This window comes from Bufo bufo, chromosome 5 (genome assembly GCF_905171765.1).
Source record: "Bufo bufo chromosome 5, aBufBuf1.1, whole genome shotgun sequence".
In the NCBI taxonomy this organism is placed as follows: Eukaryota; Metazoa; Chordata; class Amphibia; order Anura; family Bufonidae; genus Bufo; species Bufo bufo.
The window spans coordinates 12,334,604-12,403,968 of record NC_053393.1 but is presented as its reverse complement, the minus strand read 5'-3'; the positions used below and the strand labels follow the sequence as shown (position 1 = coordinate 12,403,968).

Here is a 69,365-nt window from a genome sequence, read left to right as displayed (position 1 = left end):
ATCAGTGACTGACAGCTATCAGTACAGGAGGAGGGGTTATCAGTGACTGACAGCTATCAGTACAGGAGGAGGGGTTATCAGTGACTGACAGCTATCAGTACAGGAGGGAGGGGTTATCAGTGACTGACAGCTATCAGTACAGGAGGAGGAGGGGTTATCAGTGACTGACAGCTATCAGTACAGGAGGGAGGGGTTATCAGTGACTGACAGCTATCAGTACAGGAGGAGGTGTTATCAGTGACTGACAGCTATCAGTACAGGAGGGAGGGGTTATCAGTGACTGACAGCTATCAGTACAGGAGGGGGAGGGGTTATCAGTGACTGACAGCTATCAGTACAGGAGGAGGGGTTATCAGTGACAGCTATCAGTACAGGAGGAGGGGTTATCAGTGACTGACAGCTATCAGTACAGGAGGGAGGGGTTATCAGTGACTGACAGCTATCAGTACAGGAGGAGGTGTTATCAGTGACAGCTATCAGTACAGGAGGAGGGGTTATCAGTGACTGACAGCTATCAGTACAGGAGGGAGGGGTTATCAGTGACTGACAGCTATCAGTACAGGAGGAGGGGTTATCAGTGACTGACAGCTATCAGTACAGGAGGGAGGGGTTATCAGTGACTGACAGCTATCAGTACAGGAGGAGGGGTTATCAGAAACTGACAGCTATCAGTATAGGAGGGAGGGGTTATCAGTGACTGACAGCTATCAGTACAGGAGGAGGGGTTATCAGTGACTGACAGCTATCAGTACAGGAGGAGGAGGGGTTATCAGTGACTGACAGCTATCTGTACAGGAGGGAGGGGTTATCAGTGACTGACAGCTATCAGTACAGAAGGAGGGGTTATCAGTGACTGACAGCTATCAGTACAGGAGGAGGGGTTATCAGTGACTGACAGCTATCAGTACAGGAGGAGGGGTTATCAGTGACTGACAGCTATCAGTACAGGAGGGAGGTGTAAACAGCTGTACGGGCACACGGCAGGGCGCAGAGGGAAAGGTGCGCCGTATGGTTTTTGGAAGGCAGATTTTGCTGGACTGGTTTTTTTGACACCATGTCCCATTTGAAGCCCCCCTGATGCACCTCTAGAGTAGAAACTCCATAAAAGTTACCCCATTTTAGAAACTACGGGATAGGGTGGCAGTATTGTTGGTACTAGTTTAGGGTATATATGATTTTTGGTTGCTCTATATTACACTTTTTGTGAGGCAAGATAACAAGAAATAGCTGTTTTGGCATAGTTTTTATTTTTTGTTATTTACAACATTCATCTGACAGGTTAGATCATATGATATTGTTATAGACCAGGTTGTCACGGATGCGGAGATACATACATACATAAATATAAGAAAAAAAAAAAGTATACATATTAGGTATCGCGGCGTCCGTATAGACCGGCTCTATAAACATATCACATGACCTAACCCCTCAGATGAACACCATAAAAAATAAAAACTGTGCTAAATAAACCATTTTTTGTCACCTTACATCACAAAAAGTACAACAGCAAGCGATCAAAAAGTCACACGCACCCCAAAATAGTGCCAATAAACCGCCATCTTATCTCTCAAAAATCATACCCTACCCAAGGTAATCACCCAAAAACTGAAAAAATTATGGCTCTCAGACTATGGAAACACTAAAACACGTTTTTTTTTTTTTTGCTTCAAAAAATAAATCATTGTAAAACTTACATAAATAAAAAAAATAAAGTATACATATTAGGTAAGTGTTACACAATGATTTATTTTTTGAAGCAAAAAAAAACAAACATGTTTTAGTGTTTCCATAGTCTGAGAGCCATCATTTTTTCAGTTTTTGGGCGATTACCTTGGGTAGGGTATGATTTTTGAGAGATGAGATGACTGTTTTATTGGCACTATTTTGTGGTGCATGTGACTTTCTGATCGCTTGCTATTACACTTTTTCTGATGTAAGGTGACAAAAAATGGTTTTATTTAGCACAGTTTTTATTTAAAAAATTTTACGGTGTTCATCTGAGGGTTAGGTCATGTGATATTTTTATAGAGCCTGTCGATACGGACGCGGCGATACCTAATATGTATACCTTTTTTTATTTATGTAAGTTTTACACAATAATATTTTTGAAACAAAAAAAAAAAATCATGTTTTAGTGTCTCCATATTCTGAGCCATAGCTTTTCAGTTTATGGGCGATTATCTTAGGTAGGGTCTCATTTTTTGCGGGATGAGATGACGGTTTGATTGGCACTATTTTGGGGTGCATATGACTTTTTGATCGCTTGCTATTACACTCTTTGTGATGTAAGGAGACAAAAAAACGCAATTAGACTTACCGGTAATTCCGTTTCCTTGAATCCACCATGACGGCCCACATTGAGATTGACCCTTGACCTCTGTAGGGGCAGGAACACATAGAGAGTTTAAATTCCCCCCACCCCTCCGTGCTTTACAAATTATCCGAAAGGTGGAAAAGAGAGTAAAAAGATATTGATTCATACCCTTAAACTCGTATTTTATTTTTTATATATACATATATGATATGTGTTTTTTTGGGTTTTTTTTGGGATGGGAATAGTACGGGGCCGTCATGGTGGATTCAAGGAAACTGAATTACCTGTAAGTCTAATTGCGGTTTTTCCATTTCATCCACCATGACGGCCCACATTGAGATGTATCAAATGACTACATGGGTGGGGATATGGCCTGTAAAATCTTCCGACCAAAAAGAGCCTCATTCGAGTCCGGAAGATTAAGGCGATAGTGTCTTACAAAGGTGTTTGTGCTAGCCCAGGTTGCGGCCCTACAAATCTGGTCTAGTGAGACGCCTCTTTTTTCAGCCCAAGAGGAGGCAGTGGCCCTAGTGGAGAGGGCTTTAATATTGCCGGGACTGGGCTTGCCCTGTATGCTGTAGCAACACTCGATGGTGGACCTGATCCATCTAGCTATGGAGGATTTAGCTAGCTTCTTCCCTTTATTTTTTCCAGAGAACTGAACTAGGAGATTATTATCTATCCTAAGAGCCCTGGTAGCCTCCAGGTATTGAATTACTGTATCCTTAACGTCTAAGAGATAAATGTTATCACCAGACCCTGCAACTTCGGACCTAGTGATAGAAGGTAGAAAAATTTCCTGTTCCTGGTAGAAGGAGGAGACTACTTTAGGGAGGAACCCAGGGTCGAGCGTTAGGCGGATGTGATCATTACTGATTTGGAGATATGGTTCCCTGCAGGAGAGGGCCTGAAGTTCTCCAATACGTCTGGCTGAAGTAATTGATATCAGGAAAGCAGTCTTCAGAGAAAGGTGTTTTAAGGAGATCTCTGATAACAGTACAAACTGAGGTTTTGTTAGGCCATCTAGGACGATGTTCAAGTCCCAAGTTGGAGCTCTAGATTTAAAGGTGGGTCTTAACCTTGAAGCTGCTCTAATAAATCTCCTGACCCATCTGTGATTGGCTAAACTTCAGTCGTAGAAGGTACTGAGGGCTGATATTTGTACTTTCAGAGTACTAGGTCTCAGACCTAGTTCCAGGCCGCTCTGGAGGAAGTCCAGAATCTTGTTGATGGGAGGAGAGGAGGTGTCCGGGTGATCAATCCCTAACCAAGAACAGTATCTTTTCCAGATCTTTAAATAGATGGAAGATGTCACTTTTTTTCTACTGGCCTTGGAGCGTGAGAATCACCTTATCTGACAGGCCTCTGCTCTTTAAGGTTTCGCTCTCAGGATCCAGGCTGCCAGTCTGAAGATTCCTGGGTCTGGATGCAGAAGCGGGCCCTGGACTAAGATGTCTCTCTGAAAAGGAATTTCCCAGGGATCCTCCAGCGATAGCTGTTTTAGAGTAGAGAACCAGCTCCTCTTTGGCCATAGGGGGGCTATTAGGATGAGAGTAGTTGGTTCTCCTAGAAGCTTCTGGATGACTCGCGGTAATAGTGGTATCGGGGGAAATGCATAAGCCAGTCTCCAACTCCACTGAATTGATAGGGCGTCTATTGCCCACGAGCCGTCCTCCAGGTTTAGGGAGCAAAAGCATTCTACCTGCGTATTTTTTCTTGAAGCGAATAAGTCTACTTCCGGGTGACCCCATCTTTTTGAGATCCTCTGGAAGATCTTTCGGTTCAGGGACCATTCCCCTGGATCTATTTTTTCCCTGCTCAGGTAGTCTGCTACTGTGTTTTCACAGCCCTTTAAATGGATGGCGGAGAGCGACAGGGTGTTCTCTTCTGCCCAGGAGAAGATTCTCATTGCTACAGCACCCAACAGGCGTGACCTTGTCCCTCCTTGGTGTCGTAAGTATGCCACAGTTGTGGTATTGTCGGATAGAATCTTTAAATGATGACCCCTTAGTAGGTCCTCTCCTTTTGTTAATGCTTCGAGGACAGCGTACAGCTCTCTGTAATTGGAGGATTTTTTTCTTATGTCTTCTGGCCAAGTACCCTGTAGAAGATGGTCTCCTATTTTTGCTCCCCAGCCTTCGAGACTTGCGTCTGTTATTACCTGAACGGCCGGGTAGTTCCGCCACTTTAGACCTCCAAGCAGTCTTCTTTTTTCTTTCCACCAGCTTAGATCCGATTTTACGGACTGAGGAATCCATACATTTTTGTCTAGGTTTATCTGTCTTCCATCCCATACACTTAGGATCCAACTTTGGATTACCCTTGTGTGGCTTTGGCACCAGGCAACCGAGGGGATGCAGGCAGTTAGACTTCCGAGAAGACTCATGGACCGTCTGATGGAGCATCTGTGAGAACTCTGAAACATTCGGATCTTCTCTATTAGTGCCACTGTTTTGTCCTGGGGAAGAAAGGTCTTTAACAGGGTTGAGTCCAGTTCTACACCTAGGAACCTTATTCTTCTGGGTGGAATCAGAGTGGATTTTTTTATATTTATGATCCAACCCAGACTTTTTAGCATCTCTGAGAATCTCTGAGTTGCAGACAGATTTTCGGCTTCTGTATTGAATAAGGAAGTCGTCTAGGTATGGGATAATTGTTATACCTTCCCGACGAAGATAGGCCACCATTTCTACTACCACCTTTGTGAAGACCCTGGGGGCCGAGGAGATGCCGAAAGGGAGGGCGACATATTGAAAATGGTGGATCAAGCAGTCCAGCCCTTTTAGGGAAAATCTTAAATACTATTGGGAGAGATGATGAATAGGGATATGGTAGTATGCGTCTGAGGTCGATTGACGACATAAACGCTCCTTTCTGGATTAGGGGAATAGTGGATGTGATGGTTTCCATCCTGAACTTCCTGTATAAGATGGATCTGTTTAGAGGTTTTAGGTTTATGATGGTTCGCAGGGATTGGTCTGGTTTCTTTACTAGGAAGAGGTTGGAGTAGAAACCTCTCTTTTGTTCTAGTTGCGGGACCCTCTGAATTACCCCTAGATCTAAAGAGGTCTCGGACGCCCTGCCATATTTTTGGAAACTCTGTTTTGTTCTGGGTTGAGATGCAGAATCTTCTTGGGGGGATTGATGTGAATTCTATCTTGTAGCCTTGAGAGACTACGTTTAGAACCCAGGGATTTGAGGTGATCTGTTCCCAAGATGGTAAAAACCCCTTCAGTCTCCCCCCCTACTCTGGCGTCATTGCTGCTTATTTTGTCGGTTTTGGGGATTGAGAATGAAGCCTCTCCCTCTTCCCCCTTTGGGATAGCTCCATCTGCCAGTTTTTCCTTTCCCCATGTAGGATCTCTGCTGGGGCTGAAACTGAAGAAAGGGCTTCTTTCTAGACTCCTTGTCCTCCGGAAATCCCTTCTTATCCGCCGCTCCCTCTAGAATTTTATCTACAGTGGGACCAAAGACAAACTCCCCAGAAAATGGGATAGAACAGAGTTTGGCTTTGGATGCCTTGTCCCCTGACCATGCTTTCATCTATAATGCTCGCCTGGCTGCGTTAGAGAGAGCAGCGTCTTTGGCTGAGAAACGGATGGATTCCGCAGAGGCATCCGCTAAGAATGCTGTGGCGGAACGAAGGAGTGGAATAGACTCCCTGATTTCTTCTCTTGGGGTCTTATTTTTTAGGTGTTCGTCCAATTCCCCCAGCCATATATACATAGCCCTGGCTACTGAAGTTGCTGCAATGTTTGCTTTTACCCCAAACATTGCTGATTCCCAGGATCTTTTTAGGAGCCCGTCTGCTTTTCTGTCCATTGGATCACCAATTCGGGAGGAATCCTCAAAAGGAAGAGCGGTTTTCTTTACAACCTTAGCCACCTGTATGTCGACTTTGGGGGTCTGATTATATATTTTGCATTCTGCTGGGTCAAAGCAGAGTTGGTTCCTGAACTCCTTGGGGACACCTAATCTCTTCTCAGGATCTGACCACTCCTCCATTATCATTTCCCGTATATTCTCGTTTATGGGGAAGACAATGGAAGTCTTGGATCTAAGGCCGCCAAACATTTCATCCTGGACGGTCCGGGGTCTAGGGGTATCCTCGATTCCCATTGTGGACCTGACTGCTCTGAGTAAATCCTCCATCTCGTCTGTGGAGAAAAAATATTTTTTGTCTTCCTCCAAGATTTCCCCCTCTGACAAGGGGTCCTCAGCAGGAATCTGTCTGGATATGACAGAAGTTTCCTCTACATCCTCGCCCTCAGATGAGGAGACGACCGACAGTTTGCGCTTCTTGGGGGGGTTGGGGACACTAGCGGGAACAGACATAGTGGCCAAAGAAGATCTGATTTCGTCCGTAATAAAAGTTTTCATTTCAGACAGAATATCTGGTTGCTCTTCCTTCCATATTTCGGCAGTACAAGGCTTGCACAGCCTCTTTTTGTAATTTTCAGGTAACCTTCTTGAGCATGCACAGCACTTTGAGAGCTTTGCTTTAGTTTTAGATTCTTTGCTGCCCTGGAGGAAGCAACCAGATATACCGTATTTAGAATTGGAACTGAAAGTAAAATTCAAAATACAATTTCCCCCCAGAGGGGACTCACGGTACTGATGGCCGAAGGGTCAGAGCCTTCCTGGCGAGGAGTAGGTGCTTCAGACATCGCGGTGCAGCAGTCAAAGGCTGACAACCGCGCTTTTTTAAATTCCTGTCCCGGCGTCTGACGTCATCAAGCAGCGCCCCGACTGACAGCGTGAGCCTGCGCCGCACCAGCTTGTAGAAAAAGGTACGTGCGCCGCCCGACCCGCCCTTAATGCGCTCCATGCGCCGCACCACTCCTCCTGCCGGTCACCTGAGAGGAAGGACACCAAGCGCCGCGCGCGAGGCACCTTGTGAAGCCGGCACCCCCGACTATTACCCAGAAGAGGGAAGGAAGTCTGAGGTAGGGAAGGACCGCAGGCCTCAGCATAAGCTAAGACGAGGGTCCCTGTTGCTCCAAGCTGGCCAGCCTTAGCTCCTGCCATGGGAGGCCAGCAGGAGATTCCTGTAAGAGAATAAAGCTGCTACCCTCCTGGAAGGAGGGCTCTCTCTACATGTTGGCCCCTGTAGGGGCAGGAAAGCACTGAGGAGGTGGAGGGGTGGGGGGAATTTAAACTCTCTATGTGTTCCTGCCCCTACAGAGGTCAAGGGTCAATCTCAATGTGGGCCGTCATGGTGGATGAAATGGAAAAATTGTTTATTTAGCACAGTTTTTATTTTTTATGGTGTTCATCTGAGGGGTTAGGTCATGTGATATGTTTATAGAGCTGGCCGATACCTAATATGTATACTTTTTTTAACTTTTTTTGCGGAAAATGACGTTTTTGTTTATTTTTACTTGAAACTTAATTTTTTGGGGGGAAAACTTTATTTTTTCTACTTTTTTTTCCACTATTTTTTGTCCCACTTTAGGGACTATTGGAATGCATTGGCTGTATGAGTAATACAGTGAGTATTACTCATACAGCGCCCGGCCTGTGAGATCCAGGGGGCTGGATCTCACAGGCTCGTCACCGGAAGGCAGCGCGATGCCTTCCATGCCATCGGGTCCCCCCTACAGCCGCATGGGTACCCGATGGGGACTTTTTCATTTTTTATGTTTAGTGTTTTTTTTATTCCTGCCTTATTTCTAAAGATGCTTTCACACAGTTTAACCCTTTAATGACCAAATTATTATTTTCTTTTTTAACCACTTCCCATCCGGGCCATTTGCCCCCTTCCTGACCCGGCCTAATTTAGCAAAACTGACATATCTCACTTTATGTGGTAATAACTTTGGAACGTCTTTACTTATCCAAGCCATTCAGAGACTGTTTTCTCGTGACACATTGTACTTCATGACAGTCATAAATTTAACAATTTTCTAAATTTCAACTTCTCTGCTTTTAAAACAGAAAGTGATACCTCATAAAATATTTATCACTTAACATTCCCCTTATGTCTACTTTATGTTGGCATCATTTTGGAAATGTCATTTTATTTTTTTAGGACGTTAGAAGTTTAGAAGCAATTCTTCAAATTTTTAAGACAATTGCCAAAACCCACTTTTTAAGGACCAGTTCAGGTCTGAAGTCACTTTGTGGGGCCTACATAGTGGATACCCCCATAAATGACCCCATTGTAGAAAAAACACCCCTCAAATTCCTTAAAACCGATTTTACAAACTTTGTTAACCCTTTAGGCGTTCCACAAGAATTAAAGGAAAATGGAGATCAAATTTTTAAATTTCACTTTTGTGGCAGATTTTCCATTTTAATCCAATTTTTTCTTTAACACATCGATGGTTAACAGCCAAACAAAACTCAATATTTATTACCCAGATTCTGCGGTTTACAGAAACACCCCACATGTGGTCATAAACTGCTGTATGGGCACACGGCAGGGCGCAGAAGAAAAGGAACTCCACATGGTTTTTTGATGCCATGTCCCATTTGAAGCCCCCTGATGCACCCTTACAGTAGAAACTCCCAAGAAGTGACCCCATTTTGGAAACTAGGGGGATAAGGTGTCAGTTTTATTAGTACTATTTTTGGGTACATACTACTTTTTGATAATTCATTATAACACTTTATGGGGCAAGGTGACCAAAAAATTGGTTGTTTAAGCACAGTTTTTATTTATTTTTACAGCGTTCACCTGAGGGGTTCAGTCAAGTGACATTTTTATAGAGCAGATTGTTACGGACGTGGCGATACCTAATATGTATACTTTATTATTTATTAAAGTTTTACACAATAATAGCATTTTTGAAACAAAAAAATTATGTTTTAATGTGTCCATGTTCTGAGAGATTTTCTTATCTAGGGGCTAATTTTTTGCGGGATGAGGTGACGGTTTTATTGGTACCATTTTGTGGGACATACGCCTTTTTGATCACTTGGTGTTGCACTTTTTGTGATGTAAGGTGACAAAAATGGCTTTTTTTGACAGTTTCATTTTTATGTTTAATGGACTGGGTCGATTATGCGATATATTTATAGAGCCGACCATCACGGACGCAGCAATACCAAATATGTCTATTTTATTTTTTCTATTTTTACCTTTTTTTTTATTCCTTACTTGGGGAATAAAGTAGTGTTAAAAAAAAGGTTTCACATGTAAAGAAAACATGTGAAACCTTTTTTTAACACAATTTTTTTTATTTTACACTTTTCGTCCCCTATAAGACCTCTGGGGGACATTTGCTTCACTTTTTCATTTCACTATTGATTTCTCCTGTAACTGGGGCTGACATAGTAGCCCCAGTTACAGGAGAAATACACCCCCCCCCCCCCCCCCCCCAGAGAGGCTGTACAGCAGAATACAGCCTCAGTGCAGGGCTCATCGAGGTCTCTGAAAGACCTCACAGCTCCTGCACTCTCCGGTCCCGGCAGTCACATGACCACCAGAACAGGAAGAGCATAGCGCTTCCTGCGCTGTGTACGCAGCGATCCAGAAGGCAGGGACACCTGGGCACTGTCCCTGCCTTCTCTCTGGGTTGCCCTGCTGTCACTGACAGCTGCCGTTTCTGAACGGAGGTTCTGGAACGTCCATTCAGAAATAGAGATCCACCTCCCGGACGGTTATAGTCTATGGGCGGACGGGAGGTGGTTAAACCCAGCCCTCCCAAAGCCATAACTTTATTATTCACATAGCTGTATAAGGTCACTTCATTTTTAATGCATCTTAATACTGACCAAAAATATATATACAGTATTTTTCACCCTAAGAGACACATTTCTCCCCCCCCCCCCCTATATTATAATGCATCTTATAGCACGAATACAGTGGGGAAAAGGGGGGCGGTTGAATGGCCGGCACTTTGCATGTTGTGGATACATCGCAGCCCGCAATGTAGCGGACATTGATCCTGGCATGTACAGTACCTACTGAGGAAGGGCCTGGCACTTCTATGGCAGGACATCAACCACGATCCTCCTAGGACCTGTCCCAGCCTCCTGGAGCCGCGTACATGCACAACAGACTGCACCCATCTCTATGGGAAAGCTCTATTGCTAGAATGTAGTGTCTGATCTGAGGTTTTGCACAAACACGGTCCTCTCTGTGTGATGCAGGGCTCTGCTATATTGTGTGCACTCAGCAGGTATCATGATCCCCCCCAGTACAAAAGTGATTGGCCTGCTTGAAAATAAAGGCAGGCAAAAAACATATGGTATGTACCAGGCAGCCAGCAAGATTGGGGTTAATGTGACTCATTAACCCCAATCTTGCCACTACCATGTTTTAAACATGAATGGGGGGGGGGGGGGTCGCTTATTTTTTGTGTCAGGCTGGGCACATTCTTTTGGAGTGGGCCCCATGTGCCTCACATTAAGTGACCGTACCTTCTCAAATAATGGGCACCATGGGGTTAATGTGGATTACAGAATACAGGCCACATATTAATGTGTGAGGCACATGGAACTATGGAAGTCACAAGACTGTGCGGATAACATTAATACCAAGTGACTGTTCATGTGCCTCATGCTTTAACCCCATGTTGACCATTAACAGCTTTGTTTAAAAAAAAAATTCCCTATTTTCACCCTCTAAAACCTAGGTGCGTCTTATAGGGCGAAAAATACGATATTATATAGCCATATTCTGACCCCTCTAAATTTTTAGGGGGCGATTTGTACTTCTCTATATTTTGGGGTGTGTACAACTTTTTATTAGATTTTTTTAGCCATATGCTACCTGGCAGGGTAGATCCCAGCAATTAATATAAAACCCATCTTGTGGAAATCAGCTGTACTTCTTCCTTACATAAATGAGGGCTTCAAAGCACTACGGCCAGCAATGGAAAGCGGAGGTGCACCAAGATACAATGCGCGCGCGCGCGCCCCCCCCCTTCAGTGCTCAGAAGCCCTCATTTGAATAATTAATAAAAATTGCTATAACAGATTTTGAAAAGCTAGATCTCAGCAGCATCAACCCTAGCAGGCACTACGCCTGGTTTGAAGGGTGTTGTCTCACCTCAGCAAGTAGCATTTATTCTGTGTATAACCGACATGCGTAACTTACTAATAGATGCTCATCGTCAATAACGGCTCAGCAGTGACTGCGCAGGCGCACAACAAGTGGATAAGCCAGCCTTTCTGGTGGCTGGAAATTACAGGCACAAGCGCGCATAGGCCCACCATGTGCATTAGCGCCAGTCCCTGGCCACTTGTCATGAACAGCTCCAGATGTTCTATACATCTATGGGAAGATGGAGAACTAGGAAACCGATTGTGGCAACCATTTATCATGATCCGTACAGCGCCTGCTCAGCAGAAGCTGCTAGTGATTCTGACCACTAGCAGCCTTGGGAGCGCACACAGCAAGAGGTGCCGCCCCCACTTCAGCTTAGGGAGTGTGCTGGGAGCGATGCAACACTGAGATCAGGAGGCGAGACAACCCCTTTAAGGGTGCCGACAGGTGACAACCCCATAATATATAAAGAAGATGTGAGAAGGAGGCAGACACTGGACATGGCGGTTACACGCTGCTCTTTATTCACACTCTGGTTTGGACTAGATCTTGTTGAAAGCTGCAATGTCCACGCTCTGCACCTGCGAATTAGAAAGGGGGGGGGGGAGGGAAACATCACAAGATGGACGCTGACAAACACAGATATTGGACATCTTCTACTCCAGTCACAGCCAGAGCTGCATGCTATTGTCACTCAAGCTTCACAACTCACTGCAGCAAAATAAAAAGTGTGTTATATACTATGGTGCCCAGTGTACAATGCAGAAACCGCCCAGTAAAAGGTCACCTCTCTCATAATGCACCATTATGGGGTACACCAGCAGAAGTATGAATGCAGCTCTGGATGGGATTAACATTGGATCCCAGCATTTACAAGAGGTTGTGCAGTGGAGTAAAGTGATGACCTAGACTCAGGATAGGATTGGCGGGGATCCGATATTGATGCCCTATCCCGAGGCATTACTCCACGACGACTGGTACAACACACTGCGACGTCAGGTCACGCCGCATTGTTTGTAATGATAGTCAATGGTGTCGCACTGCAACGCGACAGTCACACAAAAATCCAACTTGGATGGATTTTTTGTACGACGACTGTCACAGCACAGCGCGACACCACGACTCACGAGATTACTGCGACAAATGTCGTCCTGTTGCCCAAGCCTTAATGCTTATACGTGAGCCTAAGAGATGAATCCCCCTGGGGATGGCTGGGTCTTGCAGCAGCCAAGTCCTCTATATAGTTCAGGGTGAGACCCCGCTGCCAGGCTGCACTTACATAGTCCTCGAATTTGGTGATCTCCTCCTCCAGCATGTCTGTGCCAACCTTGTCGTCCTCCACCACGCACTGGATCTGCAGCTTCTTGATGCCGTAGCCCACAGGCACCAGCTTGGAGGAGCCCCACAGCAGCCCGTCCATCTGCACAGAGCGCACGCATTCTTCCAGCTTTGCCATGTCCGTCTCGTCATCCCACTACGGAGGACACGACTGGGTTAGTGCGATCTGAGAGAACCCCGCAAGCGCCAACCAGGGCTTTAACATTAAACACCGCCTACCGGTTTCACATCCAACAAAATGGAGGACTTGGCGATCAGTCCAGGCTTCTTGGATTTCTTCTCTGCATACTGACGCAATCTCTCCTCTCTGACCCTGGCGGCCTCTGCATCTTCCTCTTCATCGCTACCGAACAGGTCAATATCGTCGTCGTCATCATCCTCCTCTGCTTTGAGCTGTGGGGCTGCGGCAGGTGGGCAGGCACGTGCAGGGGTAGGGGCCGGTAACTGAAAGATAGGAGAAAGGTGAGGAGACTGGAGCCTGCGATATGACAGACTTCCTTTTAATATGGGACCAGCCACCATGATGGCTGCAGATTCAGCTCCGGACACCCCAGCAAACAGCCGAGCCAGAATGCAGAGCCCTCTAGTGGTGGCTGCAGGCAGAGCGTCCTGCACTGGGCGCTATATACAGTCTGTAGGTTATACACAGGCCCCCCATATATCCCAATTACCTTGCACACAGGTGGAGGCAGTGGGGCTGATGCTTGTGAGGTAGCGGACTTCTCCAGTGTACTGATCCGGCTTTCCAGTTTGGAGATGGCCGACTGAAGGTCTTTCACCACTAAAAAGGATTCCACAAGTCAGCCTTCATTTTATTCCATTTCAGGGATCAGCAACCTCAGAAACTACAACTCCCAGCATGCTCCATACACTTCTATGAGGTGCTTGAGGGTGCATGCTGGGAGTGGCACTTTCACAACAGCTGGCGTGCAGAAAGTTGCCAGTCCCTGTATTGGATATCTGCAGGTGCCAGCATCTTCCATGGCAGGCTGCACACCGGGCACAAACATCACATGCGACCTGCTAGGAGTAAGTGACGGCACCTTTCTGCAGGTTCTGGTTCTCATGTTCTAGACTGGCGACCCGGGACAGGAGCTCGCCGTTCTCTCCACTGGGGGCAGCCGCCGCGCTCTGCAAAATCAACCGAGAGAAGGATTGAAAACTGCAAGAAGAAGAACAACTCCCAAACCCCCAACCCGTGAATAGTGACTGTGACCAGCCGTAGGCGAGGGGTTTAATGTACCCGGCTGCGGCCCCTTCGCCCACCTCTGCTGTTATAACATGATTAAGGGGGGGGGGAACTTTGGGTACAGGGAGCAGATGGAGAATAATTTAGTGCAGCCAAAGCGCCACCCCGAGGACGCGTCACCCAGAAACAGCAGAAGCTGGAGGCAGACATGCATCGTACGGACGGGGCTGTAAGACTCCAGACCACCAGCAGAGGGCAGCAGACCCTCACTGAAGTGTTCTGCTATCAATCAATTCCAGTCACATCCAAAGCTGCATTCACAGTTCAGTGTCTGCACGGGACAACGCCCATAGTGCATGCTTGGAGCAGGATTTTCTGTAGCCAAAGCCACAATGGCAGAATTGTGAATGCAGCTCTGAATGTGACCAGAGGTGATTAGGATTTACAGCGTTCTGGCGAACTCCCTCAGACCCTACAAATGCTATATCTTTGCGATTTGCCAAAGACTTACAGGATGGGGCCCTGAGTGGTGCGGGGGAGGGGGAGCCTGGCCTTCCTTAGGACTATGCAGGACTGTCCTCAGCTAGAAAGGGGAGAAATGTGGATTTGTTTAATGAGTGGAAACACGAGGGGGAGGAGGGCCATGCGGGGGAGTAATGGCAGACAGACATGCAGAGCAAGACCGAGGAAGCCACGACCGCAGCTCCAGCAAAGCAGGGTCCCTGCGGACCTCAGCGCGACCACCGCACAGGGGACAGCATGGAGGTGCCGGCTGGACATCCTTCTCCGCACTCCACCCCGGAAATCATCCAACTGTACGTACATATGCTGCATAATGTGTGCGTCTCACACACCTACAAGAGCAGTGAATACTCCAGTCACATCCAGAGCTGCATTCAATCCTTCTGGTTCCCAGGGAAACAGCACCAACACCCCCACCCCATTCCAGCAGAGGATCTGTATGGAGACGGCTCTGCTGCGCGGCGCATATCATGCTCTCACTGTAACGCACAGCACAACTGTGCCGTATCATACAGGACCCAACCTCCGAGTGCAGCTTTGGATGTGGCTGGAGTATAAAAACATAATGCAACTCAAAATCAGTGCAGCATTAATGATCAGTATGATACATAGGGTTAACCTTAAAGGGGGTTGTCCAGCTTAGAGATCCTCGTTTTGTCTACTTATGATTTGAGTTAGAGCCGGGGGTCCTCTGATCGGGGGGGTGTTATTAAGAGCGCCCCTTTCTCTGGAGGACCTGTTCTGTATTCTATGACTAGACACCATGTAATGCTCTATTCCCCCCTGTGGTGGCGCTGCAGATCACAGCGGGGGGACACGTCATCAGCCCCTGACAAGCAGCGGAGAGCCCCTTTATAAGAGTGGCAGACCTAGGGGCCGGAGTTACGTCGTCACGCTGCTTGGATAATTAACCTCTTAGCGGAATTGGATGCAGTTAACACCCATCCATAGGAGAGGCGATGGGGGAAGGGGTCCGACTCCTGAGAAGAATGGAGGGCAGGTTGAGCACGCACCCTTCACGCCATTCATTCTCTATGGGACTGACAGAAACATGGAGCATGCGCAAGCTGCCCCTCCATTCATCTCGGTGAGGTCAGAGCCCCGACGCTGTAATAGTAGGATAGGGGACAACTTCTTCTAACCGGATCACACCTTCAAGGAGAAGTTCTGAGTAAAACTCCCAGCGGAGCACTGCCCGGACTACTCCAGGTCTCTGCAGAGTTTTGCTCGGACTTCTCCACTTTGCAGATGAATCAGACATAGAAGTATTAGTGATGGGGGAGGATGGAGGATCTCCAGGAGGCACGCACACGGGAGGCAATATTAGGAGACAGGTTAGAGAAGGGCAGCACCGCCTGCTGGTACTCACTCCGGCCAGCGATTTCTGGATATTCTCCCTGGCTCTGGCAATGTCCCTGAGGATTGTGCTTGCTCCGTCTTCCTGTAGGCCGTGCACAAAGAACCACACACACATTGTACATGTTACCAGGAGGGAAAGTAGTCACTGAAAAGCCTGGGGTCATAAACAGGTGGTAATGGCGCCGGGGGGGGGGGGGGGGGGGGGGGGTACACGGGGACCACCAGCACAGAGCGCAAGACAAGCTGCCAAGAGAAGCAGACGCCAGCCCAGAGGAAGCAGGAGAGTCAGTACATACAACCGCCACGTACCACATCTGTGGGGACCTCGTGGTAAGGGGGGCGCGCTGAAAGGGGTATTCCCATCTCAGAAATCAGACTTGTCAGAGGGCCTTCACTGCGCAGGTGCTGAATGACGCTGGGGTATTTCCATAAACCTGCATCCTGCGCAGTTACCCTTAGGACGAGGCCAGATCCTGCGCAGAGATACGTTTGGTGCAGCGTTCAAGTTAAGCAGCCGCACGATTTTGCCAGAAAATAGCTTCTCCTGCAAAACCACCAATAGATGGAGCACACGGAAGGCATCTGGCACCGGCCTTTACTACAGCGACCCATCATTAGGGGGGTTATCGGCTGCATACACCAAGGTCAGATAGGAGCGGGACCCAAAGTGAACAGAGCACCGCGCAGTATTCCCATACAGGTTAATGGAGAGGTGGCTGCGCTTGCACAGTGCGCACTCTATTCACCACTATGGAACTTCTGAAAATAGCCAGAAGTGCTCGCTTGGCTGTTGGAACTACCATGGCAAGGAATGGAGAGAGCGCTGTTAGACAGGAGCAGATCCCAGAGGTGGGGCCACAGCTCGTCTCAGTGATGGGCCCCAGATGGGTCAACCCCTTAAATGGCACTGCAGCCGCCCTAATTCATGTACAACGGTGGCGACTCACCTGCTCCTTAAGAGGGTTCTCTGGGCTACAGATGTTGAGGACCCATCTGAAGGCTAGGTCAACAGACCGGCGGGGTCGGACTCCCAGCATCCTCACCGATCAGCTGCAGGGCCCCGACCACTATACAGTGTGCAGAGATGAAAGCGCTGATCGGTGGGGGTGCAGGACCCCGCAGATCTGCTGCGCTGAGGATGGGTCACCTGTAGCCAGCAGGTAACTGAAGAGAAGCTGCGGACGGACCAGAAAGGCGCAGGGTCCGAATTACAGCAACTGCGCAGAGAAGAGCAGGAGGCAAAGCTGCAACACAAGACACTGGAGGTGAGGGGGCTACAACATCTGCACTTAGGGGATGTGGGGGGAACCACAGGAGCGCATCATGGGGACAAACCCCCTCCCCCCCCTCTCTGTACTCACCTGTGCTTGGTCCTGGCAGTTGGGTGCAGACTTCAGGTTTACATGTTCATAGTACTGCTTCTCGGCGTCATCGTACTTGCATTTATCAAACCAGATCTTCTCGGTGCTCAGGAATGGAGCCGCCATGTCTCTGCAAAACACAGGGCACGTCAGTCAGCAGCGCTCGGCCCACTGCCCCACGATGTCAAACTACACAACGCATCGTCCTTCATGTACACAGGTCAAGACCTCCGTCTACTCTTCTAATCCGCGCCTCACACTGGGGCCCTTCTGTAGTGTCCCTGCACAACTGGGGGCCAGGGAGGGGGCATTAAGTTTAGTGGGGGTCTCAGACCTCCCGCGCTCATAACTTGAAAGCCTATTCTAGGAGTCACTTGGGATGGGATCAGACCTCAAGGACGCAGGGAAATACCGTAAGGCCTCTTTCACACGAGCGTGACGGATCGGCTCCGGATGCGTTCAGTGAAACTCGCACCATTTTGCGAGCAAGTTCAGTCAGTTTTGTCTGCGATTGCGTTGTTTTTTCTGCGCGGGTGCAATGTGTTTTTCATGCGCGTGATAAAGAACTGAAGGTTTACAATCAACATCTCTTAACAAAAACGCATCGCATCTGCACTTGCTTGCGGATGCAATGAGTTATTTAAGCAGCCCCATTCACTTCTATGGGGCCAGGGCTGCGTGAAGAACGCAGAATATAGAACATGCTGCGATTTTCACGCAACGCAGACCTGATACGTGAAAAAAATATATATAAAAAAAAAAGTGAATGGGTCCATATTCAGTGCGGGTGCTATGCTTTCACGTCACGCATTGCGCCCGCACGGAAAACTCGTTCGTGTGAAAGGGGCCCCAAGAGTTTTTTTTATGGGAAGTTTTTTTCTTTACCTTGTAGACGTTCTTAAACTGCACTTCTGTCTTTGTCTCACTTCAGGACTTGGGCCCACCACGGCCGGTCTCGTCAGCCCCCCCCCCGCACTTAAGGGGCTCTCTAGCACCCGAGCTGATGCATAAAGTGGGGCTCGCCCAGTCCTGTGCAAAAGCTTACATGCCGGACATGAACTTCTGCAGCTTCCCAACCTACTGATCCACCCAGGACTTTAGTTACGTCTAGAGGCTTGTGAAATTGAGCACAGGACAGAATATCAGGATCCTCTTGCAGTCATTGAATGGAAACACTGATGCACTATAACAAGCCATCGGGGGAGATTTGTGCTGCAGCATATGACTCACACTAGACTGATACTGTAACAAAACCTTTAGGACTTTTTTTTTTTTTATCTTAATCAAGAAAGCCTCCACTCACTGACAGCAATCAGATGTGAAGACTGAAGCCTGCGAAATGCAAATAATGTACATTAGGAAGCTGCAGAATTTCTCTTAAAAGGATAAGGCGTGATTCACACAAGACTGCACTACCCCATGCTGGTACCCACCTTCAACAGCGCTCCCTACAGGAGGTCACCGGTAGGTCTTGGTGCCGCCGAACACATTTCTCCCAACACCTCCATACACATGCTCGCTCAGCCGAGCATGCATGTGTCCTGGACCCTGTCTGGCAGCAAGTACAAGGATCAGGCATACTGAAATCCAACTGCCTCATCCTAGTCTGGAGGCCTCCATACACATTAGCCGGATGCCAGTCCTGCCAAGATCGATGGGTGACACTTCTCTAATCTTTATGGCCAGCTTAGGGGCCTTAAGGGGTTAATCAAGTTTACGCAGCATTGAATAAAGCAGATATCACACAGGCGGAGAGCGGTATACAAGTATATACATAATGGGCTCCTACTTCGTGCCACCGTGCCTGCTTTTTACGGATGACGACCTGATGGGTTTCACAGCGTTGGACGTCTCATGGCTACGAGCCGCGTAGAAGTTCTCTTCGGCTTTGTCGTGCGCAGTCTTATCGAGCCAGACTCTCTCGCTGTCGGCGTGCAGGTAGTACGCGGGGTAATACAGTGCATTGGCGGTCTCTTCGGGGATGCTGGCCAGCTCCTTCCTCCTGACCGAAGGCTGCCTTCCTGCAGATTTCTTGCTCCATTTATCCTTCTTGCCCCTTTTCTGGCTCCAGTTGCTCAGGCTTGGTGCGGTCTGGGGGGCAGCCTGTGCCGCGTGCTCGTAGTAACGCACCTCCGCCTGGTCATACAGGGTCTTGTCGAGCCACACTTCAGACAGAAGGCCATGCAGGCCGGCCCAGTGAGGCTTCCCGTTCACAGTCTGGTCGGATATTATGGAGTTTAGAGTCAGTGGACTGGGCGCGGCGGCTGGAGTCGGGGTGGCACTTGCATAGCCTTCATCAGGAGTCTTCTGCGAGGACCGTGGCACTGTGCGGTCAGGAGAGACCAGGTTGAGGTTTAGCATTCGAGGAGCCAGAGGGGAGGAATACTGCTTGACAAAGTGGCTCTCGGCGTCCTCGAAGCTAAACTTGTTGACCCAGATGCCTTTGCTTACGTGGTGACACGCCGTCGTCTGGACGTGGCAGCAGCCTTCTGCGGCATGGTTCTCGTGTTTAACGGCTGCCGCCGATGCCCGGGCCGGCTCTGCTGCGAGCACCGTGTGGTAATAGCATTCAGCCCCGTCATAGACAAACCTGTCCAACCACACGGCCTCGGCCATCATGCCGAGGAGAGCAGAGTCCGCCTTCACAGGAGGGGCTTTGTTTCGGGGGGACCTTCTCCTCTTTTTCTGCTTCTTGTCGTTGGCTTTCTTCTGGTCGATGTCCGCAGTCTCCGACTGGTTTCCATTTGTTGTTTCAATCTTTTTAGGGGTTGTTGACGTCGGGGCCTCGCACACGAGCTTGGCTCCGTCCTCGTGTCTGTCCACCAAGCCGGACTCTGCGGGGCTCTGATGCTTCCTCGTCCTCATCTTCACCGTACGGCAGCATTAAAAGACAACAAGAGCTGAAAGGGCGGACAGAGGCACAAGACACGGGGCATTTACCAGAGAAGACACCGGGGGGCGCAACAGGGAGAAGAGGGATAAGTGGACCGGACCTTGGGATCCCTACAGCAAAACTACAACTCCAATCATTCAGTGACCATCACAGGCTTTCAAAGCATGATGTGAGCGGTAGTTCTGCAACAGGTGGAAAGCCACAGGTTAGGGACCACTGTCCTGCAGCTCACGCGGAAATCTGCGTCCACGGCCTGGTGGTCGTCGAAGGCTGCCTTCACACAGTGCAGAGATACTGCGGTTCTCAGTCCAGTTTTCTTATAAACCAAGACCGCCAAGTCTGAAAACACCCAGGTTATTTAATTAAAAAATAAAAAAAACTGCGGAAATTTAAAAGGGGGTGGGGGGGGGGGGGGGTCTTATTTTACTAAACAATAATCCTTATAGGAGGAAAAAAAAATTCTATATACTTTGCTATGAATCCTCCCTGCTTAAGCCTCAAGCTTGCTGTCAGTGAATGGCAATACTCCCGCTCAGACATAGTTTGGCGCCCTGTAATGAGCCGGCCAGGCGCGGTGGATGAGGTTCTGGCGACATTGATTCTACTATTAAGAGCTACAGGTTTTCCACCTGCAAAATTCAGATGGAGAATCCACAATCCTCCCCACAATAATGGCGTGTCATTCCCTGACAGCAAGCAGAGATCTTGAACAGGAGCACAGCACTTTATTACTCATGGACTGATAGGGACCATTTGGCTTCTGCAGCCTTCTTGTATATAAGGCACTCAGGGGGCCCGCCAGTGCAGGGGGCCCGCCAGTGAACGGCATGGAGCCGCTGGAGGCACTAGAGCTAAAGGGTCAGCAACTTCTAGCTGTTGTGACACTACAACTCCCAGCATACTCCATTTACCTCTGTGCATAGTTCTACAAGGCTGGAGGTTGGGGGCGGTCAGGGGCGTCTTCTCTGGTAACACCATGTTTGTATGAAGCCAGATCATGCAAAGACTGAACGGCGATAATGGACCAGAAGGCAATGAACCAGGTTCCCGCTCCAGAAACACAGCGGATCCGAGGCAGGGGGAACCAAACTCAGCCCCTCCGGTGCGGCGATGGTCAATGTCCCGCATTACTACAGAAGATGAGGAATGAGGTCGGCTCATTGGACTGACACAACCATCAAGAGAAACCAGACGTCCTCCGCACCGGCCAGGGGTCGTCTGACCCGGGACATGGGTGGCATATCCTAGCAATACACCACCCATGTCAGATAGGTGCGGGTCCTACCTCTGACCAGCACCCGTCTCCAGAACAGTCCGCACACTGGGACTTCCATAGCCCCACAGAAGAAGCGAATGGAGCAGTGACCGCACTTTATTCACTTCTACGGGAATATTTTCGGAACTCCCATAGTTGTGAATAGGGGGAGCGTGCTATGCTCACCTTAAAGGGGGTTTTCCTGAGATTATTACACTGATGACCTACCCTCAGGAAGGGTCACCAGTATCTGATCAGTGGGGGTCAGACACATGAGGATAGGTCATAAGTATAAAAAGCTTAGAAAACAACTTTTAACTTTCAGGGCCTGTTCTGGAGATGGGTGCAGGTCCCAGAGGCGGGAACCGCACCCGTTTGACATTGGTGGCATATCCTAGTGATGGGCCAAGCACTGTAAGGAAGTGGCGGCTCAGCTGGTGGAGAGGGGAGAAAGCTGTGTCCCACCCAGATAGTCACCTACGGAAAAACACCAGTAACACCCCCGCTGTGCGGGACCGCACCGCGCGATGCCACGTAGTAAGACGATAACCCCTCAATATCGGAGCTGCATCTATAGCAAGATATAGGGAATGGGAAATCGGGCCCCATTATTACACAGGTTCTATAAAGCGGGGCCAGGCCTGGGCATCAGTTCTGTCCGTCCTAGGGGGGCAGATTGGCTGGGACATCCTGAAGACCTGGGAGCAGTAACGCTTAATGGTTGTGTCACCGCACGTCCGGCAGAGGCATGCAATGGAGACTACAGAGCTGTGAGGAACAGCAGACAGGAGTTTGTCAGACAGATGCAGTAGTCACCTCCCCTCAGAAAAACTGATGCAGAGATGTCAGTAAAGCCCCCCCAAGACTTCTGACCGGCCCACTGTAACCCTCTAATGCCCGACACATCATGGCTTCTGTAATGTGGTACACAGCGATGTACAACAGGCGTGTCCTGCTTACATTCCCCAGAATAGCCTGCAAACCAGGCTTTACGCACCCGGCTCTGCTGCATCAGCATTCCTGTACGTCAGCATCTGTCCCACTAAACCCTCCAGAAGCAGCTGAATGAGAACGGCACGATGATGGAGCGATGGCTGAAGAGTTCATGCAGACGAGCAGATGGAGCATACTCACTATGTACCGCAGGAGAACTGAGCAGCCGAGGCAGCAGGAGAAGAGGAGAGCAGGAACGTTAGAGAGCGCCACCCGGTAAGAGAGCAGGAACATTAGAGAGCGCCACCTCATGCAAGACACTGGAAAAGGTTACAGGAACCGCAGCAATTCTCACCGGAAACGTTACGCATTTTGCACATTTATCAGATTGCCCCCCCAATCACACAGGAACTGCTGCCCGCTACCAGATAGGGCTGAGCCAGCCAGCCCCCCCCAGGCTGCTCCGTCCTATATTAACCCTGCAGCTACTGCATATTTCTCCGGAGGAAGGGTCAAAGAGCTAGAGCGCCTGCTCCAACATGACGTCCATATGATGAAGATGCCCCTCCCCCATCCATACTTTATACACGTATGGACATCAGTACTGCGCGTCTACCCTCTCCCTCCGGCGATCACAGCGGGCCCCTGAGGAGGGCTCTGGATGCATCCACCATAACAGGATGAGGCCCCATACACACGACCGGACTTGCAGATCAGATGCGGACGCATTCATGTCAACGAAGCCGCGAAAAGTGCAGACAGTGCGCAGTCCACAGCTGTAGGTCCGTGCCGCAGTCCCGCAAAAAGACATCGACCATGTCCAGACACGTGCATGAGACCTAAGGGATATGTACCTGATTATGAAGGTCCGACTGCTGGGACCCCCCCACCCACAACCAGGTGCTGGAGTCCCTGCACCGGCAGCGCTGCCCCCACTCCATGAGACTGGTGGATTTAGGGGAGCGTCGCACTTGTCTCCTGCGGTTCTAAGGACCTGGAGCAGAAGAAGAATCACCTTCCTACGTAGCTGTGGTCTGAACAGGTCTCTAGAGGTTGACGCAGTTTTTAACTTCATTCTCAAGACCCGATAGGATTATAAACGCTGGGCGGCCGATCTACGATCGCGTCACCAAAGTCAGAGCTGCGCTCACAATTCTGCCGCTTGCTGCGGGAAACCTCAAGGTTGTGGCGGTCAGAGCTGAGCTCCTGTAATCCCAGGGCAGGCGAGGTGCAGACACTAGGAGAGTTCAGCTCTGCAGAAGAGAGTGCAGCTCTGGAGCATAAAGTCAGGATGCAGCTCATAATCAGTCATGTATGTGAACAGCAACTATTGATGTAGATTCATCCGGTGACCGGAGTTAGAGGACGTCATTTACAGATGGCAGACACCGAACAGCACTGCGTTAACCCCCATATCATACACGTGTGCCTGCCCAATATCCCCCCCCCCCCCCCCCCGCCATATGTACGTGCACCTGAAACCCAACCCCCCCATGAGAGTTACACACAACATACCTGCCTCACCGACCGCCCCCCCCATGTCATACACACAGATACCAGCCCCCACATGTCACATATACAGCCCTGCCTGACAAGCCCCCACACTTCATGAATCCCCCCCAAGCTGAGCCCTGTCACATCCCCCCAGTGTCACATATACACCCAGCTCCCCCCACCCCCAGTGTCGCATATACACCCCCCCCCCCCACACACCTCCAGTGTCGCATATACACCCAGCCCCCCATGTCACATACACAGCCCTGCCCCCACACTTCATGGCTCCCCTGCCATCAGCTGGCCCCTCACATAGTCCATTCACAATCACCCCTCCCCCCCACATACCGTTACAACTCCCCGACCGCTAGGCCGAGCGCCCGGTACAGACCCCTAGACCTTCCGGTTAAACACTCAGCCCCCAATAACCCGCCCGACAAGCCGGGGACTGGCGGGACCCCTTGTGCCGGGCCCGGTACTCACACTGCAGAAGCCGCCGTGTCAGGAGAGAGAGCGGGAGGGAAGGAGCGTACCACGTGACCGCCTCTAGTAACCCGGACCACACCAACGCATATAAAAAGGGGAGGCACCGAGTGGAAAGTAGGCTTCTAAACTAACGGTCACTAACGGCCACACACGTTAACGGCATCAGTCCCCCTGATAATATTTCACTCGGCCTTCCGCACGTCACTGAGCGGCTAATTTACCTTGGTTCGCTACCCTGCTCCATTATGCGATGGTTGAGTCTACGACGTAGCCTAAAATCAGCGCCTGCGCGGTAAGGACGTGGAGGTTACAGAGCCGCGCGCATGCGTATTTATGTGACGTAGGGCGACAGCTGGAAGACAAGCGCATGCGCTGTGGGCTTGGCAGGGTGTTGGCACGGCGCATGCGTGTGTGTCTCCCTGACTGGGCAGAGTTTGGGTTGTGGAGGGGAGGAGGTAAAGCTGTGACAAGAGGCCAAACAAAAGGAAGCCAGCAGGGCCTTAGCTGGCAGCTCAGCGGCCACAGCCTGGCACCTCAGGGCACAGACCACACCTTCCTTGTGGACTACTCATGGGTGCCTGAATGACGTGTGTGCCTGTGCCCGCAGCAAGCGCCTGCTGTCATGTCCTGCCAGGGACGGCGGATCCTGGAGACCAGACTGGGTGATGCAGATCGGGCGCAGACCATGGTGAAGATGGCGTTACGTAAGGCCTACTCCATCAAAGACAAGCTGGAGGCCATAGAGAGGGTCAAGAACGGGGAACGTCAGGCCAGTGTCTCCAGGGATTTCGGGGTGCCAGGAGGAACTCTCCGGGGGTGGCTGAAGGACGAGCAGAAGTTAAGATGGTTTCTGGACCAGCTTGGAGGAGACGTAGGGACGCAGAGGAAAAAAATGCGCCTTGCCAATGAAGAAGAGATTGACCGCGCCGTGTATTCGTGGTTCATCGCTCTACGACAGCAAGGAGTTCCTCTCTCAGGGCCGATTATCCAAGCTCAAGCCGAGACGTTCGCCAAGCAGATCTATGGAGAGGACTGCACCTTCAAGGCCAGCCATGGCTGGTTCTGGCGATGGCAGAGAAGACACGGCATCTCCAGCCAACGCATCTATGGAGAACCAGAGATCAGGCCAGCAGATATTGACCCGGTTCTGGTCTACCCAGAGGAACAACCCAAGACATCGGCAAACGACGGTGGCTATGGAGATGAGCAGATCTACAACGCCAACATCACTGGATTATACTGGAAGCTCCTTCCAGACCAAACCCACAACATTGAAACAGCTAAGCAGCCTGGAGGTCACCGGAAAGTGAAGGACAGAGTCACCATTCTCCTGGTCGCCAACCTTACTGGCAACCACAAACTAAAACCATTGGTTGTCGGAAATCGGCGGGATCCACCAAGTCTTTGGCACCACAAACAAGACAAGTTACCAGCGACCTACACGTACTGTAAGAACGCGCAGATGACTCCAGATCTTCTCAGACAGTGGTTTTTGGAGGAGTTTGTACCCACAGTGAAGCGATACTTGAGACGATGCTGTCTCCAACAGAAAGCAGTCCTCCTTGTCAACCAGTGTGCAGGAACTCTGCCCGAGAAGGAGCTTCAGTCCCCCGACGGCAGCCTACGGGTCTTATTCCTTTCGAAAAACGCCAGAAGTAAGATCCCATCCATGGACCAAGGAGTCATCTCTTCCTTCAAACAACTCTACAAGCGTGAGCTCCTGAGGATGGTAGTGTCCGCTGAGGGTCCTCCTTCAGATTTTGTCAAGGCTTTTCTGTTGAAAGACATGATCTACCTGTCCGGCCAGGCGTGGGGAATGATACAGGCTGGAAGTATTGAGAAATGTTGGCTCTATGGCCTCAGAGCAGCTTTCGAGAGCAGCTCCACAGCGGACACAGTTAGCGATGACTGTAGTAAGGTCTTCTCGGACTTGACCAACTTGGCCGCATTGGTTTACAAACATTTAGCCCCAGAGGACTTTGTTGAGTGGGTGCACCTTGATGACTGCATCCCGGCCATGCAGGAGTCCTCAGAGAGGGAGAACCCAGACCCCACCTGTGACAACGAAGACCCCAGTGATAATGATGACCTAGAACATGACCCAACAGCGGCCGAGGCCATTCAGGGGCTGGAGACTGCTCTACAGTGGTTTGAAGCCCAGGAGCCTCAGAACGTGGCCCCTGTAGAAATTGCGCAGTTACGTTCATTAATCGCCAGGGTGCAACGCCTCCGGCCAATGAAGTCACAGACCAAAGGCACTAACTGTGGCAGCTCCTGAGTGATGACATTAGGCGGGGAGGGGCACGGGTGGCATCACAGACTTAGTCAGTAGCCAGTTATAGATACACATGATGTATACTCCCTTCATGTGCTGTCACGTCATAGTAGGTCCTCAGGAAATACTGCAATATGTGTCGGCAGTTCCGCCTGTTTAGCTGTAGTCTGAGCTGAAGAAACCGTCACCGGGTGGACATCTCCACCATGACATTTTATACAGGAAATACTTAATTTTTATTTGTTTTTTCTGAGATATGTCAGATTCCTAAATCTTGGAGGCAATAAACCAGATATGTGGGGTTATATCTCACACTGTGGGGTGATATCTCAGACTGAGAGGTAAGATCTCACATCTATGGGGTGATGGTGCAGATCTGTGAGGTGATATCTCAGACTGAGAGGTAAGATCTCACATCTGTGGGGTGATGGTGCAGATCTGTGAGGTGATATCTCAGACTGATGAAAGATCTCACATCTATGGGGTGATGGTGCAGATCTGTGAGGTGATATCTCAGACTGAGAGGTAAGATCTCATATCTGTGGGGTGATGGTGCAGATCTGTGGGGTGATATCTCAGACTGAGAGGTAAGATCTCACATCTGTGGGGTGATGGTGCAGATCTGTGAGGTGATATCTCAGACTGAGAGGTAAGATCTCATATCTGTGGGGTGATGGTGCAGATCTGTGAGGCGATATCTCAGACTGAGAGGTAAGATCTCACATCTGTGGGGTGATGGTGCAGATCTGTGAGGTGATATCTCAGACTGAGAGGTAAGATCTCACATCTGTGGGGTGATGTCTCAGACTGAGGTAAGATCTCACATCTGTGGGGTGATGGTGCAGATCTGTGAGGTGATATCTCAGACTGATGAAAGATCTCACATCTATGGGGTGATGGTGCAGATCTGTGGGGTGATATCTCAGACTGAGAGGTAATATTTCACACTCAGGGTAAAATCTATGACTTTAGCAGTGATGGCTAACCTCCAGCTGTGGTGAAACTACGACTCCCAGCATGATCCATTCATTTATATGGAGTTCTGAGAACAGCCAAGCAAGGGGGCATCTTGGGAGTTGTAGTTTCACCACAGCCGGAGGTCAGCCATCACAGCTTTAGGCACCGTCTTAGATCTGTGGGGTAGTATCTCATGTATAATATCCCACATCTATATGGTAAGTTCTCAGACTTTCAGGCAACATCTCACATCAGTGGTGTAATCTCGCAGACTTTGGGGTAGTGTCTCATTCTGTGGGGTGAGATGGTCGTAGTTGCCCTCAGGGCTCTTCATCCACACCTTCCATGTCTCTGTGTGGTGACAGAGGGACACTGTTGTAGTTTCCCACATTCTGGAGATCCCGATGTAGGACGTTGTTTGCCTTTTGTAAATGATTCCTGCCTTAGACTATTATAGAGGTGAACCTACCTGCAGCCCTCACCGTTCTGTAACTCACCTTCCCTTCCTTCTCCTCATTCATCCCATCGATCTCCTGCCAAACTCCTAAACGTCTCCTCACAAAACATCTTGTAGATCCAGGTGTGATACCGGTGAGGCAGAGTAAGGCCTCTTGCACACAAACGTTTATTTTTTCCGTTTACGTTCCGTTTTTTGCGTTCCGTATACGAAACCATTCACTTGAATGGATCCGCAAAAAGAACCTGGAAGGTAGTCCGTATGCCTTCTGTTTACGTTGAAAGATAGAACATGTCCTATTATTACAGACAAGGATAGGACTGTTCTATCAGGGGCCAGCAAAAAAAAACGGAATGCACACGGACGGCAAAAATACTGAAAAAGCCATACGGTCGTGTGCAAGAGGCCTGAATATGGGGGTCCGGATAAAGCCGCACAGCATGCAGGGGGCGCTGTCTCCCAGTGTATTCCATGGACCCCCACAATGTTATCTCCTGATCATGGACCCCCACAATGTTATCTCCTGATCATGGACCCCCATAATGTTATCTCGTGATAAATCCCAGACCATGGACCCCCACAATGTTATCTCCTGATACATCCCAGACTATGGACCCCCACAATGTTATCTCCTGATACATCCCAGACCATGGACGCCCACAATGTTAACTCCTGATACATCCCAGACCATGGACCCCCACAGTGTTATCTCCTGATCATGGACCCCCACAATGTTATCTCCTGATACATCCCAGATCATGGACCCCCACAATGTTATCTCCTGATACATCCCAGATCATGGACCCCCACAGTGTTATCTCCTGATCATGGACCCCCACAATGTTATCTCCTGATCATGGACCACCACAATGTTATCTCCTGATACATCCCAGACCATGGACCCCCACAATGTTATCTCCTGATACATCCCAGACCATGGACCCCCACAATGTTATCTCCTAATACATCCCGGACCATGGACCCCCACAATGTTATCTCCTGATACATCCCAGACCATGGACCCCCACAGTGTTATCTCCTGATACATCCCAGATCATGGACCCCCACAGTGTTATCTCCTAATACATCCCAGACTATGGACCCCCACAGTGTTATCCTCTGATACATCCCAGACCATGGACGCCCACAATGTTATCTCCTAATACATCCCAGACCATGGACGCCCACAGTGTTATCTCCTAATACATCCCAGACCATGGACCCCCACAGTGTTATCCTCTGATACATCCCAGACCATGGACGCCCACAATGTTATCTCCTGATCATGGACCCCCACAATGTTATCTCCTGATCATGGACCCCCACAATGTTATCTCCTGATCATGGACCCCCACAATGTTATATTTCTGAACTTCAGCCACAATAAAGAACCAAAACATGTCCCAGAAATGCACTGTACATTGATGTCAGAAGCGATAAAGTTCTGTAATAAATTATTTTTACGTTCCTTTTATTGAAAAAGTCTTGTCTTTTTTGGAAGATTCAGGCTCCATTCACACGTCCATGGTGTATTACGGATCCGCAACACCCCCCCCCGGCACCCCTATAGAAATGCCTATTCTTGTCCGCAAGCTGCGGACAAGAATAGGACATGCTCTATCTTTTGCGGAGCCGAAGATCGGGGCTGCGCTCCGCAAATGCGGACAGCACACTGTGTGCTGTCCGCATCCAATCCGTCCCCATAGAGAATGAATGGGTCTGCACCCGTTCCACAAAATTGCGGAACAGATGCGGACCCATTTGCGGACGTGTGAATGGAGCCTAATGTTGTCAGATGTGACATTTTGTCCCACACTACACTCTAGGTCAGTGATGGTGAAGCCTTCAGAGAGTGCGTCCAGTATCGTAGATCTTCCATCAGTCACCTATAGACGCCTGCGTTCTGTGCGCCGCCTGTGCCGTGCATAGTGCGCCCTTGGTACGCCATAGACTTTTTCCAGGGTGCCCACAGAGGGCTCTGAGAGCCGCCTTTTCACCCGTGCCATAGGTCCGCCACCACTGGTCTACAACATTATCAGAGAATGTTTCCAATTTTATGTTTTTGTTTCTCCACGTTCAGAATTTCTCTTCTTTATTTTCTGAATTGGCTGTTGCTCCCGACCATCATTGAAAGTGGCGCACAACATACAAAAAGGTTGGGGACCTCCGCACTAGAGCTGCCTCAATGCACTGACTCTAATGTAAATGATGTAAGTACAGATAGTACTGCCTCTCCATGTAAATGATGTAGGTACAGATAGTACTGCCTCTCCATGTAATTGATATAGGTACAGATAGTACTGCCTCCCTGTCTCTCCATGTAAATGATGTAGGTACAGATAGTACTGCCTCCTTGTCTCTCCATGTAATTGATGTAGGTACAGCTAGTACTGCCTCCTTGTCTCTCCATGTAAATGATGTAGGTACAGATAGTACTGCCTCCCTGTAAATGATGTAGATACAGATAGTACTGCCTCCCTGTCTCTCCATGTAAATGATGTAGGTACAGATAGTACTGCCTCTCCATGTAATTGATGTAGGTACAGATAGTACTGCCTCCTTTTCTCTCCATGTAAATGATGTAGGTACAGATAGTACTGCCTCCCAGTCTCTCGCTGTAGATGATGTATGTACAGATAGTACTGCCTCCCAGTCTCTCCTGTAAATGATGTAGGTACAGATAGTACTGCCTCCCTAAAAATGATGTAGGTACAGATAGTACTGCTTTGTTTTCTCTCCATGTAATTGATGTAGGTACAGATAGTACTGCCTCCCTGTCTCTCCCTGTAAATAATGTAGGTACAGATAGTACTGCCTCCCTGAAAATGATGTAGGTACAGATAGTACTGCCTCCCTGTCTTTTCCTGTAAATGATGTAGGTACAGATAGTACTGCCTCCCTGAAAATGATGTAGGTACAGATAGTACTGCCTCCGTCTCTCCATGTAAATGATGTAGGTACAGATGGTACTGCCTCCCTGTAAATAATGTAGGTACAGATAGTACTGCCTCCCTGTAAATGATGTAGGTACAGATAGTACTGCCTCCCAGTCTCTCCTGTAAATGATGTAGGTACAGATAGTACTGCCTCCCTGTCTCTCCATGTAAATGATGTAGGTACAGATAGTACTGCCTCCTTGTCTAACCCTGTAAACGATGTAGGTACAGATAGTACTGCTTTGTTTTCTCTCCATGTAATTGATGTAGGTACAGATAGTACTGCTTCCCTGTCTCTCCATGTAAATGATGTAGGTACAGATAGTACTGCTTCCCTGTCTCTCCATGTAAATGATGTAGGTACAGATAGTACTGCCTCCTTGTCTAACCCTGTAAACGATGTAGGTACAGATAGTACTGCCTCCCTGTAAACGATGTAGGTACAGATAGTACTGCCTCCCTGTAAACGATGTAGGTACAGATAGTACTGCCTCCCTGTAAATGATGTAGGTACAGATAGTACTGCCTCCCTGTAAATGATGTAGGTACAGATAGTACTGCCTCCCTGTAAATGATGTAGGTACAGATAGTACTGCTTTGTTTTCTCTCCATGTAGATGATGTAGGTACAGGTAGTACTGCCTGGCTGTAGATGAAATAGGTACAGATAGTACTGCCTGGCTGTAGATGAAGTAGGCACAGCAATCTGCATAGTGGACAGAGGTCTTTAGTTCGCCTGACGTTTTGGGCGACTCCCAATCTATGAACAGGATTTCGTAGCTGTGGTGGGCGCTGAACGCCCCCCGTCTGCTCGCTCAGTGACCGACTCCCCTGCCCGGGCACGGTGCGATACTGGATCCGATTCCTGGGGATCCCGGGCAGACCACCTCAGTTCTGCTGTCAAACCCACACAGCGCCCGTCAGCATGGTGCAGCCTGCGGGTAGGTATAGGGCGCGGTTTCCTGCCCATCCCATGATGCGCAGCGTCCTCTACAGGCCCCGTATACACAGGCAGCACATTACTGGGGCCCTCAGGAAGATCCTGGCAGCAGAGCTATATGACCGCGTGTATGCCTGATGGCGGTAGGTGACACTCCTGTAAGAACATGTAACCTACCCGGACAACTGCCAGAAAAACCCAAGTGTCCCCATCGAGCTGAAGAAAAATATTCACGTACACTGACACGAACCATCAGCTGTGGAGGCAGCACAAAGTTTTAGTTTCTAAACGAAGACTAGGAATATTTCCATTCACTGACAGCAAGCAGAAAATAGATCAGGAACTGAATTTACTACTTGTTCCCAATAAGATCCAGCTGCGTTTCTGAAGTCTTCTTTAAAGGGGAACTCCACCTACACAAGTCTCTTGAGCTGGAGGAGGGGTCACTAGTGACCTGTGAGATATACAGGGTGGGCACCTCAAAGGAACACTCCAGAAACTGCTGTTAAGCCTAGTTATGGGTTTAGGGGGCGGAGCCTGACACAAGCCAGAAATAGGCTTTTCTATGCTGGAGTATTCCTTTAAGATTCCCCGATCCTTGGTCCCATATGAGCCATCCACGGGCTCTACAGTCAGGACGTGGCACCGTCCGGCAGGCAGAACCTCATGCCAGAAGCGGGCGCCATGCCCCAGTCCCTGCAGTCAGTTCCTTTGGTCCCTGTGCCCGCCCTCGCTTCTAGCGCTTGTCCAGATCTCTCGCCCGTTTGGTGGCGGCCTCCACCGCGTTCATCACTGTGGCTTTCAGAGCCCCCCTTTCCAGCTCATGGAGGCCATGGATGGTGGTCCCGCCGGGGGTGCAGACATCAGAGCGCAGCTTCGCCGGGTGCTCACCAGTCTCCAGCATCATCTTCGCGGCTCCCTATAGGAAACAAAAAATGGCTGACAACGATACAGAACACACAGGAGTTGTCAGGAAGCAGCTAGATACGCTGCATGTCAGTCTGCACTGTAGTACTAGCATTCCATTCACAAAACAAGGCTCTTCCTTTTAGGCCTCTTTCACACTTGCGTTGTTCTGTTCCGGCATAGAGTTCCGTCGTCGGGGCTCAATGCCGGAAGAATCCTGATCAGTTTTATCCTAATGCATTCTGAATGGAGAGAAATCCGTTCAGGATGCATCAGGATGTCTTCAGTTCCGGAACGTTTTTTGGCCGGAGAAAATACCGCAGCATGCTGCGCTTTTTGCTCCGGCCAAAAATCCTGAACACTTGCCGCAAGGCCGGATCCGGAATTAATGCCCATTGAAAGGCATTGATCCGGATCCGGCCTTAAGCTAAACGTTGTTTCGGCGCATTACCGGAGCCGACGTTTAGCTTTTTCTGAATGGTTACCATGGCTGCCGGGACGCTAAAGTCCTGGCAGCCATGGTAAAGTGTAGCGGGGAGCGGGGGAGCAGCATACTTACCGTCCGTGCGGCTCCCCGGGCGCTCCAGAGTGACGTCAGGGCGCCCCACGCCCATGGATGACGTGATCGCATGGAGCCGCACGGACTGTAAGTATACTGCTCCCCCGCTCCCCACTACTACTATGGCAGCCAGGACTTTAATAGCGTCCTGGCTGCCATAGTAACACTTAAAGCATTTCGAAGACGGATCCGTCTTCAAATGCTTTCAGTTCACTTGCGTTTTTCCGGACCTGGCGGGCACCTCCGGCAAATGGAGTGCACGACGGATCCGGACAACGCAAGTGTGAAAGAGGCCTTAGACAGGAAAATGCGGTACAGTGGGTGCAGGATGAAGTGACGCATGGTGCCAAGGACTCACCAGCAATGTCTGGGCAGCAATGCGGCTCGCTATGGCGCTGGGCATCCCCATCTTCACCGCCCCTTCCACCAAAGCCTCCGCAAACAGGTAAACCTGGGGAGAGACAGACGGGAAGTGTATACTAGTGAGTGAGGGGTGGGAGACGGCAGCCGGAGAGGGGACCGCAGCCAGACGGCGGCCCGAGGGGGGGAAGAGGGGGGGGGGGGGCGGCGGCCCGAGGGGGGGGGACGAGACGGCGGCCCGAGGGGGGGGGGGGAGAGGGGGAGAGACGGCGGCCCGGGGGGGGGGGGGGGGGGGGGGAGAGGGGGAGAGACGGCGGCCCGAGGGGAGAAGACGGCAGCCAGGTAACGGTATTTAACCCCCCCCCAGACGTACATATGCCACCCCGCTGCCGCTGATCCCGGTGTGGATATCCATGTAGGACTCAGGGACCTCCTCGCACATCCCACATCCAGACAGAAGATCCTTCAGCATGTCGGCCTCCTCCTGCCCGGCCCCGGGCCCCCGGGAGAACACCATGGCCCCCTCCTGGATCACACACGGCAGGTTGGGGCACATACGGAGAATTCGGACCCCGCGGGGAACAAGCTGAGGACACAAGGTGGAAATCAGTCACTGTGTACACAAAACGGGGTGCAACGTACTCTACTCGCCTCCAGAGCTGCAGTCACTGTGCGTACTACTCCACTCACCTCCAGAGCTGCAGTCACTGTGGGGACTACTCTACTCACCTCCAGAGCTGCAGTCACTGTGCGGACTACTCCACTCACCTCCAGAGCTGCAGTCACTGTGGGGACTACTCTACTCACCTCCAGAGCTGCAGTCACTGTGGGGACTACTCTACTCACCTCCAGAGCTGCAGTCACTGTGGGGACTACTCTACTCACCTCCAGAGCTGCAGTCACTGTGGGGACTACTCTACTCACGTCCAGAGCTGCAGTCACTGTGGGGACTACTCTACTCACCTCCAGAGCTGCAGTCACTGTGGGGACTACTCTACTCACCTCCAGAGCTGCAGTCACTGTGGGGACTACTCTACTCACCTCCAGAGCTGCAGTCACTGTGCACACTTCTCTAGTCACCTCCAGAGCTGCAGTCACTGTGCGCACTTCTCTAGTCACCTCCAGAGCTGCAGTCATTGTGCGCACTTCTCTAGTCACCTCCAGAGCCGCAGTCACTGTGCGCACTTCTCTAGTCACCTCCAGAGCCGCAGTCACTGTGCGCACTTCTCCAGTCACCTCCAGAGCTGCAGTCACTGTGCCACCTTCTCTAGTGCCCTTCAGAGCTGCAGTCACTGTGCACACTTCTCTAGTCACCTCCAGAGCTGCAGTCACTGTGCGCACTTCTCTAGTCACCTCCAGAGCCGCAGTCATTGTGCGCACTTCTCTAGTCACCTCCAGAGCTGCAGTCATTGTGCGCACTTCTCTAGTCACCTCCAGAGCCGCAGTCACCTCCAGAGCTGCAGTCATTGTGCGCACTTCTCTAGTCACCTCCAGAGCCGCAGTCACTGTGCGCACTTCTCTAGTCACCTCCAGAGCCGCAGTCACTGTGCGCACTTCTCCAGTCACCTCCAGAGCTGCAGTCACTGTGCGCACTTCTCCAGTCACCTCCAGAGCTGCAGTCACTGTGCGCACTTCTCTAGTCACCTCCAGAGCCGCAGTCACTGTGCGCACTTCTCCAGTCACCTCCAGAGCTGCAGTCACTGTGCCACCTTCTCTAGTGCCCTCCAGAGCTGCAGTCACTGTGCACACTTCTCTAGTCACCTCCAGAGCTGCAGTCACTGTGCGCACTTCTCTAGTCACCTCCAGAGCTGCAGTCATTGTGCGCACTTCTCTAGTCACCTCCAGAGCTGCAGTCACTGTGCGCACTTCTCTAGTCAGCTCCAGAGCTGCAGTCACTGTGCGCACTTCTCTAGTCAGCTCCAGAGCTGCAGTCACTGTGCGCACTTCTCTAGTCAGCTCCAGAGCTGCAGTCACTGTGCGCACTTCTCTAGTCACCTCCAGAGCTGTAGTCACTGTGCGCACTTCTCCAGTCACCTCCAGAGCTGCAGTCACTGTGCGCACTTCTCTAGGCACAGCTCTCGGGATGCAGGGCTACATCGGTGACTACCACCCCTCACCTTTTCCAGGGTCTGCAGCGACACCCCGGCCGCCATCGATACCAGGAGGTGGTCGGCGGTCAGCGCGGCGGCGATCTCCACCAGGACCTGCGGCAGGACGTGCGGCTTGGTGGCCAGGAAGAGGACGCGCGCCTCGTACAGGACGCTGATGTTGGAGTGAGTTGTGTTACAGCCGCGATCCTGCAGAGGAAACGCACAGTGTGAACCGGGAGCGATGGGGGACAGCCCAGTAAGGGCCGCACCGGCCGGTAGCCGCCTCACCCGGAAGTACTGCAGGTTGGTGTCGCTCGGGGCGCTCACCGTGATGTCCTGAACCGGAACCTTCCCTGAAACACAATCAGAACCGGCGTCAGTTACACTACGGAGCAGACAGCAACATGGGCGCAGAAACCGCAGCCATTACCGCCGAGGATGAGGCCGCCCAGCACGCCCTGCGCCATCTTCCCGGCTCCGATACATCCCACCTTCAGCCCGCGCACCGGGCCCGCCGCCGCCATTCTCCTCACCGGCTGCTGTACAGTGGGCGGAGCCTGAGTCACATGGAGTATAGGTAGGCGGTGCGCAGCTCTCTGCGGCACGGGGATTGGCTACTGGGGGCGTGTGACGTCACTGACGCGATCTTTTATAAGAAATGTCGGCGCGGGAGATTTGTTACAGACTGAGCAGAGTCTGCAGGTGAGAGGAAGTAACGGAGGCCTGTCCTGGCGTACTGCGGTAATAGAGCGGTACTGCACACCTTGCCCTCTGGTCTTATTATACTGTTCTCCTTTAGTGATGCGGTGTTACACCTATTATACTGCCCGCCTGTAGAGATGCTGTGTATTACATCTATTATACTGCCCTCCTGTGGAGATGCTGTGTATTACACCTATTATACTGCCCGCCTGTAGAGATGCTGTGTATTACATCCATTATACTGCCCGCCTGTAGAGATGCTGTGTATTACATCTATTATACTGCCCTCCTGTGGAGATGCTGTGTATTACACCTATTATACTGCCCGCCTGTAGAGATGCTGTGTATTACATCCATTATACTGCCCTCCTGTGGAGATGCTGTGTATTACACCTATTATACTGCTCCCTGTGGAGATGCTATGTTGTACACCTATTATACTGACCTCCTGTGGAGATGCTGTGTATTACATCTATTATACTGCCCCCTGTGGAGATGCTATGTTGTACACCTATTATACTGACCTCCTGTGGCGATGCTGTGTATTACACCTATTATACTGACCTCCTGTGGCGATGCTGTGTATTACACCTATTATGCTAAACCTCCTGTGGAGATGCTGTGTATTACACCTATTATGCTGACCTCCTGTGGAGATGCTGTGTATTACACCTATTATACTGCCCCCTGTGGAGATGCAGTGTATTACATCTATTATACTGCCCCCCTGTGGAGATGCAGTGTATTACATCTATTATACTGCCCCCCTGTGGAGATGCAGTGTATTACATCTATTATACTGACCTCCTGTGGAGATGCTGTGTATTACATCTATTATACTGCCCCCTGTGGAGATGCTATGTTGTACACCTATTATACTGACCTCCTGTGGCGATGCTGTGTATTGCACCTATTATACTGACCTCCTGTGGCGATGCTGTGTATTGCACCTATTATACTGACCTCCTGTGGCGATGCTGTGTATTGCACCTATTATACTGACCTCCTGTGGCGATGCTGTGTATTGCACCTATTATACTGACCTCCTGTGGCGATGCTGTGTATTGCACCTATTATACTGACCTCCTGTGGCGATGCTGTGTATTGCACCTATTATACTGACCTCCTGTGGCGATGCTGTGTATTGTTTCTTATGACAGAGCTTTTGGGGTCAGTTTCCCCCTCTTCTCTCGGCCAGGTCTCACCATGTCTCCAGGCCGCCCTGTTCTGCTGCTCCTCGTCGCCTTCAGCCTTCTTGCCCGGAGCGGGGCGTTTTTCGGCTGGTTTAACCGCAGGTCGTCCGGTGGCTCATTTGCACACCAGAAGGAGCCGGCCCCGGACCCCCAGTCTCTCCCCAGCGCCCCGTTTGAGATGACCACAACTGATGAGAAGTTCTTAGCGGAGGCCAAACACCTGGAGCTTTCTCCTCTGGACAGCTGTCACTACAAGGTGCGGATGGTGGGGGTAGTCATCCTGCACCATTTTTTTGCTTTCTAGATTGCAAGCTCTTGTGTCCTTCACCAGCACATGTGATAATGTCAATGTACTCCAGTCACATCCAGAGCTGCAGACAAGTTGTGTCCATTGAAGCCTCTGTGTGGTCACACAACCCTAAAGTAGCATGGAGGTCGTCAGGCTCTGCTGCTTGAGAGCTAACTGATTAGTGATTGCAGCTCTGGAGGTGAGTGGAGTATAAGGCAGCCGTGTCTTCTTCCAGGTGGTCAGTCAGCTCAGGGAGTCCTGCACGGACATGTCTGAAGAGGAGATCGCAAAACTTGGGGTGTCGCTGTTCAACTGCCAGGCAGAAGTGGAGGGGCGGAGGACGTACCCCTGTACTGCGGACATGGTGAGTGGTCTGCACCGGGCACATTAAAACAAAGCCTCAGCTGTGAGCAGGGCTATACACTGACAGCAGAGATGGGGAATCCAAACCTCAATGCATAAATGTTACGTGTCGGTCTTTACTTCTGGCATTTCATTCATGAACCAGGAGGCTCAGAATGAGCAGATGGAGGTTCAGTCCAGGTGATTTGATGCTTTGTCCTTGCGCAGACCCTTGCAGATTGCACGACGCCCATGGACCCCGACACCTGGAATGCCTACCATATTGTCAGCAACCGGGCGCGCTCAGTCTGCTACGCCACGCGACAGCTGCACTTCCGCCGGCGGACGGAGCTGACGGTCAACACCCTGGTGTCAACGGCAATGAACCAGCTGGAGGCCATGAAGATGCTGAAGGTAACGATGGTGGAGGGGCACATGACTGGATCGGGGGATGGGATTAGGCCCCCCGCCAGTCACCTGATGGCATTGTATCCAGTCAGGCAGGAGAGAGCAGTCTGCTGCTGCTGTGTCCCGGATGGATACATTGTAACAGACCCTCAGCTGTAAGAAGTTCCAGGCCTTTGTTAGCTTGTCCTTTGTGTTTCTCCGGTGGCCCCTGGCTGGCAGGGAATGCTGGGAGTTGTAGTTGTATGGATGGCGGTGGACACGCGTGACGTTGGCCTCTCTTCGTAGGATGGGCAGGAGGAGCTGAAGGAGCTGACCTCGGAGTCCCTGCAGCGGGTGCAGAGCAGCCAGCAGCACCTCCTTAACCAGCAGGAGCAGCTGCAGAGCAACCAGGAGAAGATGGAGGGCGCCATCGGCGGGAACCTGGAGCTGCTGGCCGAGGAGAAGGCGCTGATCGCCAGCGGGCATCACCTGGTGGCCGACATGATCGAGGGCATCACCCGGAAGATGGGTACTGGGCACCTCACAGCAGCCCTGCTGCACGGCACAGACTACATCTCCCACAATGCTCCGCACCAGAGATCTGTTTGGAGACTACAACTCCCAGCATAAACGGCCAGCCCTGCTGGGAAATGGGGTTTCTGGTGATGACAAGCAGGCGGCAGGGTCCTGCAAAGATGCTGGGAGTTGTAGTTTTATAGCGGCTGGGAGCCACAGTAATATCAGGAAATGTTCTGTGGCTCTCCTCCTGGTGTGGCTGCTGGGAGTTGTAGTCCGCTTCACTGGAGGAGCAGAGGCGGCAGCTTTGGGTGTGGAGTAATACTCCTATTCTGCCTCTGATGGGAGTATTACTGCGCAGTCGTATTAATCTTCTCTTGTGGCCTCTAGAGAATGTGAGCGGTCACCTGATGGATCGGGATGTGGCGCTGCACCGGGAACACGCCGCCATATTGGCCGATCTGGCTGAGGTCCGGGCCAGATCTCATGACGTCTACTCCAAGATGGGTAAGTCGCCCTGGTCGCCACCTACCAGCCCTGTAAATGTGTGGCACAGGGCAGGAAGGGGTTAAAGGTGAGGTGCTGAATAGACTGTTTTACATAATCTGCTTTCTGTCGGTGAATGGAAGCATCTGTGTTCATATTGTGAGGCTGAGGGTCTGTTGCAGTGTGTCAGTGTATGTAGGAGCAGCCTGGAGGAGAGTGGTGCTGCTCCCAGAAGGTTGTCTGCGCTGATACATTGTAACGGATTATATGCCTCTGGAAGAAAAAAAGTCCTAAAGGCAAGCAGAGATATTGAAAATGGTGAGAAATGGAAGCAGAAAGTCTATTAGGAAGCTGCAGGGTGAAGACGGCGCCGTTTTTTCCGGGTCAGTGACCGCTGCTGTTCTCTGGTGTCTGCAGAGTCCAACCTGGCGCTGTTCCTGACCCACCAGAACCAGAGCGCGCTGTACTACACCTCGCTGATGGAGAAGCTGCAGCGTATGAACAGGAGCCTGAGCACCGTGCTGTACGCCATGGAGCACATGCACCGCACTGTGGAGCACCGGCTCAGCTACATCCAGGGCTTCATCAGCTGGGCAGGTACCATCACCATACTGGGGCGCCCCCACTCTGAAGGGGGGACATAACCCTAATGGCGACCCTATTGATTGTCACCCACTGACACCCTCACCGCGTCTGTTCACAGGTGGGAACCTGAACGCCATCTACACGTGTGTACTACATGGCGCTTACTTCCTTCTCCTGGCCCTGCTGATGACCTTCCTGCAGACCCCCGGCTTCTCTCGAGCGCTCCTCCTGGTCCTGATCGTCCTCAACGCCTTGTCTGAGCTCAACCACAACACGTCCCTCGGATTCCGGTCACTTACCGTGTTACTGGCGTGTGCTGTGGGGGGTGAGTGGAGAAGCCAGAGGAGCACTCCCCTGCTGGTGACTGCTGCCCTACATGTGTGAGAGCGCCCTCTGCTGGTGACTGCTGCCCTACATGTGTGAGAGCGCCCTCTGCTGGTGACTGCTGCCCTACATGTGTGAGAGCGCCCTCTGCTGGTGACTGCTGCTACATGTGTGAGAGCGCCCTCTGCTGGTGACTGCTGCCCTACATGTGTGAGAGCGCCCTCTGCTGGTGACTGCTGCCCTACATGTGTGAGAGCGCCCTCTGCTGGTGACTGCTGCCCTACATGGATGAGAGAGCTCCCTCTGCTGGTGACTGCTGCCCCACATGGATGAGAGAGCTCCCTCTGCTGGTGACTGCTGCCCCACATGTGAGAGCGCCCTCTGCTGGTGACTGCTGCCCTACATGTGTGAGAGCACCCTCTGCTGGTGACTGCTGCCCTACATGTGAGAGCTCCCTCTGCTGGTGACTGCTGCCCTACATGTGTGAGAGCACCCTCTGCTGGTGACTGCTGCCCTACATGTGTGAGAGCGCCCTCTGGTGGTGACTGCTGCCCTACATGTGTGAGAGAGCGCCCTCTGCTGGTGACTGCTGCCCTACATGTGTGAGAGAGCGCCCTCTGCTGGTGACTGCTGCCCTACATGTGTGAGAGAGCGCCCTCTGCTGGTGACTGCTGCCCTACATGTGTGAGAGAGCGCCCTCTGCTGGTGACTGCTGCCCTACATGTGTGAGAGCGCCCTCTGCTGGTGACTGCTGCCCTACATGGATGAGAGCGCCCTCTGCTGGTGACTGCAGCACTACATGGGTGAGAGCGCCCTCTGGTGGTGACTGCTGCCCTACATGGGTGAGAGCGCCCTCTGGTGGTGACTGCTGCCCTACATGGGTGAGAGCGCCCTCTGGTGGTGACTGCTGCCCTACATGGGTGAGAGCGCCCTCTGCTGGTGACTGCAGCACTACATGGATGAGAGAGCTCCCTCTGCTGGTGACTGCTGCCCTACATGGATGAGAGCGCCCTCTGCTGGTGACTGCTGCCCTACATGTGTGAGAGCGCCCTCTGCTGGTGACTGCTGCCCTACATGGATGAGAGCTCCCTCTGCTGGTGACTGGATGGAATGCTGTTATATGTGCTTTACACTTGTGAGATCGCCCTCTGCTGGTGGATTGGGGAGCTGCCCCACTGTGGCGCTGTCTCATAAAGCTAGTTTCACCCTCCATCTGCCGTTTCTCGCCCCTCCTCGCAGGTCACTGGGTGCTGTTGAGCTTCATTCGCTGCCTTGTGAAGGTGAAGACCCGGAAGGTGCCCCCTGCGCTTCCCGCTCCTCTGCACCTGCCTTCCAAAGAGAAGGACCCAGGATTATACAGCTCAACTCCTGAAAAGTAAGCACAGCAGCACAGAGTGTTTCAGGAGAGGAGTGTGTTGATCTTGTATCCGGGTCACGCCCTCTTGTCTTTTGTTTTCAGGGTGGAGGACGACACCCTATTGAAGGCGGAGCTGAGGCAGCTGGTGGACGACAGCTACATGGGTGAGAAGTGGCTGCTGTGTGATTCACATGTGGGTTTTGCACCTGTCGTTCTTTGCTTCTCTTGTATCTCAGGTCTTCAGAGCTGTATTCGTAGTTCTGCTGGCTGCCAGCAGCTGCATTGCCTTGTGGATGATGATTTTCTTCTTCCAGATGATTCTGTGCTGGGTAATGAGTCTTTGGTTGGAGATGTGTCCATTGTGGCGTCTCCTGCACATCTGGACTGGAAGCTGCAGCCGTGTATGAGGACCCCGCAGCAGTCCACCCCCGCCATGAAACTGCGCCGGCTCAGCATCTCCAAGTCCGTCCGGGGACACGACAGCCCCTTGAAGCTGGTGAGTGCTCGGAGATCAGGACTAGATTTAGAAGACAGATGTCAGACCCCTCATCAGGCCAGACCGGCAATCTCCGCTTCCTGATGCCTCCACTAGAGGGCGATCTGTGTGCAGCTCCTGTTCAGATCAATAGGAGCCTTATGCAGCTGTAGAGGGTGCCACCTAGTGGCCACAGCAGGCACACCAGATGCTCGGAGGATGCAGAGGAGCCGCAGTCTGGAGCACAAGAAGTGATTACAGATTTATCCGCATTAGTCGCAGGGACTGCAAACATTGACGTGTTGTCCTCTCTACCTACAGGGGGCGACTGACAGAATTCCTCTGCGACACTTGGGGGCAGCGTTCGATGCTTTGGAGTCCAAACCTCAAAGTCCGGATTCCTCAGTCTGCAGTAACCTGTGAGTACAGAGCATCCGAGGAGCCAGACTTGTGCGAGTGGAGTGGCAGATGTGATGAGGCAGGGGATGCTCCAGGTGGGGATTGGCCATAGACCCGACAGGGACATTTCCCGGTGGGCCGATGCCTCAGAGGGGCCAGCCAGGTTCATAACGAATGGATTAGATTTTGCACCTAACCAGCAGCTGCAGGTGTCCTCCTGAATTCAATACAGTTGATTACTGTGGCACAGGTGGTGGTATTTGATTCTTCTGGGGCGGTATATTGCTCTGCACTATGGTATTGCTGGCCCTGCCTAATTATGTTGCCCTGTCTTCCATCAATTTGGACCCGCTTGCAACATGGGGCCACTTTTAGTTCCCAGTCTGCCCCTAGTGACTGGAGCAGGAGACGCCGCGGCGCGCTGTATGGTCTGGAGCAGGAGACGCCGCGGCGCGCTGTATGGTCTGGAGCAGGAGACGCCGCGGCGCGCTGTATGGTCTGGAGCAGGAGACGCCGCGGCGCGCTGTATGGTCTGGAGCAGGAGACGCCGCGGCGCGCTGTATGGTCTGGAGCAGGAGACGCCGCGGCGCGCTGTATGCTCCTGGATGGTCATCCTGCTCCTTGTTTCCTGCACAGGTCGGTGTCATCAATGTCTCCACGTCAGTTCTGTCAAGCCATCACCAGGGCCGGCCAGCCGTGCAGGAACAAGGCCAGCGGAGGTCAGGAGTTCTGCAGGGTCCATACCTCAGGCCAGACGTCCTACATCGCATCCTGACCTCAGAGGATCTGGACAAGATGCGCTTATCCTGCGGTGGGTGGACATGTCTTCCACATCTTGGAGAACAGCTTCCAGATCAGGGCCTGGAGCTATGTGGCCCCTGGGGTGAACGGACTCGTGTGGGCTGGTTCCTGCAGTTTCTCTGCTGTCCTGTCTCTCGTCTTATTCTCGGTTTTATGACTTTTTATCTTGTGATTTTTTTTTTTTTTTTTTTTTTAATAAATGTTTTGTAATAAACCTCTGGACTCCTTCCTGCTGGCTTGTGTGGGGTGGTCTCTCAGGTCATGGGGTCCTGTGGGATGATGTCTAGCATCTATGATTGGGGGGCTTCACATCTGACTTGATATGCTTCATCTCTATGGATCCTGGCCATTTAACCCTGCAGATGCTGCAATCCCATGCTATATATCCTCCATCATGGAGAGAGGAATCCCACTGCCAAGTTCAGTCACTCGCCTCCCCCAAAACATGGCGGGGATGATAAAATGACGGCCCTTCCACCGACGTCGCCTCCTCTTCTGGCTCAGCCTGCGTCACCCCTCCATGTGTGGTCCGTATACAGTGCTGGAGTTCTCCCCCAGTCATGGCGCATGCGCTGTGTACAGAGGGTCCATTATCATTACACATGGATGTCCTATTGGTCCCGGTTCCAGGGAGGATACAGCCCCTGGAGCTTCACTGCAGAGCTGATCTTGGGCTCTAAGAGTCAGCAGCTGCTGCAGTGACCGGGATCACTGGGGGAGGAAGCATCATGGCCGCTGCCTGATCTGTATACCTAATAGTTGTTGTATGCATTGATCGTATTAACCCATCTCCTATCTCAGATTTCCCCTCACCCATGACTGCACCCCATGCGACCAGGGACCTCCCATCCGGGACAGGAAACCTGAGAAGATAAAAGGTTCACACCCCCACCAAGCACCAGTTCAGGTTTCCTGTCCTCCGGATAGGAAGTCTCTGGGAAGCTCACGTTGTATTTCACGTTGGTTCTCACCTACAGCCGGGGGAAGGCCCAGGTTCTTATCCGGTGGGTGGCCTCCCCCAGGTGGCGTCAGGCTCTCCGGGGCTGCTGCCTACAGTCTGGGCCTCTTCCCCCACATTCCGGCGCTGGCCTGAGGGAGCCGCTGTGGCCGTGTTCAGACGGCTTCCCTCCTTGCTCCCGGGTTGCCCGTCTTCCTGTCGGCGTCGGGAGGGGGTGTCTGCGCATGCCCCGACGTGGGGGGGGGCGGGGCTTGACCCGGAAGTTGGGTTGAGCGCCGATGTGTGCCCTGGCGCGTCTTTTAAAATATAAATGGGGCAGAGGGGGGGAACCCAGCCGGCTGATGTGGCACACAGTGTGGTGCTGAAGAGGCTCTTTGCGGTCAGCAAGATGTCAGAGCCTGCAGACGGACTCGCCGAACCCCTGGAACCCTCAAGGCCCGCGAGTCCGGTACCAGTCCTGAGGAGTGGGGGCTAAAGAAGGTGGTGAGATATATCCTTTTTTATTAATGGGGTGTTATCTGCTTGATTTGTGTAGGTGGCAAAGCCCCCCAAAAAAGCGGCCTCAAAGACGAAGCATAAGGAGTGTGCAGGATGTAAGGTCCCCCTAGCTTCCTCCTATTCTAAGCCGTTATGCTCCCCATGTATTGATAAGTTGGTGGCAGAGGAGTCACGGAGCCTTTCCAGGAATATGTGATCTTTAATAAGATCTGAAGTGAAAGCATCCCTAAAATCCTTAACTACGAATCGCCCGCAGTCTCCGGGAAGATCTCCGGATATGAGGGATTCGGATATAGACCGTTTGGACGCGGAGGAAAGAGAAGCAGGCCAGTTACTCTCTGATGATAATACTTCGTCAGCAGAAGAAGAAACAGGGGGATCCCTTTTCTCGCCTGAAGATACCCAAAACCTCCTTAAAGCGGTCAGAGCGACGATGCAATTAGAAGAGGTGAAACAGCCTAAATCAACAGCAGACGTTGCCTTTCAGGGGTTAGGTCCCAGAAAGCAGAGTTTTTTCCATTCATGAGATTGTGCAGGCATTAATTAAAAAGGAATGGAAGAATCCTGATAGGAAGTTTTTTATTCCAAGCTCTGTCAAAAGGAAATATCCCTTTGATGAAAAGGTAGCAGCCTGTTGGGACAAGGCCCCTATTGTTGATGCTCCGGTGGCAAAGATTGCCAAGAAGTCTGCTCTTCCGTTCGATGACCTGGGTAACCTATCTGATCCTCTGGATAAAAAAGCGGATTTTTATTTGAAGAAGGCCTGGGAATCATCCTCTACCTGCTTGAGGCCGGCGGTTGCAGCGTCATGGGTCTCTAGGTCACTACATATCTGGCTGGAACAGCATCTCAGTGAGAAGAAACCAAGAGAAGAAGTTTTGGCCTCTCTTCCCACCTTTTTTAAGGCTGTTGATTTTTTAGCCGATGCCTCCACAGATATAGTTAAGTTCTCAGCCAGATCATCCGCCTTATCCAATGCAGCTAGAAGAGCTATCTGGCTGAAGTCCTGGAAGGCGGATCAGGGTTCTAAGGCTAGGTTATGCGCTATCCCCTGTGAGGGTGACGGGCTCTTTGGGTCTTCCCTTGATGATATACTTGAAAAGGCCTCGGATAGGAAGAAGGGTTTTCCAGCTCCTCAACTCCCCCCCCTTTTTTCGTAGATACCAAGGCAAAGGGGTAGGCAGTATGATAAAAGGGAAAAGGATAGATTTCATAAGAAATCCGGAGGTTTCCTCTTTAAACCCCAAGATCAAAGGCCCAAAGATAAGCAATGACGCCGAATCCCAGGTAGGGGGAAGGTTCTCTCTCTTTCTCCCAGCCTGGAAAAACATAACCAAGAACGGCTAGATCCTGGGGGGGATTGGAGAGGGGTTCCGGCTGGAGCTTCTGACCCGTCCCCGGGACTCGTTCAGGCTAACAGATTACCCCAAGGATCTAGTCAAGAGACAGGCCTTAGAGTCAGAGGTCCTGCTACTTCTGCAAAAAGGGGTGGTTGTCCCGGTTCCGCAGGCAGAGAGGGGCAGGGGTTTTTACTCTCCTCTTTTTTTAGTAAAAAAACCCAATGGATCCTTTCGGGTAATCCTGAACCTGAAGAAATTAAACAAATTCCTCAGCTACAAAAAATTCCGCATGGAGACCATAAGGTCGGCCATAGATCTACTATCAAAGAATTGCTGGATGGCGACTCTGGACTTAGAGGACGCGTACTACCACGTGCCAATACATGTGTCCTCCCAAAAATATTTGAGGACAGCAGTCTGGGTTCAGGGGGAATGTCTACACCTGCAATACAGAGCCCTCCCCTTTGGGGTTTCTCAAGCCCCCAGAATCTTCACAAAGGTGATTGCGGAAGTAGCCTCCTTCCTAAGATTGTCAGGGGTTCCGTTGCTGCCATACTTGGACGACTTCCTGTTTATTTCCCAGACCAAAGAGGGCTTGAATCAAAACATCGAGGTTTCCTGCGCCCTGTTAAAGAGCCTGGGCTGGAAAATAAATTGGAAGAAGTCTTGCCTAACTCCATCGCAGAGTTGTGTATTTTTAGGCATCCTTTTAGACTCCCGAGTAGAAAAGTCATTCCTCCCGTCCGCCAAGATATTCTCAATCAGAGAGCATGTTTTGGATCTTTTCAGATCCTACCTCTGCTCGTTCAGGAGGGCAATGGCAGTGCTGGGCCACCTGACAGCAACCTTTCCAGCGGTCCTATATGCACAGGCTCATACAAGGAAGCTACAGTCATGCATCCTGCGCCAATGGGACGGCTGCAAGCAGTCGTTGGACTGGCTTTTCCACTTATCCGCAGAGGCGAGAGTGTCTCTTCTTTGGTGGACTGTGACAGAAAATCTCTCAGCAGGAGTACCATAGGCCTTTCGGGATCCCATTGTAATAACAACGGACGCCAGCCCGTGGGGTTGGGGGGCCCACTCAGAGAACAAGGGTTGGCAAGGGAGGTGGGATTTAAACACCAGGAAAGCCACCTCGAACCTCAAAGAACTGAAAGCAGTAGAGATGGCCTTAAAAGCGATAGCTCCAGACATATCCTTCAGAAACATAGTTCTATACTCAGACAACTTGACTACAGGGGCATACATCAACCATCAAGGCGGAACAAAAGTACCTTCTCTGGCAATACTCTGTCACCAGATCTTTCAGCTGGCAGAGCAGAGACATCTATCTCTGTCGGCAGTCCACATAAAAGGGAAAGAAAACATAGTAGCCGATTTTCTGAGTCGCACCCAGCTAAAGCAGGGGGACTGGTGCCTAAACTCAGAAGTCTTCTCCCAGTTAACACAGAAGTTCGGCCTCCCTACGATCGACCTATTTGCCTCCAGAAAGAACAGGAAAGTGGAAAGGTTCTTCTCCATAAATCGTCTGGACGATCCAACAGCTTTAGACGGATTAGCACAGGACTGGACTCAGGAGAAGGGTTATGCCTTCCCTCTGTTTTCCCTAATCCCGCAGGTCCTGAAAAGTCCAGAGGGAGAAAGCAACGATTACCCTAGTGGCCCCAGTGTGACCGAAAAGGTCCTGGTACTCCTGCCTCCTAGACCTAGCAATAACCCCCCCTTGGATTCTCCCCCCTCGGGAGGATCTATTATATCAAGGCCCGATCCTGCATCCCAGTCCAGGAATTCTGCATCTGGCAGCATGGAGGCTGAGAGGGAGATTTGGTTAGGTCGGGGTCTGTCCCAATCTGTAGTTTCCACCATTTTGGGAAGTAGGAAAGACACCACGGCCAGAAAATATAATAAGATCTGGGAAGTCTTTTCCTCCTTTTTAGGGATCAATCCTGACCCCTTTTCTCCTCCAGATGTCTCTAGGGTTCTAGATTTTTTACAAGCTGGCTTGGATAAGGGGCTTAGGGCTTCCACCCTTAGAGTACATGTGGCAGCCTTGAGTTACTTCTTCGATTCCCAGCTGGCCCTGCATCCTTGGGTTAAAAGGTTTCTGTCGGCAGCCTCCAGGATCCGCCCTTCGATAAGACCCTTGTCCCCTCCTTGGGACCTAAACACGGTCTTGACGGCCCTGTCACAGAAACCTTTTGAGCCCCTGTCAGATTTGCCAATAGATATGCTCTCTTTTAAGATGTCCTTTTTACTGGCCATTACTTCAGCTAGGAGGATCTCAGAGATTCAGGCTTTCTCGGCTTTTCCTCCTTATACCCAGGTCTTGGATGACAAAGTTATCATTAGGCCTCTCCCGTCCTTCCAGCCAAAGGTGGTTTCGGACTTCCATAGAAGTCAGGATGTTGTCCTTCCATCTTTTTGCCCTAATCCCTCTAATAGTTTAGAAAGGGAGTATCATTGCCTGGACGTCAAAAGATGTCTACTTGCTTATTTAGAGTCTACCTCGGCCTGGAGGTTGGATGAAAACCTCCTTATTCAGTTTTGGGGTAGAAATAAGGGGCGGAAAGTGTCCACGGCGGTTATTGCTAGATGGGTTAAAGGGGCCATTTCCGAAGCCTATTTAGCGCAGGGTCTCTCGCCCCCTTCAGGGTTTGGAGCCCACTCCACTCGAGCGGTAGCTACGTCCTGGGCCGAGAAGGCGGATGCCTCCCTGGCCCAAATTTGTAGAGCAGCAACTTGGAGCTCTCAACATACCTTTTTAAAACATTACAGGCTCCAGCTTCACGCGGATTCCGCCTTTGGTAGGAAGGTGCTTCAGGCAGTTGTCCCCCCCCCCCTAATTTCTCATTAATAGTCTATCTCGCATGGGGTGCCGTCATGGGTGAGGGGAAAACAACATTGCTTACCGGTAATTGTTTTTCTCGATACCCATGACGGCACCCCCGAAATTTTCCCTTCCCTATAATAGAAGTATATTTAAAAAAAATAAAACTAAAAAGCCTTTAGTTGTCCTTTATTAGGTTATATGCGGGGTAGCCCGCTACTTCCTTATTGGTTTCTGAGAGTTTTCTCTCTTAAGTATTGAAGAGATATAATGTACCGTATTGGATCTCTCTCTCTCTATTTTTCTTACGCGTATTCACCTCCGGAGTACTGTTTATTACTATCACTGGTGCTTGGTGGGGGTGTGAACCTTTTATCTTCTCAGGTTTCCTGTCCCGGATGGGAGGTCCCTGGTCGCATGGGGTGCCGTCATGGGTATCGAGAAAAACAATTACCGGTAAGCAATGTTGTTTTCCAGGAACGTCTTTGCAGCGGTAAACGCAGATTGGCTGGATGTTTAGTCATCTAACTATCTAGAACTGGTTAGTTAATGCGGGAAGGGCTTATAATCGGGTTTATACAGATAGTATTGACATCAATGGGAGCTATATGCCATGAGCTCCCTCTAGTGGTAGCCATTGGCAAAATTAGTTTGCTCATTTTCAGTGTACCTGCAGTTGCTCTCTGTAATAATTGTTTCCCCCCCCCCCCAGAAGGGTCTGCACTAGCTGCACTGATCCCTGACACTCAGGAGCACGGCCCCCCCCAGAACACAAATCTGTACTTCTCATGAACCAGAAAAGAGTCCTTGATCTGTGTTCTGGGTGGGTGAGCTCCCATGGTTCTCCTAGACTCCATACTGTGAGCTGCACATCCCTCCCTGCCCAAAGACCTCTTGGGGCAGGTTTACTGAACGGGCTCCTAGACCTGCACCAGGTCCATCAGAGGGGTGCGGGCTGGGCAATACATTTGGTGCAGATGTTTTCATGTAACTTTTTATACCAACTATTGGTTAACACTAGCGATGAGCGAGCACCAAAGTATTAGGGTGTTTGGCCTGAACACATTGCTATATTCGTGTGCTTGGCTGAGCACACGAATATAATGGAAGTCAATGGGAGACAACCAGGCACCCCCTGCTTGAAAGAGAAGAGGGTGTCTGGTTCATAAATTATAATTTATTTTTTATTTTTTTTTATTGATCGAAACCCTATTAAGAGAATAGCTGGATGTGTCTTGGACTCCTATTATCTATGACCTACAATAGACAACCACACAAAGGCTATATGCCAAAAGCCAGGTATGTACAAGCCAACAATCTATCCATGAGACAGATGACAGGCTTTTTTAGCATACCTGACAATGGCAGCCTTGTGCACTGAGACATTCCAGACCAGCTCTAATCTGACTGAGAACCAGTAAGCCTCAAAGTTACTTCAGATCTGCTGGATGGCTTGGGTGGACCTGCGCACCTAGATCATTATCATTAGGGTGACAAGTTTTCTGATTGTCCTAACATAATATTCAATAGCCTTTCTATACAGTTTTGTCATGTAAACTCATTTGCTGTTGCCAAACCATTTTGATGGGGTTTCCATCAATTTCTAACTTTTTTTTTATTTTATAAACCAGACACCCTCTTCTCTTCCGAACAGGGGGTGCCTGGGGTTCTCCTATTGCCTTCCTTTGTATTAAATTGTATTCAGCCAAGCACTCGGATCTGCCGAACAGCGGTTTGGTCGCGCATGCTCGCTCATCACTAGTTAACACTGGTACAGAATTGTGTTGCAGAACACTGTATCCCCTCTCGGGCTTGATGCAGTGGATGTATCTAAATCTGGAAGGGTCAAATGTTAGCACAAGTTACAACGATGTTTAGGTGAACTCGCATTAGTAAATAGTTCAAATTTCCTTACCAAATTTTCCCTTCCCATGAATCCTCAGGCAGCACATGAAGGGTTAATATTCATCTTGCTCCCGGGTAGTTTTATTAACCAATTAATGAACCCTCCAATCATACCAGGCACTCCCCCAAAATGACACTTCTGATACCGGAATCAGCAGCGATAACAGATTAAAGGGAGGGAGAAGTGTGCTGCCTTCGGCCTCATGGAAAGGGAAAATTTTGGTAAGCAAATTTGAACTTTCAACTTTGTCCTCATGCAGCAAATTACAGAACACAAAGCAATAACAATAAAGGGAGTGATTTCTACAGCTTCTGCCTAAGGACACCTCACCACCAGGCGATTCACGAAGCAGACTGGCATAACTGTTCTCTGCCCAGGCAGTTGGGACTGCCCTTGTCGCCTCAGACAATGGAAGGTTATTTTGGGCATAATAGAAAGTGATAGTCTTCCTCAAGCCATTGGATTAGGAACACTTGGAAGCTTTCTTCCACCTTCTGGACTCATGGTACTGAAGAAAAAGTATTTTCGATTTTCTGAACAATAAAGTCCTTTGCAGATAACCCTTCGGTTCGAGGACAAATTTCCTGATATTTTTTTTTTTGTCAGTGGCCACTTTTGGTAAAAAAAATAAAAATAGGCACCGTTCTCAGAAAGAGACAATCTGGTCAAAACTTCAAATATGGATCTCTGGATGAGAGGGTTAAAGCTCTCCAACCCCTTTAGCTGTAGTAATGACTAGGAAAAGAACCTTCCAGGTAAATAAGCGAAAGTCAATCTCTTGTAGCAGTTCGAAGAGAGGACTACACAAGTATTTCAAAACCACTCAACATAGAAACCTAGAATGTGTCGGCAGATAAGAACCATTTGGCCCATCCAGTCTGCCCAATATACTGAGTACTATGGATAGCCCCGGCCCTATCTTATATGAAGGATAGCCTTATGCCTATCCCATGCATGCTTAAACTCCTCCACTGTATTTGCAGCTACCACTTCCCTTTCGTCCTAATCAGCAGCACAAGTGGGGTATTTGCCCCTGTGAAGCTGGTCAGGACAGGTGGAATTTTTAACCGCTTTACGTCCGCCCATAGGATATAAACGTCCTATGGGTGGACCTCTATTTCTGACAGCACGTTTTAAAACGTCCTTTCAGAAATAGCAGCTGCACGCTAATTGTGCAGCTGCTGATCGGGTTGCCCGCTGTCAGTGACAGCAGGGCAACCCAGAGAGGAGGCAGGGACAGTGCCCAGGTGTCCCTGCCTTCCGGATCGCTGCAGACACAGCGCTCACCGAGCGCTGTGTATGCAGAGAAGGAAGCGCTGTGCGCTTCCTGTTCCGGCCCGGCGGTCATGTGACCGGAGTGTGCAGGGGCTGTGTGAGGTCTTTCACAGACCTCGATCAGCCCTGCACTGAGGCTGTACAGCGCTGGATTGCTGCTGTACAGCCTCTATAGGGGTGCATTTGTCCTGTAACTGGGGCTACTATGTCAGCCCCAGTTACAGGAGAAATCAACAGTGAAGTAAATGTCCCCCAGAGGTCTTGTATGACCTTATGCGGGACGAAAAGTGTAAAATAAAATAAATAAAAATAAAAGGTTGAAAAAAAATAAATAAATAAAAAGTTTCACATGTAAAAAAGTCCCCAAGTAAGGAATGAAAAAAAAATGTTAAAAATAGAAAAAATAAAATAAAATAGACATATTTGGTATTGCCGCGTCCGTAAAAACCAGCTCTATAAAAATATCACATGACCTAAAAAAAAAAACTGTGTCAAAACAAGCAATTTTTGTCACCTTGCATCACAAAAGGTGCAACACCAAGTGATCAAAAACGCGTATGTCCCACAAAATAGTACCAATAAAACCATCACCTCATCCCGCAAAAAATGAGCCCCTACATAAGAAAATCTCTCAAAAAATAAAAAAACTATAGCTCTCAGAACATGGACACATTAAAACATAATTTTTTTGTTTCAAAAATGCTATTATTGTGTAAAACTAATAAATGAGAAAAAGTATACATATTAGGTATCGCCACGTCCGTAACAATCTGCTCTATAAAAATGTCACTTGACTGAACCCCTCAGGTGAACGCTGTAAAAATAAATAAATAGAAACTGTGCTAAAACAACCAATTTTTTGGTCACCTTGCCCCATAAAGTGTTATAATGAATGATCAAAAAATCATATGTACCCAAAAATAGTACCAATAAAACTGGCACCTTATCCCCCTAGTTTCCAAAATGGGGTCACTTCTTGGGAGTTTCTACTGTAAGGGTGCATCAGGGGGCTTCAAATGGGACATGGCATCTAAAAACCATATGGAGTTCCTTATCTTCTGCGCCCTGCCGTGTGCCCATACAGCAGTTTACAACCACATGTGGGGTGTTTCTGTAAACCGCAGAATCTGGGTAATAAATATTGAGTTTTGTTTGGCTGTTAACCATCGATGTGTTAAAGAAAAAAATTGATTAAAATGGAAAATTTGCCAAAAAAGTGAAATTTAAAAATTTGATCTCCATTTTCCTTTAATTCTTGTGGAACGCCTAAAGGGTTAACAAAGTTTGTAAAATCGGTTTTGAATACCTTGAGGGGTGTAGTTTCTACAATAGGGTCATTTATGGGGGTATCCACTATGTAGGCCCCACAAAGTGACTTCAGACCTGAACTGGTCCTTAAAAAGTGGGTTTTGGCAATTTTCTTAAAAATTTGAAGAATTGCTTCTAAACTTCTAAGCCTTCTAACGTCCTAAAAAAATAAAATGACATTTCCAAAATGATGCCAACATAAAGTAGACATATTGGGAATGTTAAATAATAAATATTTAATGAGGTATCACTTTCTGTTTTTAAAAGCAGAGAAATTGAAATTTAGAAAATTGCGAATTTTTCTCATTTTTGGGTAAATTTGGGATTTTTTCATAAATAAAGGTGAAATATTTTGACTCAAATTTATGACTATCATGAAGTACAATGTGTCACGAGAAAACAATCTCTGAATGACTTGGATAAATAAAGGCGTTCCAAAGTTATTACCACATAAAGTGAGATATGTCAGTTTTGCAAAATTTGGCCTGGTCAGGAAGGGGGCAAATGGCCCAGATGGCAGGTGGTTAATGAACACAAAAATTTCTGCCTAAGTATCCTAATTAGTAATTAATTAAGCCCCTACCCCATATAACCCGGCCCCTAACTGGACGGGGTTGCTTTTTTATTGTCCTGTGGACTCCAGGACAGGCTAGACTCCTTACTGGAGTCTCCCATAGTTATCTGTAGAGGGAGGACAACCCAGTAGCGATAGACGCTCTGTCCATAACTTGGAGGTTCAGGCTGGCATACATCTTCCCTCCAATTTCCATGATACCGAGGGTATTGATGAAGATCAAGCAAGACCAGACCTCGGTGATCGCCATCATGCCATTCTGGCCAAAGAGGTCTTGGTTCACCCAGCTCATGCAGATGAGTCAGGGCAATTATTGGAGACTTCCCCTAATACAGGACCTTGTGTATAAGGACACAGGTCCCTGTCTAGATCTGAGGAGGCTCAATCTGACAGCCTCGAGATTGACAGGTCCCTTCTAGAAGCTAGAGGGTTATCTGTGGAGGTCCTGAGAACAACTTCTCACTCCAGAGCGGAATCTACAAGCAAGAAGTATTCTAGAATCTACAGAATATTCCTGCAATGGTGTAATGACAGAGAGGTAGCTGCCTCAGACCCTCCTCTCTCCGCTATTTTACAATTCCTCCAGGATGGTCCAGACAAGGGTCTAAGCCCATCTACTCTCAGAGCTCACGTCTCTGCCTTATCGGCATGCCTTAGCAGACCGATTTCTCAGGACCCCCTAATCAAAAGGTTCCTGAAGGGAGCCGAGAGGCTTAAACCCAGAATCCTGAGACCAATCCCACAGTGGGACTTAACAGTGGTTCTAAAAGGGTTATGTGTCCCCCCTTTAAGCCTTTGAATGAGGTAGACTTGAGGTTCCTATCCCTGAAGATCACCTTCTTACTAGCTATCACATCAGCTAAGAGAGTTGGGGAACTTCAGGCTCTGGGGGCTTCTGAGCCCTATTTAAAATTCCTTCAGGACAAGGTCCTGTTAAGGTTTTTGCCAACCTTTTTGCCAAAGGTTCCTACTTTTTCTAATATCAATCAGACGATATGTCTGCCCACTTTTTCACCGGCTGCGACTTCTCCCGAGGAGGAAAGGCTCCGTACATTGGACATCTCAAGAGGTCTTAGGATATATTTGGACAGAACAAGCGAATTCAGAAGGTCGGAAAACCTCCTTCTGACCTATTCAGGGAAGAACAGGGGTCTGAAGGCCTCCAAACCCACTTTGAGCAGGTGGATTAAAGAAGCAATCCGTCTGGCCTTTCTGTCCCAAGATTTGACACCTCCTTCTTTTGTCTCCGCCCATTCTACCAGGGCTGTATCCACCTCTTATGCAGAGAAGAAACTGATCCCCTTAGATCAGATTTGTGCAGCCGCTTCTTGGAGTTCTCTGAACACCTTCATCTGACATTATTGTCTAGAGGCTAGACAGGTGGAGGGAATGGCCTTTGGACAATCCGTTTTAAGTGCCGCCCTCTCCTGAGAGGGGAGTAGGGAGCCCTCCCAATTTGGGTGAGGTTTCTTGCTACTTCCCCACTTGTGCTGCTGGTTAGGACGAAAGGGAAGTGTCAATTTTGACGTAAATTTGTTTTCCCTTAGTCCTAACAGCAGCACACAAATTTCCCTCCCCTTGTGTGATTATTATCATTTACTTGTTATAAAGCAACCCCGTCCAGTTAGGGGCCGGGTTATATGGGGTAGGGGCTTAATTAATTTATTTACTAATTAGGATACTTAGGCAGAAATTTTTGTGTTCATTAAAAATTCCGCCTGTCCTGACCAGCTTCTCAGGGGCAAATACCCCACTTGTGCTGCTGTTAGGACTAAGGGAAAACAAATTTACGTCAAAATTGACGCTTCTGCAGGAAGGCTATTCAATGCATCCATTATTCTCTCAGTAAAGTAATACTTCCTGATATTACTTTTAAACCTTTGCCCCTCTAATTTAATACTATGTCCTCTTGTAGCAGTTTTTATTCTTTTAAATATTCTCTCCTCTTTTACCTTGTTGATTATGTATTTAGCAGTTTCTATCATCTCCCCTCTGTCTCGTCTTTCTTCCAAGCTATACATGTTAAGGTCCTTTAATCTTTCCTGGTAAGTTTTATCCTGCAATCCATGTACCAGTTTAGTAGCTCTTCTCTGAACTCTCTCCAAAGTATCAATATCCTTCTGGAGATATGGTCTCCAGTACTGAGCACAATACTCCAAGTGAGGTCTCACTAGTGCTCTGTAGAGCGGCATGAGCGCCCCCTCTGTCTACTGGTAATGCCTCTCCCTATACACCCAAGCATTCTGCTAGCATCTCCTGCTGCTCTGTGACATGGTCTGCCTACCTTTAAGTCTTCTGAAATAATGACTCCTAAATCCCTTTCCTCAGATACTCAGGTTAGGACTGTATCACTGATTTTATATTCTGCTCTTGGGTTTTTACGCCCCAGGTGCATTATCTTGCACTTATCAACATTAAATCTTAGTTGCCAGATTTTTGACCATTCCTCTAGTTTTCCTAAGTCCTTTTCCATTTGGTGTATCCCTCCAGGAACATCAACCCTGTTACAAATCTTTGTGTCATCAGCAAAAAGACACACCTTACCATCGAGGCCTTCTGCAATTTCGCTGATAAAGATATTAAACAATATGGGTCCCAGAACAGATCCCTGAGGTACCCCACTGGTAACAAGACCTTGGTCTGAATATACTCCATGGACTACAACCCTCTGTTGTCTGTCCCTCAGCCACTGCCTAATCCATTCAACAATATGGGAGTCCAAGCCCAAAGACTGCACTTTATTGATAAGCCTTCTATGTGGGACAGTATCAAAAGCCTTACTGAAGTCTAGATAAGCGATGTCTACTGCACATCCTCCATCTATTATTTTAGTCACCCCATCAAAAAAAAAATCAATAAGATTAGTTTGACATGATCTCCCTGAAGTAAACCCATGCTGTTTTTCATCTTTCAATCCATGGGATTTTAGATGTTCCACAATCCTCTCCTTAAAGGGGTATTCCCATTTCATTAATTGCTGTTAATCAGTTTCCCCAAGTGTCCTTGAATAATCTTCTAAATAACTTCTATTTCCTAACTTGCACCGTTCTCCTGGAAAATCCCTTCATCTGCGCCTGTGTTGTCTACCTGTATCCTCTGGTTACGGCCACATACTTGCGGGGCTTGTATGTGCCGCGCCTGCGCACAATGTCCTACCTTCTCCCTTACTCCTGGCTCTACCCTTTTGGCCTATCCATTCTTAAGGGAGGCCGCCGCATGATTATCCACACTCCAGAAGACCTGAAGAGAGCTTGACAGGCCCTGGATCTACCAGCAGTGGAAGTCCCCTCCTGGATGCCGGTGTCCTTCCCCACCCACCTACCAACACTGCCTCAACCAACCAGATCCATGGCACAGAGTCACCAAGAAGCAACCTTCATAGCCATCCAGATCACAGGCTGTACGTGAACAACATCCTACCTGACTTTCCAGAAGACCGTCTTGCAGTGTTGGCGAGACCAGATGGGGCTGATGGAAAGTCCGTGATTACATGCGGGCGGGAACTGGGGCGAGCTGGGGTTTGCAGGCCATGACTGACTAAGTGATCTGTCAGCATACCTTGTTGTACTAGGCGCTCCTGGACCCCGGTCACGCCGTCACCCTTGGGGCTATTGGAACTCCGCCGTGTGAGCTGGACATCCGCGATAATTGTTAGTCGGGGCGCTCAGGTCTCATGGCCTATGTTTTTTAGGTGGATATTTGCTGAATGTTTGTTTTATTTCTCATGTACACCTAAGTCATTATAACCTCAGTCCTCTGTGGGCCCTTGCCAGGGGCCACTACCAACTGTAACAAAAAAAAAAAAAAGTGAGACGCGCCAGTTGGTGTGTGCCTCAAATGTGTTTTCTTGCTGTGGGTCCGCGTTGGGTGTCTTCGGATTAATAGCCGTTTTCAAACGACCAAGTAGGGATCTCCTATGACAACCAAAGGCACCCGGCGAGGACTCTCTAGAGCAGGCATCCTCAAACTGCGGCCCTCCAGCTGTTGTGAAACTACAACTCCCACAATGCCCTGCTGTAGGCTGAGACCTGTAGGCTGTTCAGGCATGCTGGGAGTTGTAGTTTTGCAACAGCTGGAGGGCCGCAGTTTGAGAATGCCTGCTCTAGATGATATAGCTCCCTAATAGGTCATGTTGGACCGCCATGTTATGTCCAGTCTGCAAGTTCACTTCCTGTTTTATTTTTGTTATGGATTAGGAGGAGGTGCAGGGATCCTATGCTGGGCAATTCTATAAAACCTTCACCCCTGATCACATCTGCCCTCTCCCCTGAACACTATACGAGATTTAGTGATTCTACATCTGATCACTGTGGGGTGAGCACCCTAAGACGACGTCGAGGAGGACCTGCTCTCCTACTTCTGCGGTAAACTAAGAGGAGAGACTCATTGCTCTCTTTCCCTCAATCATAAGCCTTTCCCCCACACTAATTTATACCCCCCACCTACCCCTTCCTTTTTCTCATTATATATCACCCACATGTCACTTTAAGGGATAGAGCGTACTATTCATGCGTTGTCACTCACCTGCGTAGAGACCGCTTTATCTTAAGCGTCGTTACAAAGTTGAAATGTTTGCATCGCCAAAATTACGTTTTGTCAACAGATAACACTGTAAGTGAGCCTCTGTAATGGCACATTCTTATGCTGTTTTATTGCACTTTGTGTAAACTTGAAAATAAAGAATTTGCAAAAAAAAAAAAAAAAAAGCCATGTGCATTCCGCATTTAAAAAAATGGCGAATCGCCCAGTTTTTATTTTATTTTTCTTCTGTTCTGGGGTTCACCCCATAGATTTTTTAAATATTTTAATAGTTTGGACTTTTCGGACGTGGCGATATGCGATATGTTTATTTATTGTTTATATATTTTATATGTAAAATTGGGAGAGGGGGGATTTATACTTAATATTTTGGCGTTTGTTTTTTTTACATTTTATTTATTTTTTTACTTTTTATTTAATAACTATTTCCCCCCTTAGGGGCCAGAACCTGGGATCTTTTCATCCCTTGTCCTATTCACCCTGATAGATCTCTATCAGGGTGACTAGGACCTCACACTGTCCCTGCTGCCCTGGGCATAGTGCACACAGCAGCAGGGAGCTTACCATGGCTGCCAGGGCTTCAGTAGCATCCTGGCTGCCATGGTAACCAATCTGAGCCCCAGGATTACACAGCTAGGGCTCCGATCAGAAACTGCCACTGCCACCAATGAGAAGGAGAGGGGACCCTGTGGCCACTGCCACCAAGGAGAAGGAGAGGGGACCCTGTGGCCACTTCCACCAATGATTTTAATAGTGGGGGGGGCAGAGGGGCGCACTGCGCCATCAATGATAATTGACCTGTAATACAGGAGGCGGGTTCCGGCAGCAGATCAGTGGCAGTTAACCTCTCAGGTGCCGCACCTGAGGGGTTAACTGCCGCTGATCGCAGCTCCCTGTCAGAGGCAGGGTGCCGGCTATGTGATTCTGCTGCCGGCACCCGCCTCCTGTATGAAAAGTTAAAGACGACCTTTCATGGGTCCGGACTGTGTTAAGTAGCAGGCTGCAGAGAGAGAGACGCCCAGGGATCTCCCTGCCGCTCCGTTCGCCCGCTGTGCCCCCCATTACCATCTCCCGCTCCGTATGCTAATTACTACTATCGGAGCAATGGGCAGGAGACATCAGCTTCTCTCCCTGGGCGTTCCTTCACCCTGGCTGTAGCGCAGCGCAGAACGTCACAGGGAGAAGGAACGCCCAGGAGAGAAGCTGATGTCTCCTGCCCATTGCTCCGATAGTAGTAATTGGCATATGGAGCAGGAGATGGTAATGGGGGCACAGCGGGTGAATGGAGCGGCGCCCAGGAATAATAGTAAGTGCAGGGAGATCCCTGGGCGCCGCTCTATGGAGCCTGCTACTTAACAAAGTCTGGACCCATGAAAGGTCCTCCTATCATTGGTGGTGCAGTGCGCCCGCCCCTCTCTCTTTATTGGCAACGGCGGCACAGGGGGGGGGGGGGGGGGACTGCTTCCTTCTCCCCTGTGCTGCTGAGGGAACATGAGAGCGCCGACAGCAGCACGCTCATGTTCAGAGATACTACACTGCGCAGTCCAGTATGAATTTTTTTTTAATCCCGGTATCATATCGATACCGGGACAAAAGTATCGATTGGGTATCGAAATTTAGATACCCGCAACAACCCTAGTCAGGTGGATTACAATTCTCCACCCCTGATCTTGCTTTGGTACTGCAAAGACACGTCAGCACACTCCTGAGCGCATCCTGCAGTGCCACTTTTTTCAAAAACTCAGTTGGAAGACCTTGGAATCTTTGCTTTGATTTAGGAAGAAATTATTTGGAGGCCAGGTTTTGAATTCTATGGAATATCCTCTTGAAATGGTAAAAAGCGAGCTCCTACTACCGGCTGACTTCTGAGGTCATAAGTCCTCTTGTTTGGATGCGTTTTCCTGACTGACGCAGAAGAGGTAGAGGCTTTGGATTGACCTAAATTTCTCTTACTTTGAGAATTTCTGTAGTTTTGCCTATTGTGCGCACCAAAATTCTCGAATCTCTTCTTACGTGGCTGGGGAAAATTGATACCCTTGTCCTTGCACTGTGCTTTAAGGATTACTTCCAGTTGTGGTCCAAAGAGACTGCTAGGATGAAGAGGACGAAAATGATTATTGGAGAGGATATCGCACCCCATTCTTTCAGCCAGAAAGCTGTTCTAGCAGTGGTGGAAAGTGCCATGCTTTTAGAGTTTAATCTGAGCATATTCAGGGGAAAATCCCAAAGGAAATCAGATGCTAGTTTCATCTTTAGGATGCTCTTCAGCAACTGTGATCTACTGTAGGTACCCCACCTTCAATAGCCCTAAATAACTGGCTCAACCATATACGAAGAGCCCCGGCCACCGGTTCTGATGCCAATGACACTCTGCAGACGCAGCTATATATGATCTATGCAACAGACTCTCGGCTTTCCGGTTCATTGTGTCTGAGCAATCTTCAGAAGGACATACACACATTTTGGACAGCTGAGCTGTTGCAAGGTCCACTTTGGGTGGATTTTCCCAAACTGCCACCGATTTCGTATCCAATCTGTACAAAAACCTGAACTTGAACCTCATGTCTGGTTTGCTTTTTTGGCTGAAACCAGTCCAGCTAAAAAAACTCCTTAAGGAGAGGGCGATCTGGCAAAACCTTTCCTGCCTTCTAAGGAAAATGAAAAAGTTTCCGCTGTCTAGGGCTTTGGCTCTGTCAGACTCTACAGCTTTGTTAACGGCTTTAATCATGTTCTCTTTACCAAACAGCTAAAAGTCCTCAAGAAGTTCTAAATCAGAAGTGTCAATCTCTCGCTTCTTCTGACAAAATTACAGAGGAATCTGAAGATCAGGACAAAGCCCAAGGCTGCTCCTCCACCACCGACTTCTTTCTCTTCACAGCACCTGTGGCTTGGTTTTTAATCTCCTGAAAACCTCCAGGAGGAATATGTCTGCCGCTTGCTGCTGAACAGAAGAGGACCCGGTGGGTTTGTTGGGGCACATGTAGAGCACACGTTGGATTTATAATAATCCGGCTCATACTCCACACACAACCAATGTCTGGCTTTCCTGCTCCTCTTCCCATTCTGCTGAGAATTGGGCATCTGGAAGGAAAGGAGACCCAGAATGAATGGCAGCTAATGCTGAAGATATCACCTACTTCCCCCAGCTTGGAAGAAGTCCTACCTTTAAGGCCTCTTGCACACGAACGTATTTTCATTAAGTTTTTTTTGCGGACCCATTGAAATGAATGGTTCCATATAAGGTCCGCCAAAAAAATCCGGAAGGTACCTGTGTGCATTCCGTTTCCACATTTCCGTTCCACAAAAAGATAGAACATTTCCCTTTTCGTCCTACGGTGGCACATCATGGGTTAAGCTTGTCTTCATTCATTTCCTAGGACCGCCCACCTAGATAAAATAGATAATTAATTAGCTAAATACTATATAGGGACATCCCCCATTGTTTTTTTTATTGTCCTCATCCATTAGAATGAAGCCCACCTAGGATTTTCGGCCCTGAATACCTTGTTTTTTTTCAGGTTTTAGGGCCCAAGAGTGGTTATAGCCATGTATGGTCCCTGGCTCCACTCTTATCCGCTCAAGCGCCCACAAAAGAGGGACTTCAGAACAGGAGAAAAACATTTTCGAGGCTGGCGTACGATCTTAACTTGCGGCCGACAGTTAAAAGTCCCGAACTTCCGTTTTTTTCGTGCGGATTACTGCAGAGCTCGGTGCCCGTTGTGCCTGGCGGCCGAGCTCCAGCAGAATAAGGTACTTAAACCTGTCTTTGGTCAGGCAAACCTTCTCTCATGTTATACATATGTTTTTTTTTTGACTGGTTCTTATCTGTGTTTGTTTCCTCAGATGTCAAGTTCATCCAGCAAAGGGGGCAAAAGATTCCGTAAAAACAGGCATAGATTATGTCATTCATGCCAACAACCTCTTCCGGATGATTTCTTGGAAGAATTGTGTGTACACTGTAAGGAGGATTCCCAGAGGTCCTCTCCAGCTAGATCTAAATCTAGCAAAAAACAGAAAACTAAGCAGTCCCTGTGTATCTCATGTATACAGTCCAGATAATTTCTCCTCTAATATATGTGAGGACTGCTCTCCTCCTGAGGAAATATCGGATACAGAAACAAGAAGATTGATGTCTCTCTTCAAATCCTTTTTGTCCCAGTCCAAAAAGAAGACGAGTGTCAAAAAGAGGCATTTCTCATCTCCGTCCTCCTCTGAACAATCCTTGCGTTCAGAGGGAGAAATTTCTTCGGATTCGGAATCAGAGCTGCCTATTTTAGAAGAATTTTTTTTTATTTAATAAAAATTATGCTAATCATTTAATTAAATAAGTAAAAAATATTATGGAAATCTAAGAAGGAGAAAGCATCCGATCAGGGTGAAGAGAATCTCTTTTAATTTTCCCAAAAAGAAAGCTTCTGTGTTTCCCAGTTGGGAAAATAAGGAATGGGAACAACCAGTTGGGAAATAAAGTTTAGGATCACATACAAGATGGATCCTTCTGAATCCACTAGCTGGGAAGCTCCTGCCAGGGTAGATCCTGCAGTCACCAGACTGGCTAAAAAAATCCCTTTTTCCGAGTGATGACTCTTCCTTACTCAAGGATCCCATGGAGAAGAAGGCTGATAGTCTCCTGAAGAGGCTACATACATACCTGGCCTCGCTGAATAAGGCCGCTATGGCGACAGTTCCAGTAGCCCATGCACTAAGTCATTTCAGCAGAGATATAGAGGATGGAGTTTCAAGTGAAGAACTACTCCAACAGTTACAAACTCTAAAACTGGCAGCGGAATTCCTATGTGATTTCCCTGTGGATTCTTCAAGATTAATTGCAAAAAATATGGCTCTTACCAATTCCATCAGAAGATCTATCTGGTTGAAGTTATGGTCTGGAGACCCAGCCTCAAAGAATAATCTGTGCTCACTGCCATTTAAACTCGGAAGATTATTTGGATCCCATTTAGACAAACTGCTTGAATCTAACACGGAAGAAAAAGTATTAAACTTCCCTCAGTTTAAACGCAAAGATAAAACAAGTTTTTTTCGTCCCTATAGAGGACAAGATTATAGAAGATCCAGTTTTAGAGGACGCCCCAACAGGGGAAGATCTGACCATAGATTCGGGACAGCTTCAGAGAGATCGAGGAAGAAGTCTGATGATGCCAAACCACCGAAGACAGAGTTCTGACGCCAGAAGTCAAGAAGTAGGAGGTCGTCTCGCACATTACTATTCAGAATGGCAGCAAATCACTACAGACAGATGGGCTCTAGAGATCCTAAAAGAAGGGTATACTCTGGAGTTCGACCATTTTCCAAGAGACAGATTCCTTTTAAACAAGATAAAAGATCTACAAGTAGTCCAGCTTCTAGAAGAGTTTCTAGAAAAAGGTGCTTTAGAGCCAGTGCCAAATCATCAAAAAGAATACGGAGAACACTCCAGGATATTCCATGTTCCCAAGGCAGACGGGAAAAATCAACTCATTATAGATCTACGATACCTCAACCAATATATAAAGAAAACCCACTTCAAGATGGAGACAATAAGATCCATCACCACGGTACTCATGGTATCCCTGGATGTGAAGGATGCTTACCTTCACATCCCAATAAAATAAGCATCGAGAAGATTTCTAATTCTAAGAATTGCCATTATCATAGATGGGAAGACTTTACACTACCAGTTCAAGGCACTGCCCTTTGGCCTATGTTCGGCTCCGAGAATATTTACAAAAGTCGCGGTCATAATAGCAGTGAAACTTTGTCTTCAGAATATCCACGTTTTTCCTTACCTGGACGACTGGCTGTTAGTAACCCAATCCAAAGATCAATTACACCTCAAAAGGACTGTGGAACTTCTTCAGTCGTTAGGCTTCCTGATAAATTGGAAAAAAAATAAAAAATCCGACACTATCCCTACCACCTCAAAGGTTATTCTAGTTCTCCTAATAGACACGTGCTCCATGACACTATATCTGCCTGTTCTGAAGATCAAGGTATTGAAGAAGGAAATAAGAACTCTAATATCATTACACCTGCCCACAGTCCGCAGAATAATGAAGACGCTTGGGCACCTGACGGCAGTTTCAGATGTAGTCCCATGGGCAATGATTCACAACAGAAGATGTTACAAGGTTGGCATTACAGCCATCACAATTTAGTAGCGAGAATGAGACTAAGATCCTCCACAATTCAGAGTCTCAGATGGTGGTTGTAGACCAAGAACCTTACCAAGGGGAAAATATTTCAGTTTCTTTCCCCTGTGATAATTACCACAGATGCGTCTGGCCACGGCTGGGGAGCGCATCTTCAGGACAAGTGGGTACAGGGACGGTGGTCCTTCCAGGAGAGAAGACAGTCCTCGAATTTCAAGGAACTGAAAGCTGTCCTACTAGCACTTTACAAATTCGCAACATATGTAACAGGAAGACCAGTTTTGATTCGCTCAGACAATCTTCCAACAGTATTTTTATCTGAACAAGCAGGGGAAGGGGGGGGGGGGAACAAAGAACAGTTCCCTCCTGAAATTGTGCAAACAGATCTTCGCGTGGGCAGAATTGCATCTCTTAGACTTGAAAGCTACGCATATCAGAGGCTGCTGCAATACTCGAGCGGATCGGCTGAGCCGGAAGAGGATCAAGCCAGCAGATTGGGAACTGAATCCTGTCATCTTCCAACAGAATGTAACCAAATGGGGATGTCCCACCTGGGACTTAATGGCATCCAGGAAGAACAAGAAACTAACCAACTTCTGTTCCCTAAACAAACTCGACAACACCACAATTGTGGATGCTTTTTCTATCAGCTGGAAACACCTGTTTGTGTACATTTTCCCTCCAGTACCCCTCATCTTGAAAGTTCTTCAGAAGATACTGGTAGAGAAGCCTCGGGCAATAATAACAACTCCTTTCTGGACAAGAAGATCCTGGTTCCCTCTCTTGCTCCAACTATCCAAGGGGGGAGTTTCGGAAGCTTCCCCTAGTCCCAGACCTATTACTACAGGATGGTCTCTATCACCAGAACCTGAACAGATTGCATCTTACAGCCTGGAGACTGAAAGATCTAGATTAGAGGAGAAAGGTCTCTCTGAGTCAGTCGTCAACACATTACTCTGTTCCCGTAAGGACTCGACTACTAAGAAATATGCCAAAGTCTAGAAGAAATTTTCAGACTGGATTTCTGAAGCAAACTTTGTAAACAATAATACTTCTTCTGTTCTACAATTCCTTCAGGAAGGATTTCAGAAGGGACTCAAACCTAATACCTTAACCGCTTACCGACCGCCTAACGCAGGGATGCGTCCTGGCGGCGGTCGATTCATTCCTCCTAGACACATATACGCGTCATCTCGCGAGACGCGAGATTTCCTGTGAACGCGCGCACACAGGCGTGCGCGTTCACAGGATCGGAAGGTAAGCGAGTGGATCTCCAGCCTGCCAGCGGCGATCGTTCGCTGGCAGGCTGGAGATGCGATTTTTTTAAACCCCTAACAGGTATATTAGATGCTGTTTTGATAACAGCGTCTAATATACCTGCTACCTGGTCCTCTGGTGGTCCCTTTTGCTTGGATCGACCACCAGAGGACACAGGCAGCTCAGTAATAAGTAGCACCAAACACCACACTACACTACACCCCCCCTGTCACTTATTAACCCCTGATCACCCCATATAGACTCCCTGATCACACCCCTGTCATTGATCACCCCCCTGTAAGGCTCCATTCAGAGGTCCGTATGTGTTTTGCGGATCCACGGATCCATGGATCGGATCCGCAAAACACATACGGATGTCTGAATGGAGCCTTACAGGGGGGTGATCAATGACAGGGGGGTGATCACCCCATATAGACTCCCTGATCATCCCATATACACTCCCTGATCACCCCCCTGTCATTGATCACCCCCCTGTAAGGCTCCATTCAGACATGTTTTTGGAACAAGTTAGTGGAAATTGATTTTTTATTTATTTAGTTTTTTCTTACAAAGTCTCATATTCCACTAACTTGTGACAAAAATAAAATCTCACATGAACTCACCATACCCCTCACGGAATCCAAATGCGTAAAAATTTTTAGACATTTATATTCCAGACTTCTTCTCACGCTTTAGGGCCCCTAAAATGCCAGGGCAGTATAAATACCCCACATGTGACCCCATTTTGGAAAGAAGACACCCCAAGATATTCCGTGAGGGGCATATTGAGTCCATAAAAGATTGAAATTTTTGTCCCAAGTTAGCGGAAAGGGAGACTTTGTGAGAAAAAAATAAATAAAAATAAATTTCCGCTAAATTGTGCCAAAAAAAAAACATTTCTATGAACTCGCCATGCCCCTCATTGAATACCTTGGGGTGTCTTCTTTCCAAAATGGGGTCACATGGGGGGTATTTATACTGCCCTGGCATTCTAGGGGCCCTAAAGCGTGAGAAGAAGTCTGGGATCCAAATGTCTAAAAATGCCCTCATAAAAGGAATTTGGGCCCATTTGCCCACCTAGGCTGCAAAAAAGTGTCACACATGTGGTATCGCCATACTCAGGAGAAGTTGGGGAATGTGTTTTGGGGTGTCATTTTACATATACCCATGCTAGGTGAGATAAATATCTTGGTCAAATGCCAACTTTGTATAAAAAAATTGGAAAAGTTGTCTTTTGCCGAGATATTTCTCTCACCCAGCAAGGGTATATGTAAAAAGACATCCCAAAACACATTGCCCTACTTCTTCTGAGTACGGCGATACCAGATGTGTGACACTTTTTTGCAGCCTAGGTGGGCAAATGGGCCCACATTCCAAAGAGCACCTTTAGGATTTCACAAGGCATTTTTTACACATTTTGATTTCAAACTACTTCTCACACATTAGGGCCCCTAAAATGCCAGGGCAGTATAAATACCCCACAAGTGACCCCATTTTGGAAAGAAGACACCCCAAGGTATTTCGTGATGGGCATAGTGAGTTCATGGAAGTTTTTATTTTTTGTCACAAGTTAGTGGAATATGAGACTTTGTAAGAAAAAAAATTAATAAATAAATAAAAAATCATAATTTTCCGCTAACTTGTGCCAAAAAATAAAAAATTCTAGGAACTCGCCATGCCCCTCACGGAATACCTTGGGGTGTCTTCTTTCCAAAATGGGGTCACTTGTGGGGTAGTTATACTGCCCTGGCATTTTAGGGGCCCAAATGTGTGAGAAGTAGTTTGAAATCAAAATGTGTAAAAAATGCCCTGTGAAATCCGAAAGGTGCTCTTTGGAATGTGGGCCCATTTGCCCACCTAATCAGATGAAAGAGACAGGTCAGCACTTCATCTTGGTATTGCACGCTGCACGGGAAAGGAGCAACCTCCAATGTATGACAGGTAAAAGAATCCCAGCTGCTGTGTCTTTGTGAATAAGCTTCTTTTTTATTTTCTCATAAACGTAAAGAGTCCTACAAACAGGACGCGTTTCGGCATGCAAGCCTTTCTCAACAGGTACATCCAAAAAGAAAAATCAAATCATATATAGCATATAGTACCGCCCATCTAGGGACGTCTCCTCCCATTCAACTGGGTGGTATTCAATCAATAATCAATCAACTAATTAAACAAGGTGAGACAAAGTAACACATAACAGAAATTTGTATTCTACCTTCTTGAAGAAACTAAATGTTCTTTTTCCATCATAAGGCTGAGGTCTAGAAAAAATGCATAAAAATTGCATAAAAAATGTACATCAATCATTCATATTAAACATATTGATCTGTTTATAAGAATCTTACAAATGTATGACCTCATAGTCTCTGTTTAGACCCCTTGGATGCAGTGTATCCAAGGTATGTATCCAAAAGGCCTCTCTTCTAAGGAGAAGTCTTTTGACATCACCTCCTCTTCTAGGTCTCTTTATTTGTTCCAACACTTGAAACCGCAACTGTGCAACTGTGAGGGATCATATTAGTAAACATAAATCCGCTATAAGGACAAAAAAACTTATGTTACCGGTCCCATATCACTTTGAAAAATTTAAGCACACAGTTGCACAGTTGCGGTTTCAAGTGTTGGAACAAATAAAGAGACCTAGAAGAGGAGGTGATGTCAAAAGACTTCTCCTTAGAAGAGAGGCCTTTTGGATACATACCTTGGATACACTGCATCCAAGGGGTCTAAACAGAGACTATGAGGTCATACATTTCTAAGATTCTTATAAACAGATCAATATGTTTAATATGAATGATTGATGTACATTTTTTTATGCAATTTTTATGCATTTTTTCTAGACCTCAGCCTTATGATGGAAAAAGAACATTTAGTTTCTTCAAGAAGGTAGAATACAAATTTCTGTTATGTGTTACTTTGTCTCACCTTGTTTAATTAGTTGATTGATTATTGATTAAATACCACCCAGTTGAATGGGAGGAGACGTCCCTAGATGGGCGGTACTATATGCTATATATGATTTGATTTTTCTTTTTGGATGTACCTGTTGAGAAAGGCTTGCATGCCGAAACGCGTCCTGGTTGTAGGACTCTTTACGTTTATGAGAAAATAAAAAAGAAGCTTATTCACAAAGACACAGCAGCTGGGATTCTTTTACCTGTCATTTTCCCACCTAGGCTGCAAAAAAGTGTCACACATGTGGTATCGCCGTACTCAGAAGAAGTAGGGCAATGTGTTTTGGGGTGTCTTTTTACATATACCCA

General features: G+C 48.9%; 4 protein-coding genes and 1 long non-coding RNA gene across 27 annotated transcripts; 2 read left to right on the top strand and 3 right to left on the bottom strand.

The window, feature by feature from the left end:
* Positions 1 to 11,810: 11,810 nt before the first annotated feature.
* EEF1D (eukaryotic translation elongation factor 1 delta) lies at positions 11,811 to 24,400 on the bottom strand. Of its 5 annotated transcripts, none has more exons than XM_040432656.1 (9): positions 24,361 to 24,379; positions 17,079 to 17,208; positions 15,728 to 15,799; positions 14,348 to 14,419; positions 13,691 to 13,778; positions 13,319 to 13,428; positions 12,867 to 13,091; positions 12,589 to 12,783; positions 11,811 to 11,890 (listed from the first exon to the last, which is right to left on the bottom strand). In XM_040432656.1, the coding sequence occupies exons 2-9, from the start codon at positions 17,202 to 17,204 to the stop codon at positions 11,852 to 11,854; spliced, it is 927 nt and encodes a 308-aa protein (XP_040288590.1). In that variant the 5' UTR covers positions 17,205 to 17,208; positions 24,361 to 24,379; the 3' UTR covers positions 11,811 to 11,851. The 5 variants fall into 5 exon arrangements, with proteins under 5 accessions (XP_040288590.1, XP_040288591.1, XP_040288592.1 ...); XM_040432657.1 differs by lacking the exon at positions 24,361 to 24,379 and adding an exon at positions 24,137 to 24,282; XM_040432658.1 differs by lacking the exons at positions 14,348 to 14,419; positions 24,361 to 24,379 and adding an exon at positions 24,137 to 24,281.
* Positions 24,401 to 24,573: 173 nt separating this feature from the next.
* Positions 24,574 to 28,312, top strand: TIGD5 (tigger transposable element derived 5). 10 transcript variants are annotated; one of them, XM_040432653.1, is made up of 3 exons: positions 24,574 to 26,838; positions 26,920 to 26,960; positions 27,168 to 28,312. In XM_040432653.1, exon 1 carries the CDS (start codon positions 24,762 to 24,764, stop codon positions 26,415 to 26,417), a length of 1,656 nt encoding a protein of 551 aa, XP_040288587.1. In that variant the 5' UTR covers positions 24,574 to 24,761; the 3' UTR covers positions 26,418 to 26,838; positions 26,920 to 26,960; positions 27,168 to 28,312. The 10 variants fall into 10 exon arrangements, with proteins under 10 accessions (XP_040288587.1, XP_040288584.1, XP_040288581.1 ...); XM_040432650.1 differs by having other exon boundaries at positions 26,920 to 27,022; XM_040432647.1 differs by having other exon boundaries at positions 26,920 to 27,022; positions 27,106 to 28,312.
* A 3,638-nt stretch (positions 28,313 to 31,950) lies between these two features.
* PYCR3 (pyrroline-5-carboxylate reductase 3) lies at positions 31,951 to 36,187 on the bottom strand. Of its 3 annotated transcripts, none has more exons than XM_040432662.1 (6): positions 36,049 to 36,187; positions 35,907 to 35,971; positions 35,646 to 35,825; positions 33,902 to 34,114; positions 33,527 to 33,619; positions 31,951 to 32,622 (listed from the first exon to the last, which is right to left on the bottom strand). In XM_040432662.1, the coding sequence occupies exons 1-6, from the start codon at positions 36,140 to 36,142 to the stop codon at positions 32,440 to 32,442; spliced, it is 828 nt and encodes a 275-aa protein (XP_040288596.1). In that variant the 5' UTR covers positions 36,143 to 36,187; the 3' UTR covers positions 31,951 to 32,439. The 3 variants fall into 3 exon arrangements, with proteins under 3 accessions (XP_040288596.1, XP_040288597.1, XP_040288598.1); XM_040432663.1 differs by having other exon boundaries at positions 35,946 to 35,971; positions 36,049 to 36,182; XM_040432664.1 differs by lacking the exon at positions 31,951 to 32,622 and adding an exon at positions 32,665 to 32,757 and having other exon boundaries at positions 33,470 to 33,619.
* LOC121001542 lies at positions 34,533 to 35,437 on the bottom strand. Of its 7 annotated transcripts, none has more exons than XR_005779085.1 (4): positions 35,368 to 35,437; positions 35,005 to 35,211; positions 34,831 to 34,951; positions 34,635 to 34,793 (listed from the first exon to the last, which is right to left on the bottom strand). It is a non-coding gene; the product is annotated as an uncharacterized LOC121001542 (long non-coding RNA). The 7 variants fall into 7 exon arrangements; XR_005779082.1 differs by having other exon boundaries at positions 35,290 to 35,400; XR_005779084.1 differs by lacking the exon at positions 35,368 to 35,437 and having other exon boundaries at positions 34,533 to 34,764; positions 34,843 to 34,951; positions 35,005 to 35,283.
* Positions 36,059 to 43,550, top strand: LOC121001538 (protein brambleberry-like). Of its 2 annotated transcripts, none has more exons than XM_040432644.1 (13): positions 36,059 to 36,195; positions 37,519 to 37,769; positions 38,038 to 38,166; positions 38,373 to 38,558; positions 38,838 to 39,060; positions 39,438 to 39,554; positions 39,951 to 40,130; positions 40,237 to 40,443; positions 41,682 to 41,817; positions 41,902 to 41,963; positions 42,114 to 42,295; positions 42,596 to 42,693; positions 43,310 to 43,550. In XM_040432644.1, exons 2-13 carry the CDS (start codon positions 37,527 to 37,529, stop codon positions 43,446 to 43,448), a joined length of 1,902 nt encoding a protein of 633 aa, XP_040288578.1. In that variant the 5' UTR covers positions 36,059 to 36,195; positions 37,519 to 37,526; the 3' UTR covers positions 43,449 to 43,550. The 2 variants fall into 2 exon arrangements, with proteins under 2 accessions (XP_040288578.1, XP_040288577.1); XM_040432643.1 differs by having other exon boundaries at positions 36,183 to 36,320.
* The last annotated feature ends 25,815 nt before the right edge of the window (positions 43,551 to 69,365 follow it).

Coding starts and splice junctions, on each gene's coding strand:
- EEF1D (XM_040432656.1), bottom strand. CDS start 17,204: ATGGCGGCTCCATTCCTGAGCACCGAGAAGATCTGGTTTGATAAATGC. Junction 14,420..15,727: donor TCCAGAAATCGCTGGCCGGA/GTGAGTACCAGC, acceptor TCCCCTTTCTAG/CTGAGGACAGTCCTGCATAG. Junction 11,891..12,588: donor TCACCAAATTCGAGGACTAT/GTAAGTGCAGCC, acceptor TCTAATTCGCAG/GTGCAGAGCGTGGACATTGC.
- TIGD5 (XM_040432655.1), top strand. CDS start 24,762: ATGTCCTGCCAGGGACGGCGGATCCTGGAGACCAGACTGGGTGATGCA.
- PYCR3 (XM_040432662.1), bottom strand. CDS start 36,142: ATGGCGGCGGCGGGCCCGGTGCGCGGGCTGAAGGTGGGATGTATCGGA. Junction 33,620..33,901: donor GCGGCAGCGGGGTGGCATAT/GTACGTCTGGGG, acceptor GTCTCTCCCCAG/GTTTACCTGTTTGCGGAGGC. Junction 32,623..33,526: donor TTGCTGCCCAGACATTGCTG/GTGAGTCCTTGG, acceptor TGTTTCCTATAG/GGAGCCGCGAAGATGATGCT.
- LOC121001538 (XM_040432644.1), top strand. CDS start 37,527: ATGTCTCCAGGCCGCCCTGTTCTGCTGCTCCTCGTCGCCTTCAGCCTT. Junction 39,061..39,437: donor GGGCATCACCCGGAAGATGG/GTACTGGGCACC, acceptor TGTGGCCTCTAG/AGAATGTGAGCGGTCACCTG. Junction 41,818..41,901: donor TACAGCTCAACTCCTGAAAA/GTAAGCACAGCA, acceptor TTTTGTTTTCAG/GGTGGAGGACGACACCCTAT.